Genomic DNA, 72089 nt, shown 5'->3' on the forward strand with positions numbered 1-72089 from the left:
ATTCTTGGGCACGCATTAAGAATATGGCTAGAGTCGCCACAATTGTAACAAGCTCTAACGATGGGTTGAGTTTGAACCATGGGTTGCACAAAACGATACAAAGTTGGGGAAAAGACTAGGCTACATGGGGAGGTTGGAAGTAATTGAGTTAGGCACGCATGAGTTTGTGACATGCGTTGAGGAGATGGCCAAAGTAGTCACAATGGGTGCATTGGAAACATTGGACACTGACCGGGTGATGGCGTTGGCACGTGTTCCTAGGGATGTGCATGGGTCGGTTTGGGGCGGTATTGGGCTAAACCTATAACCATACATGATATGTCGGTTAATGAATAACCATAACCATAGTTGTTCCGTTATGATGGTTTCGGGTAATTGGTTTTGAAGATTACAACGATTCAGTTACGGGACTATTAACCGTAACCAAAAAATGTAATTGAGCCTCGAAGTTTGGTACCAGATATTTTAAAAACCGACACAACATAATCCAATAAAAAAATAAACCATAATACTTTTACCAAATATTAAAAAAACAACATTATATAATCCATAAATGAAATTCAAGTTGATACTATAATAAACGTTGAACCAAAATTGTCAAAAATGGTATGATCCGGCATAAGTTTGGTGGAAGGTAATCCCAAATATATATTTGATTAAATAAATGGGTCGGTACGGATTTAGCGGGTTTGGAATTATCTTTAACCAAAACCAACCTATATTTGGCGGTTTTTGAAGATATATTAAACTGACACGCCGGTTATGTTGGTTATAGGTTAAAATCGTTTCAGTTATGTTAGTTATAATTTGGTTAACGGTTATAGCGGTTAAGTTGCTCACTTGATTTTTAAATATAAAGGATGTTTTTTTTTTTTTTGCATTTATAACGTTAAAGGACAAGCATTGAAAATCGAAGCAAACGTAAATGACGAATTTTGTTATTTTGTCATTATAATACTTATTAATGTATGAATTTTGAATTGCGTGGACTCATAAAGGATATACTTAAGTTCCATGTATGTTAGACCACCCGTAGTCCCCCACCCCCACCAAACGGGCACCTTGGAGGAGTGGGGGGGGGGGGGGGAGCTTCCTTCACAATGTTAGTGGTGAAGGTTGTTGATTGGTGGTGGTTCTTTTATGTTTTAATAAAAAATATAATAATAAAATAATAATAATAATATGGGATTGGCATGGCGTCATACGGCGCACAACGCTCCTATAGGAGCATTATCCACCACACACGGGTTTAGCATAAGAGTATGTTTGGGATTGAGTTTGAAAATGCTTATCGGGTTTTTTAATGTTTTTAAAAAGCTAATAAGCTAAAATGTGTTTGGCAATCACAATAATCCTTTGTATTTTAGCTTTTTGAAGAGCTTAAAAAATAGTTTTGTAAAAGTGTCAAATCCAGACTTTTCAAAATGGTTTTTTGAAAAAGCTAATAAGCATTTTTCAAACTGAATCTCAAACATGTCATAAGTCAAAAGACTTCATTTGATTCACAGGTAAGATATTATTGTTGCTAAACTCTATGGTCGCAGATCGATTCTTACTCTTAACAATTTTAAATCAAAATCGTGCCATTCACATAGGTATATTTAAGTACCATGTATGTTAATGTTAATAACCTAATATATTCAAAACTCTTCATTTGGTTTACTGGTAAGATAACCTTGTTGCTAAACTCTATTTCACAGGTTTAATTCTTACTCCCTCTTAACAAAATTAAACCAAAATCATGATGTTTTGCAATAGACACTCCATTCGTTTTCTTTCTTTCTTTTTGTTCTATTCGCTTCTCTACATTTATTTTCTTCTTCTTTTATGTTTTTATTTATTTTCCATTTTATAATGTTTTATATTACGAACTGCATAAACTACGATCTAATTTTTTCGTAATTATATTTCGATATGTAAAATCGAGTCGCCGTTGGTAAGAAACGAACACGTGTGGATATCTTTTTGTCAAATTACGACTTTTTCTTTGAGTTTTCTTTTTTGTTTGTTGTAGCATACAGATACCAACTGAGTTTCCATCACATCCTCGTCATAACACGCGGAAGACTAGCAACTAGTTAAACCAATTTAACTATTTTGTTTTTTTCGTTTTTTTTTTCTGTTTTAGTTTAAACTATGACTATTTTAAGTTAAAACTGAATTCATATATTTTTACCTATTGGGAAAAAATTTCTTTTTTTTACGGTTTACGTTTTTTTCCTTGTTTTTTTTTTGTTTTTATTTAACTTAAATTTAAATGGTTTTCTCTATTTATTGTAGAAAACTGACGAACCAAACACATTTTTCACGTACTACTATATTTTTATAGGTTTTCTCTTTCATATAATATGGAAAGTGCATCAAAACCGATCAATTCTCACCGACGCAAGTCTGAAACACAAGCTTTTAACCATACTATTTTTTATTTGAAATAACATGATTGTCAAATGTGTTTTGTATATCGTCATATAATGAAAAAGAAAAAGAAAAAAAAAAGAAAAAGAAAAAAAAAAGAAAAATCTCCCACTTAAAAAGAAAAAGAAAAAAAAAAGAAAAAGAAAAAAAAAAAAGAAAAGTGGAAATGATATATTCTTGACTTCTTATTTTCCGAAAGACATTATATCCTTCCCTTCTCTTTTCCGATAGGCATATTATATTATACAACATGATATATTTATAAGTTTTTCTTAATATTAAATCTATATATTTTAATAAAGTACAATATTTGTATATATGTATCGGTTTGTGGTTAATTTTCATGTTTTCCCCCCACAACTAGTATATGTCATAAATAAATAATTATTTATTTTTCTTTTACACTTCATTTATATTATATTTAAATATAATTAAATTATTTATTTTTCTTTAAACTCTATTTAAATTATATTTATACTTTTATAAAAATAAATATTTACATATTATACTACTATACATTGTTATAATATATTTCACAACATACTTGGTGAAATCCAAAAATTAACAACAAACCGTGTTTGTTAAATATTGAAAACAATATAATTTTAAATGTTATCATTAACATATTATACTATGTATATTGTTGAAAAATGTAAATAGAAAAACAAAAAAAAAATCTCTAATATGCTTTCAATTTACGAAGTAATTTTTTTAATCATTAAATTATAAATATATGCTTAAAAGTAGATCTATTTTTAAAAATAAATTCATTTATCTATTATTGTTTTGTACATTGTCATATAAGTTAAAAATTATAAATATATCATTTAAATCTATATATTTATTATTTCGATTAATTTAGTAAACTATACATATATGTGTTAAATTGTAAGGATAGTATATAACAATCACTTTCAAATATAATTAAGTTTATTATATTTAGCTTCTTGGGTTTTTTTATTAAAAATTGATTCGGGTTTTTTGTGGAACTTAAATTTGATTTTTAAGGGTTAAAAGTTGGTAAATAGATTGTTTAGTACAAATTAACTACATTTGGCTTAAATTTGTTGCGGGTAAGAGAGAGGTAATCTGAATGTTTTTTAAAATTTGAGAATGCAAATAAATTTATCGTTAAACTTGTTACGGGTTCAAAGTTTTGACATGAAATGTAAAACAAATAAAAGTTATAATTTTAAATGTGACTGGGGTTCGAATTTATTTTTAATGACATTTTTGAAAATAGTCAAAATATTAAGGATTTTGCACATTGAGTAGTTTTCCCATGACTATTAAAATCTAAGAAAAAATGACAAACACTTTCGACATGTCACCTCTAGGCCTATTAATGTTTCTAACTTCTATCAAATTAGAAGCATTTGTGTCAGCATTGATTTTTTCTTAAATAATGATCAGAATGTTGTATGTAAAGCATGTCGTACAAAATTATGCTCAAGTGAAGCAAAACATTCACAAAATTGAACAAGTTAACATCTTTTTTGTATAATACATATTTATATTTAAATTATGTATTGCTTTATTTATAAATTAATTATTTATATTATCTCGTGTATTACACGGGCTCTAAAACTATTCTTTTAATATATTAGATTTATTATTAAAATAGATAATTAAACTTAAACAATAAAGAAATTTTTTGTCAAATAAAATAACTTATTCATATTGGTTTATGTATTTATAATAGATTATTTTCAATGGCCTTGACCCGCACTATACCAATGCCAACTTTTTTTAACAACTAAATGTATCGTACACTATAAGGATTGAACCATTGACTATCAAATTTTCACTCAAACTATCTTACAATCCCATCAAAGTATGAATTAACATTATATTCCTGAGTTCTATTTAAGGAAAGAAAGGAAATAAAATGAAATGGAGGAAAAAAAGTCGTGTTCCGGAGTTTAATTTAAGAAAGAGATTGGTAGACATCTCTTAGCATATTGGTTGCTTGCCTATGATTTGACTTCCTCATACTCTTACACTACATTCTTGAGTTTTTTATTTAAGAGTTTGGAAAAGAAAAGATAAGAAAACTTTATTTTTTCATTCTTGAGTTTTTTTTTTAATAAAGGAAAGAGAATGAAAAGAAAAGCTAGGCACTTTTTCCTTTAAACTCTCCAGCCAAATATGACATGATTGTGAAGGAAAGGTTTATAGCCGATTACAATATTACTAATTTAACTTATCTCAATTATGTTTTCCATGTTGCTATGAATACATAATTGTAAAGTTACAATTTTTTCCATATCTTATTCTTCCGATCTAACTAAAAAATGTAATTAACACTTTCTTTTCTTTTCTTTTATTTTAATTTGAGAATTCCTTTTAAGTATATAATTTCTTTTCCTTTCTTCCCCTATCCAATCTAACATTTTTTTCCTTTTATTTTAAACCCGAGAATGCAGTGTTATGAAGAAAAACAAAGAGAGGGAGGGAAAATAAGAAGGAAATGAAAGACTTTCCTTTCTTTTATTTCATTAAGTGAATTCGGGAACACAACCTAGAATGGGAGAACGTTATAGGGGTGGATAGGTTAGTTTTGTAGTTCTATAAATAGTCTCTCGATGCATCATTTAAACTAAATGGGCAATTTCGTAGAATAGCAAACAATGTTTTATAAGTATTTCAATTAGGTCACTCAAGTTTAAAAGTTGTACCAATTAAATCACTCAACTTCTTGTTTTATTTGAATTATGGGTTTTAACATGTTTTTTTAGTTTTTTGTTTCACACAGAATATCTTTTTACCTTTTTTTTGAAGTTGACGTAGAGTGTGATGTAAATTTTATTTTTTATTTTTAACTTTTAATATAATTAACGTTTTTTAGCTTAATTACATATATTGCAAATCCTTAATGCACATAGGGGTGACAAATGTGACCCAATGGGTTGAATGAGTTGTAATAAAATGTATATAATAGGTCAGAATGAGTCAAACTAAAAAAAGAAAATGAATGAAACATGTCAAAACGGGTTGACATTTCTCGAGATATTTTTTTATGGAACGAGAAAAATGAATGAAACCTTTTAGTACTTTTACTTTTTTAGGTTTTTATTTATATTTCGAGTTTTGATTTTTAAATTATTTTGTTTGAATTTTGTAATGAGGGGTTTTTGAAATGGGACAAAATGAGTTGAGATTTCAAAAACCCCTCACTAAAAAATAAAAATAAAAAATAAAAAAAATCATAACTTGAAATATAAATCAAAACTAAAAAAAATAAAAGTACTAAAAAGTTTCCACCGTTTTTCTCGTTCCATAAAACATTTATCGAGAATGTCAACCCGTTTTGACCCGTTTCAATCATTTTCTTTGTTTATTTTGACTCATTCTAACCCATTATATACATTTTATTACAACCCATATGTCACATTTGTCACTCCTACGCACACATGTTATTCTCCATTACTTTTTTCACGCATAAAAAGTCTGGTGAGGCTCGATCTGAAGATTTAGTGATCCAATTTAGAAAAAAATTGTATGAGTAACCTAATTAAAACACTTATAAAACTTGGTTACTATTTTATGACTTTAAACAAAAAAAAAAACTTCAAACTTGTTATTAAACCTTTGTATCCAAATATATTAATTGAGACAAACCGTAGGGACCATCTATGTAATTAACTATGTGCTAAAAAAAAGACTTGACTTGAACTTGACGTTGACTTAAACAGTAATATCACTGAATCCAAGTTCAGATGATCAAATCTAAGGCTTTCCACAGTTGTTGTGTGTTAATCTAAGGCTTTGTCTTACTCTTACTCTTACACTCTTACTCAGTTTTTAATCATAGACGAAGTGACTGCAAATTTAAAGGTTTTTGTTGGTTCATATAAATAATGGCTGAGGTATCTTCAGACCCATCAAACCTCTCTCTGTGTTACTTTAATTTAGATATCTATTTAATCACTAAAGGTGGTGTGGGTGTGCAGAGTAAACAAGTAGCAGCTGTTCAGTTAGCCTCAATCGACGAGAACAAGGACCAGATCACCGTTCCGGTTGCTTCATATATCCCCCATAAACCTCTACCAGATCTTCTTAACGGTATTAATTCTTTTTTTTTTTTTGCCAATTTTATATTTGATCACTTTTACAAGGGGAGTTTTTTTTTATGTTGCTGGCCTTTGTGGTGTAGATTAATGGTGAGTTGTTTGATGGTTGGGATGCCCGAATGTGGTTAGCGCGTTTAATTTCTTATAGTTAAAGTTGATAAAATTAATAATTTGTGTCAAGAAAGTTGATAAATTGAAGGGGATCCGGCCAAAAACTTAATTAAAACAATTGAAATACATTTTATGATTAAGAAATACACGCAACTATGTAGATCCGCCTTGCTCCTATTGGTACCCGTATTTTCTGGATTTGTTAAATGGTATGTCTTGTTTGTGGCTCATAGGATATCTAAGTAACAAAATCTGTATCGGAAATGAGGGGTATTTGTAAATAGCTTCCTTTTGGTGTTTTTCTACTACACTTTATTTGCTTCATTGTTAGGAAGGTGTTCCATTTCTTTTCAAAGAGAACACAACCAAATTACTCTGAGCAAATATATATGTATGTATGTATGTATGCATGAATGAAATTTAAATTGTACTAACTTTTTGCTTGGAGCTACATCAATGGCGACAGAGAAGAGTACATCAATGTTGGTATCCCTCTTTATGAAGCATCTATTAAAGGCGGCTGGAAAACCGCTAAAGCCATTATCGATAAAAAACCAGAGTTGGTACGGTATAGCATCACTGAAAATTACGAAACAGCACTTCACATTGCAGCATCGGCTGATAAGTCAAAACGGATGCAAGACTTTGTGAAAAATCTGGTGGATATGATGGAGACGCAAGACTTGGAACTTCAAAATAATAGTTCCAACACCGCCCTTTGTTTAGCAGCTGCAGCTGGAAATGTTGAAATGGTTAAAATTTTGGTGAATAGGAACCGTGCCTTGCTCATAATTCCTGGTAGTCAACGAATGATGCCTCTCTATATGGCTGCCTTATTTGGAGACCATGACACAGTGGAATATCTTTACCGTGAATCTAAAAAATTGAGTGATGATGGCTGGAATCCTCAGAATCGTGGTTGGCTGCTTCAAAAGTGTGTTGAAGCCAATCTGTTTGGTAAGCATTCTAGCATGTTCTAGTGAACAAAATTCCTTGTTCTTTTCCATTTTTCACTTTTGGTATTTCCACCCAAAACAATATTTTTCTTTTTCTTTTCAGGTATTGCACTACAGATGGTGAAAGACCGTTCAGAACTTGCTGATACTGCAAGTGTACTTGCAATTTTGGCTAAAAAGCCGGAGGCATTTACTGAAACAACATCAAATATATTCAAGAAATTATACAATTTGGGTAAGAATCTTTACTCCTTAATGTATTATACATATCTCTGTTGTATTTTGCCGAAAAAAATGTATTATACATATATGTCAGAATAAAAGATGAATTAAAACTTTTATTAACTATAGAGACTCTAACTTACAAATATCCAACTTCATTTATCACTTATTACCCGTAAGCAATATCTTTCTGTTGTTTCTTGCAGTTTTTGCACGCCCTACGAAACCAGTTCCACCTAAAAAGGATGGTGAAGCATTGCAATTATTAAGAATCATTTGGGCAAATATTGCAAAAAAGCCTAAGAAGGAGATTGATAACATAATAAGAGGGGATCCTGATGTACCTAAACAAGATGACAGACTACCTTATAATAAGGAAGATCAAAAGTTACACCTACTAAAACTCATTTATGAAAAAGTTGGCAAAATGCCTACCGAAATGCAGAAACTAACTGCAGGAACTTCTGCGACCTTTACAAGAGCGCCATCGATGGAAAATGCGAAAAAAACATACTCTTCCCATGTATTATTTGTTGCTGCAGAAATGGGCAATACTGAATTTATAATTGAGCTCATACGCAAGTATCCTGATTTGATATGGAAGGTCAATGACCATAACCAAAGTATATTTCACATTGCTGTCAAACATCGTAATGAGGGTATATATAACCTAAGAGATGAAAATGACAATAATATGTTGCATTTAGTAGGGAAAAGTGCCAAACAAAAACGGCTTCAGGATGTATCTGGAGTTGCTTTACAAATGCAACGAGAACTATTATGGTTCAAGGTACATTTTTGGGACTTTATTTTTCTTCTCTTTATTAATTGTTTTTACCAAGTAGGTTATTATAATCAGAAAGTTGGAAATAACTTAAATTCTTCTATTTTGGTGTAGGAGGTAGAGGGTATGATTCCACCTACTTACAGAGAAAGGAAGAACAAAGACGGCCTAACACCACATGAGTTGTTCACTAAAGAACACAAAGATCTAGTTGCACAAGGTGAGAAATGGATGAAAGAAACGGCTAGTCAATGTATGGTGGTTGCCGCCCTTATTGCCACCATAGTATTTGCTGCAGCATTTACTGTTCCCGGTGGATACAATCAAACCAGTGGCATCCCTATTTTTCATTCTACACCAACCTTTATGGTCTTTGTGGTCGCTGATGCCATTTCTCTATTTGCGTCCGCAGCTTCGATTCTTATGTTTTTATCCATCCTAACGTCTCGCTATGCTGAACGTGATTTCTTGCAGTCATTACCTAAAAAGTTAATGTTGGGTCTAGCAACTCTTTTCCTCTCTATAACAGCCATGACCATCGCATTTAGTGTCAGCTTTTCGTACTTTACAAGAATGGTTTGATATGGATGCCAATAGTTATTAGCTTGTTTGCGGTGATGCCTGTCGTCTTATTTGCTTGGCTGCAATATCCTCTCCTAGGAGATGTTTTTCGCTCATCATATCGTTCTAGGTACCTTTTTAGACCTAAGAAAAAGGTGCTTTACTATGAAGACCCAAAGCCAAAGATAAAGCGTTTCTTTTCAAGATGGTCATTTGCAAATTTCAGAGTTTTCAAAGCAGAGTAATATATTAGGATTTGTATCCAAAATCCTAACAAACTGGTAGTTGTATATGGACAAATTTGAATATACTTGCTAGTATCAACACTCAAAATATCATTATTAGTTATACGGTGATGTTAATGCAGGTTGTAAAATCAATGTCGGATCCTGCTGAACAGAGCCATTGGGCTGCTGTGGAATACATAGCGGAACCTATAGTATTTAGAGTTTGAGTACGACCAAGTTAACACTAGAGACCATCTTGAAATCAAACAGTGCAATCCGTAAAAATTGGAATTATAGATCAAATCCGTAATTAACCACAAACCACGGTGTAATCTACTCTAACATGACGTAAGACATTAAACTTTCAACATCACCTTCTATGTATCCACTATTATATATTCATAGTTGATAGTTGATATACATAATAGTAATAGTAATAGTAATAGTAATAGAATACAAATTTGTCAAATTTGTCAACTTCCTCGTTATTTCTTTCAAAAGAAAAATGTGGTTGATGACATAATGTAAGTCTTAATATATAGGAATTCAGTTAAGGTTTTATTGAATTTAGTAATCTATATTGACTTCTCTATTTATTTTATCGTTATGGGCTTAAAAATGTTGGCCCTCAATGCTCCACCGTTAAAAACGACTTAATGACGTTATACTGTTTTTTTTCAAATTTCAAACTAATGTTTTAGGGCTTTTGATCGGAATGAGGATACAAGTCGATTGATGTAAAACTTAGTTCAAAATTGTGCTCCAAAACGACGAAACAATGCTTCAATTCGGGTGTTTGAACTTCCAATTAACAAAAATCAAGCCGTTTGAATCACCGTTTCGAGCTAAGTTTTACATCAATCGACTCGTATTCTCTTTCCGATCAAAATGCCTAAAACATTAGCATGAAATTCAGTAAAAAAGTATAACGCCGTTAACTCTTTATAAATGGGGAACCATTAGGGGCCAAGTATTTTAAATTTGTGACCGTTAGTGGCGATAAAATAAACGGAGATTATTATCGCTCAATACTAGTTAATAAGGTTTTAGAATCCAATAAACCTAGTTCTAATACACAAACATATGTTATAATTGATTACTTATAGATTGTCAAATCCCGATAGAAACCCGACGTGTATTTTTAATAAACTAATGGATACACCCGAAAACCGCATTTATACCCAATACCTTACGGGTAATTACTTGATAAAAACATGACGGGTTTGAGATGGGCTTAGAAACATTTAATAAACGAGTATGGGTTTAAAAATAGCTCGATGCGACTCATTTCCCTCCCTACTTCCGTACTTCCCTTTTAATATATTTAATCCCTCTTACATGGTTATTTTATTTTTTCTTTTCATTTAAAAAAAAAAGAAACTAAATAATTGTTCATACAATGTAAATTTCATGTGGGTCATAATTTAATTTATAAATTCTCGGACACAGGTACATAAGACTAATGTAAGTTTCCAGGCAATTTCACAACAGTATAAAGAGTTGACAATGATATTTAATTGCCGGCGTTGAGCTTCTACGAAATTGCAAACTTATACTCTCTCTTTTTCTCTGCCGTAGATATGAAGCAACAGTTATCCTCCATCGATGAGAAGAAACCCGTAAGCAAGCCGCAGCAAGACGAAATCATCGTTCCGGTTGCTAACCAAAGACCGGTTCTACCTAACCCAGATCTACTTAACGGTAATTTCTTTCACACTCAAACCCTTCGAATCAATATTCACTACCTTTTGTTACATCCTGAATCAAGATTTTAGAAAATTGTTACAAAATAAAGTTACACAATTCTGGGATGAATTGTATATAAATAAATAGTATTTAAATGTTAATACATGAGTCAATTAAGGTGGAGAAGTCATCAACTGCCCTTAACTTCTTGTTGGGAAAATTTTAAAGGTAGCAGAGAGGATTACATCAAGTTTGGTATCCCTCTTTATGAAGCATCAATTAAAGGCGACTGGAACGCTGCTAAAGCCATTCTTGATGTTAAACCGGATTTGGTACGGTATAGCATCACTGAAAACCACGAAACAGCACTTCATATTGCAGCTTCGGCTAAGAAAACTAAACAAATGCAAAACTTTGTGAAAAATTTGGTGGGTTTGATGACAAAACAAGACTTGGAACTTCAAAACAGCACTTCTAATACCGCCCTCTGTTTAGCAGCTGCGGCTGGAAACATTGAAATGGTTAGAATTTTGGTGGAAAAGAACCGCGCCTTGTTGGTAATTTCTGGTAGTCAACAAATGATGCCACTTTATATGGCTGCCTTATTTGGAGACCATGCCATGGTGGAATATCTTTACAATGAATCCATGGGATTGCGTGATGATGGTTGGAACCCTCAGAATCGTGGTTGGCTTCTTCAGAAATGTGTTGAAGCCGAACTGTTTGGTAACCTTATCCTTATATATTGTATTCTGTTGAATTTTGCAAGACCATTTAAGTATGATTTTTGTTTTTTTTTTCTAGATATCGCTCTAAGGATAGTGAAAGACCGCCCGGAACTTGCTAGTAATGGGACTGTGCTTGGAATTTTGGCAAAAAAACCAGACGCATTTAATGGAACTACATCAAATATATTTAAAAAAATCATCAACTGGGGTATGCAACAAATATATTTATTTATATTTCACTGTTTTAAGCATATCGTTTTTCATTATTTTCTATTGTCGTTTGCAGCTTTTGGACGGGGTTCAAATACATGGATGCTGAAAAAGGACACTGAAGCATTGCAATTACTAAGAATAGTTTGGGAAAATATTGCAAAAAAGCCTAAGAAAGAAATTGATGACATAATTCGAGGGCCGCTTGATCCCATTAAGAAAGATGACAGGCTACCATACAACAAGGAAGATCAAACGTTGCACCTTCTAAAACTCATTTCTGAAAACATTGCCAAAATGCCTGTGGAGATTCAGAAACTAACCGCTGGGACTTCTGAGAAAATGACAAGAGCGCCGACGATGGGAAATGCACGAAAAACGTACTCTTCGCGTATACTATTTATTGCTGCAGATATGGGTAATACAATGTTTATTGTTGAGCTTATCCGACTATATCCTGATTTAATATGGAAGGTTAATGATAATAACCTAAGTATATTTCACATTGCTGTCAAACATCGTCACGAGGGGATCTATAACTTGTTGTATGAGATAGGATCAATGAAGGACTTGATTACACCTTTAAGAGATGAAAATGACAACAATATGTTACATTTAGTTGGCAAAAGCGCGAATAATGACAGGCTTGAGGATATATCTGGAGTTGCTTTTCAGATGCAACGAGAACTATTATGGTTTAAGGTAAGCATTCGAGTGGTTTTTCTTTTTTCTTTTGTTCTTTTGTATTATATATTGTTTTTGTTTCTTAGGAGGTGGAGGCTATGATCCCGCCCTCTTATAGAGAACGAAGGAACAAAGATGGTCTGACACCACATGAGTTATTCACCAAAGAACACAAAGATCTAGTCTCACATGGTGAGAAGTGGATGAAAGGAACAGCTAGCCATTGTATGGTGGTTGCGGCCCTTATTGCCACCATAGTATTTGCTGCTGCTTTTACGGTACCAGGCGGATACAGCCAAGGCCGCGTGAATCAATCTGATGGTATCCCTATCTTCCATTCTCAAGCAACTTTTATGGTCTTTGTGGTGGCAGACTCCATTTCTCTATTCACGTCTACCGCCTCGATTCTTATGTTCTTATCCATCCTCACGTCTCGTTATGCGCAACGTGATTTCTTGCGATCATTACCTATAAAGCTAATGTTGGGTCTGGTAATGCTTTTTCTCTCTATAATAACCATGACCATGGCTTTTAGTGTGAGCTTTTACCTGCTTTACAAGAACGGTTTGATATGGTTTCCGATCATCATTAGCATGTTTGCCGTGATGCCAATCTTCCTATTTATTTGGCTGCAATATCATCGTATAGCCGATGTCGGTCGATCAATGTACTATTCTAGGTACCTCTTTAAGCCGAAGAACCTTGTCCTTTACCGCGAAAACCCAAAGCCCAACACAAGTCGAAGGTTTACATCCTTGTGGTCTTGTAAATAGTGTTTGATTTGTTTATATACAGATGTTCTAAATTTGCGTTAGTGTGTTATATATCATCTACTAATTGCGGAAATTTTCATTAAAAGATGATGCATGACGATTGCTATTGAGATAAAGATTTAGACACTATGGGTGGTACGTGTTTGTATTTGTTAAGTATATCATAGAGGATGTGAAATGTGTATTTTGGCAAGTAGATATCACACAAAACACCCTTGTTATATAACTACAAGAAAAAGAGCTACAACTGATTTGTAGGAAATATGTTGTAAAACCCACTTTCTAACAATTTTCCAACAAAGAAGTTGGTTTGGAAAAACCACACTTGAAAATCTTTTTCGGCCATTTTTCTAAAACCTTTCTTACAAAATTGCTACATAAGTATAGCGTTCACAAACTTCCTGCAATTTTCTTAAAAAAACTATTTTCTGATATGCAACAACGTTACAAGAAAGTTTCTCCAACAATAGATGAATATGTTGAAACCTAAATGAATTGACATTACTCACAAGCAAAAACTAGTAAAAGTTTCGTCAAAGTTGAAACAAAACCCTAACAGAACCATGAGTAGATTATAACACAATATGCAATGCAACAATGAGAATTTGTGATTTTAATTCTTATATTATTAACGAGATCGAAAACGAAGCGATATGAGCATAACTTATTTTACGCTTAGAGTTTGAATGATGGTGCAAGTCCGGTGATAGATGTTGTTGATCCATTTGAAGTAGAACCTGGACAAGCAGTTTGGAGTGGAAACTACACACTGAAAAGGAGCATTGTATATTCACCTTTTAAAGATGATGAAACCTAGGGTTTTACGGAAGATGGGAGCGTTAATTCTGTTTTGTCATACGATAGCTAGTGTGTTTGACGGAGATTAGCAATGAGCACTGAACTCGGCGAAATATGATGGAAGAGCTTCATTTGACGAAGATAAGCAATGATGTATCAGGGTCAGCCCTTATTGGGGGGGGGGGGGGGCTGGGTGCCCCCAACCCGACACCTTGCTAGGCCCGAATTGTTTAAAAAAATTGTATGTATTGTTATGAAATATTTAATGTTTAAACTCAATTATATAACAACTAGCTTGGCTTACTGACAAAATGGTGTGACTCCCAACCAAAAGTTTGTGGGTACTAGTCTCATTTGAGACATGTTTAAGACTAATTTTTATTGTGGGTTCTAATCTCATTTGAAACATGTTTAATCCTATTTTTATACGAAAATCTTACACGGCCCAAATCATAACTGTTAGGACTGATATTTTCTCTGCTAAGGATATATTATCCTTGAATATATGTCTGGATCACTAGATCAGTTATCCTCCTGAAGAGCTCCAGAACCATGTCAAAGATCAAGGATCCTCAGAGGTTAGTATTATTAACAATGGTTTCACGTGTGTAGGTTATTGTTCAACTGAAGTAACGGCTTTGTGACTTGGTCTACCTTAAATTTCGCTACTGGAAGCTCCCAGCACGTGGTCAATGAACGTTGGAAGAGTTGTGGAATAGTGGCGGATAAGTAGGACTAGTTGTTATATGTATTTTCTTTATAAACATCGAGATATGATCGATTAAGAAAACACTTGTACTCTCACACACACTAGAGCAGAATTAATAACTCTCTCTACACACTAGCTTACTTTGTAACATCGATCACGATCTCCAAACACTTGTAACCTTTTTGTTATTAATAAATCGGTGTTCGACGGGTTACCGGGGTTTTTTTCCTTTGATCTAAACAAGATCAAGGGGTTTTTCCTTCGCAACAAATCGCTGTGTTCATCTCAATTTCGTTCTTATATTCATTGTTATCAATTAGCACTAAACCTCACATAACAGATTTGGATACATTATCCTTAGCTGATTTTTATCCAAAACAATTTGGCGCCCACCGTGGGGCAATTGGTGCTATAATCCATATCATTCCTATCAACTTTCGATTTTTTCATACCCATATCACTATCAATGGCCTCTCAATCAACCTCTGGTTCATCAACCATGCCGTCTTCGGTTCCTCTCTCTGTAGGTTCCCGGACGGATCTTACACGGGATATCGCTATCTACGTAGGTGCGGAATCCCTGCGTAGGTAGTTACGAGCGTAGAATAAGTAAAACAATCACACGCGATACAAACGAACACGTTATATATTATAACCTGAAACACGTCTATTACAGACTCTATCTCTCGTCTATCGACTTGCTGAATTACACGTGATTAACCAAAAAACTAACTCTTAAACCGTAAACCCGTAGGTTATATAAATACACGACAACTTCGCCTCAGGCGAAGTTGTCAGTAACTTCGCTCGTTGAACAAGTTCGCCTAGGCGAACTTGTCGACAACTTCGCTTGTTCAACAAGTTCGCCTAAGCGAACTTGTTGACAACTTCGCTTACATACATAAACATAAACTTAAACATAATTACATTACAGATTCGATTACAAACGCTAGACTATGAACTACTGACATTTATGTACCAACAGACTCCCCCTTGGCAGTAGCTTCATATCTTGATCTTCAAAGCTTGTGTCTTGTAATCTCTCGTCTTCTCTCTTTATCTCGTCAAGCATGCACTCCCTGTCTAACACATAACTTCTGGTACTTCTTAGCTTCCTCTTTCCAAGTAGGAATGTAGAAAATCTTCTTAGCATGTAGTACCTGCAAGTCAGCTTGAGACAGATTGACTAAGTGCATAGGATCATACACTCTCATGATCTCTTGCTCATCTTCATCCTCCATGACCGCTTCAACAGTTTCACAATCCACGTACCACCACTTCAAGTCTTTCAAGACGTTCTTGGGCATCACCTTCATCGGCACTTCTTTTAAATGACGGACTGGTTTATACTTCATAACCATCCATGGTTTGCCGTCTGCCCTCATCCCTCTATCTTTGTCTTCTACTAACTTCCCTTTCTGAGGCTTCAGAAGTTCAAACTTTTTATCTTCAATGGCCTCATTCCAAACAATTTTCCCAATTACTCTCGCCATGTTATCATCGCTTCTGTTTATCAGCCCCAGTCTTGCTAAGTCTTTCACCTCACACTCCGGTAAGGTATTCAGGGATCTTAACATCTTCTTGAAGTACTGAATGCCGTCGTAACGTTTGATCACAAATAGTTTCAACTCTTCATCGTACAACCAACATATGATTCCCTTCTTTGATTCTGCATATCCCTTTATATTATACGACTTTTTGAACATCGTTGGTACTGCTGGCTTCTTCGTCTTTACAAACCACTGAGCGCAGCCTACCTTCCAGTTTGGCTGATCTTCCCACTCAGTGTTGTCAACTGCAGCTTCTTCACATATAGTCGACTGTTCAACCACAGGGATCTCATGCTCTACATTTTCTTCAACAATCTCTCCTTCTTCTATCACATTCTCAACCACAATTTCTGCATCAATCTTTTCAATCTCATCGATTGGCAGAACATCATCTTCATTTATCAACTCATCATCCTCTAACATATCGTCAATCTCTTTCAGCGCATCAATCATATCATCAACAATTTCAACATCTTCAACAGCAACCACATCATCACCAGATGCAGACTCCCCCTCAGCTGTGGAAGCCCCAAGAGCTATAGTAGTTCTTGGCAACTCACCACCTGCATCTTTCGATGCATTGGGATCATCGTCTCGGTCTTCTCTTCTTTTGGTCCTCAGCTCATCTCCTCTACAGCTCATCTCCCCCTGAGATGCCAAGAACACCTTCAAGGCATCTATAACTTTCCCGTGCTCAGCCAGGAGGGATGACTGCAGTTGATTTGCTTCCACTAGGCTTTGAATAGTCTTGGATTGCTCAGCTACGATCCGCTCTAGTGAAGCTATACGTTCCGAGTCTGAAGTGGGCGTGACCGCAGGTGGTACCGTACCCGATAACCCTGCAGTAGTGGTGACCGTAGACTCGACAAATCGTGCTACTACCACCGATGGAGTAAGCGTTTGAGGTGGTAGAGACACAATTGCTGGAGTTGACGTCTGGACAGCCGTGATCGATGGAATGTCAGCCGACGATGTAGCCACTACGGGAACAACCGTAGCGCTTGTACTCGATACCTGCACAGAGGTAGGAACAAAGGACAAACCAGACAGGGCAGGTGGAGCAAAACGTACCAATCGTGAAGTCTCTCCAGCTCCTACACCCATACCTGTCCTTTCCCTTCGTGAACGCTTTCTCACCAGCTGCACAGCTTCTTCTTCATCATCTTCCTCATCGTCGTCGTCAACAGTTCTCTTTTGTTTCCCAACTGTTCTCTCATGCGTTACCATCATCCGTCTAGCTTCTTCCATCACATCATCAAAATCAGCTTGTGGACCCGAGACTTGAATATTCTCTTGAGGATCAACTTGGTCCATATCAAACATTCCTTGGCCTCCCAACATTGCATCAAGGTCAATCTCTGCAGCTGACACAGCAGCAGATACAGCAGGCGCAGCTGATACAGCCTGGGGTGCTGCCGCCTGTTGTGGTCTTGGGTCTCTGAACTCGTCCCCTGCCGCAGGCACATACTCCGGGTTTATAAGGTACCCAAAGAGCGGAGTATGCCTGGGACGCAGCTCAGGCTTGCTTCGTGCGCTGGAAGTGCGACACTGTGCAAAGATACGTTTTGTCACACTTTCCACGTATCGAATAGGGCGTCGTTGAGGCAGCGTCGGAGCCACATGATTGAAAATCATCTGTAGGAATCGAGGATACATTGTAAACCGCTCACGCGCCACAGCCCTTCGTTGCCTATCGATCTCGTAAAAGATCATCTGGCTGAAAGAATATCTTTTATTATAAGTCAACGCAGTCATAGCAGACTGCATTGTCGCACCCATACCATCAGTGCCTGCCTTCCGTCCTGACATACATACGATCATGACGTGCATAAGGAAGCGCCACTGATCTAAAAGGAATCCCTTCTTCCGTTGAGTGTCCCCTAAGAGACCAGAATACCCCATCCTGAGGAACGCCCCATCACGGAATGGCGCAACAAACTCCGTTGGGTCATCCCTCGTCTCTTCACCAAACTGCAACGCCACCCGTATTTGTTCAGAGGAAAACTGAACAACTTGACCGTTTACGGTGGCTCACATAACCGAGGGCTCAATCCGGCAATCGTACTCTACCGTCTGCCAAAAGTCTTCAATATACGGTAGGGAAATAGGCAGGGTAGTTGTTATTGCATGATATATCCTTGAGCGCAGGAGAAAAGTAATTATCTCCCTGTAGTCCTCCACGCCCTTTGCATCTGGGTCAAGTGTTATGAACTGGTTATGAGCAGGGAAGAATTGTCTGTGATCATCACCGTCATCACCTGCACCTCCAACAGCAGCCATATCTGCACTAAACAAACCAAGTTAGATAAACGTTTAAGTTGTACACAAGTTCGCTTGATTACCAGGAGCGAAGTTGTGAACAAACCTGTATAGGCGAAGTTAATGGTGAGGCGAAGTTGGGAACAACTTCGCTTCATCTTTAAGTTCGTCTAATTAATTTTAAGTAAAATGGTCTGGGCGAAGTTAATGATAACTTCGCCTCTTCACAACATCGCCTCAGGCGAAGAGAAGGGTTAGGCTAAATTAAGCCTCAGGCGAAGTTGCGGATAACTTCGCCTCAGGCGAAATTAATCGTCATGCGAAGTTGCGGATAACTTCGCCGAAACCCTAACTTCGCCTGAACTGAATCGGCGACTGTTAGGATTCTAACGGCCGGAATCCGATGATTCGGCAAAGTTTGACGATCCAGGAGACTCTAACACATGATATTACGGATGGTTAGATGAAAAGATCGTCCATGAACACGTAATACAAGTTTGTAAATCTCGGTTTTGAAAGGTCACCGGACCGAGGTCACGAAACCGTTCAAAACGACCTATGAAAAGCGTCACTGTCTTTGGATATACGGTTAATCGATAACACACACCTTGAATCTATGAACGAAACTGAGAAAAAGGATCGAAATCGGAAACGAATCAAGTTCGCCGTAAAAGATATATGTTCGCCGGATATTTCGGATAAGTTCGCTGGAATTTCTGATGAACAGTTTTAACCCTTAAAATCCTTTATATAGAGGCTCTGTTATACAGGTGAAGTTACGGATAACTTCGCCTAGGCGAAGTTATTCACAACTTCGCCTGTTCAACAACATCGCCTAAAATTTCAAAATTTAACCCTTAAGATTTTAAACGTTGTCAATTAAGTTAAAAATTGTCCTTTAAGAAATAAATAACATGATCAATTCTAAGTAACCAGTTAAAAAATCATAAAGCTATCTTAGTACAAAAACGTAATAAATTTAAAGTATAAGGGATCAAATTTCAGTCTCGATAGGGACTGCTACGTTTTAGAAAAGATCCGAACAGGAATCATACTAACTACGTGACTGTCACATAGATCCGTGTTTAGCTGTATTATGACATATAGAGACAGGTTGTAAGCAGGTAATATACTTAAGATGGTTTTCATCGTTTCTGTGATACGAGTTAGGTTCAATTAATCCTTAAAATTTAAGTGGGCAACAACTCAGAAATATTGATGCCTCCTATCTATCCTCAAAGCATATTTGGCTTTCCCCAAGTCACCCCGAATTGACTTCGACCCATAGTGTCTGATTAAACATGTATGTACTCTTGATCTGTTTCCCGTTCTTCTTTCTTACTCAATGATTGTGAAGTCTCGATATCTTGAACTCTCGAATGTTACAATAGCTCATAAGAACTAATTTTTTTTTTTTTTTCATAACGAACAACATAGACTGCAAAGTAGAAATTAACTGCAAGTCCCGAATCTGGATCACTGCAGTATCTTGAAACGCTATCTTCACGGGAATCAGAACACACATGGGCTCGTGTATGACTGGGTAATCGCTTTTCTGCCTATCATTTGAAAAGATATATATGAAGACACGCAAAACTCTTAAGGAGTTTCCACGTAAAATCAAGTAAAATTAGTTTGTATCACGTCTACTTTTACGTACCATAAAAAGTTACCATGACAGACAATGATTGTCCTAAAGCCTTTTAAGCCTAATAACTTCACTAGTTAAGCACACAAAGTTAGTATATCTATCATTTTCCAAGGTTGGATCAACTTTCCGTTTAACGTAGCTAACGAACTTCTTACGAAGTAACAGACTTGAAAAGTAATTTCATTTCCCAAAAAAATTTTGACTTCAATCGCCCCGATCACGTCGAAGTCTTCAGGTAAACGGCAATCCTGGAGATCCAATGGATCAACTGGACCGACCACATACAAGTATGTGTCCTTCTAACTAAGTATGAACGACTAATTTTCAGCGACAGAAAGAAAACACATCATAACCGCCCCGGTCACTTGCAGTCATCTGGTTAATGGCGACCCTCATTCTCTACAAGTAGAAACGAGGACCAAAACATATCTGAGGATATGTCCATCAAACTGAGGTAACCGACTAATTTTAAGTAATAGTGACGTTTTTTTTTTTAAATAAACACAAAAAAAAATGGTTACTCGGGATTGATCATCCCGTTCAGTTCAATTAGGTTTTGAAATCTGGATTTATCAAACGCTTTTGTAAATAAATCAGCGAAATTTTCTAGCGTATCGACCTTTTCGACCTTAATCAGTTTCTTCTCAGCACAATCCCGTATGAAATGATGACGAATGTCAATATGTTTAGTTTTACTATGTTTCACGGGATTGTTAATTACTGAGATGGCAGCAGTGTTATCAATAAAAATAGGAGTGAGTAAGAAATTCAGACCGTAGTCGCGCAATTGTTGCTGAATCCACAAAACCTGAGAGCAGCAGTTGGATGCTGCCATATATTCAGCTTCGCACGTAGAGATTGCGACTGATGTATGTTTCTTGCACTGCCAGGAAACTAATCTTCCACCGAGAAACTGACATCCTCCTGTTGTCGACTTCCGACTCTGATTGCACCCTCCATAATCAGAATCTGTATAAGCAACCAGTTCCACGTCTCCTCCCTTCGGGTACCACAACCCTAGCTTCGGCTTACCTTTGAGATACCGCAGAATCCTCTTCACACCCTTCATGTGAGATTCCTTTGGGTTTGCCTGAAAACGAGCACAAAGACAAACAGCAAACATTATATCAGGCCTAGAAGCAGTCAAATACATCAAAGAACCTATTATAGCCTGATACTAAGTTGGGTCCACATCTGCGTCACCGTCTATTTCAGCTCCCAACTTGTGGTTGACGCAAATTGGAGTGTCAAATGGAGAAGAGTCCTCAATCTTGAAGCGCTTGAGGACATCATGAACATATTTTGTTTGATGAATGAACATCCCATCCTTCTTTTGATCAACCTGCAATCCTAAAAAGAACGTTAGTTCACCCATAGCACTCATCTCAAATCTTTTCTTCATGACGGCCTCAAATTCCTGACACATGGAGACTCTTGATGCAGCAAATATGATGTCATCCACGTAGACTTGAACTAGCAGGAAGTCACTTCCATCTCTCTTCACAAACAGTGTGCTGTCAATCAAACCCCTTTCAAAACCATTCTCTAGCAAGTAGTCCGATAATGTTGAATACCAGGCACGAGGTGCCTGATGTAATCCATACAGCGCCTTGCTCAACTTGTACACGTGATCAGGAAAGTCTGGGTCAGGAAAACCCGGAGGTTGCTCAACATACACAACCTCATCAACTTTCCCATTGAGGAACGCACTCTTCACGTCCAACTGAAACACTTTCATCTTCTTAAAAGCAGCAAACGCCAAAAACAATCTTATTGCTTCCAACCTGGCCACCGGAGCGAACACTTCATTATAATCTATCCCCTCTTGCTGATTAAAACCTTTAACGACCAGCCTCGCCTTGTTTCTTATAATAATCCTTTTTTCATCTCTCTTGCACTTAAACACCCATTTTGTGCCTATCGCATGCACATTCCTTGGTTTTTCAACCAAAGTCCAAACTTCCATCTTCTTAAATTGAGCCAACTCTTCTTGCATGGCCTCGACCCACGAGCTGTCCTTAAGAGCCATTTGATAATTTTCGGTTCAATCTGGCTAATAAAGCATGAGTACAAACATTCGTTCATTATACCCGTTTCCTTAATGCTTGTATAAACACAGGTGTGCTGATTCAAGCTACTTCTGGTTTGTACACCGGAGGACACATCACCTATAACATTCTCCAAAGGGTGATCTATGTGAATTCTCGTGGTCGGAACAGCACCGACATGCAAATTATCTTCTAAATTAGAAGAGAGCTCATCAATGGTTGTTTCTGGCTGAGAGTGAAATGGATTGATAAACTCTTCTTCAGGAGAGACAGCAGGGGAACCGATAGAATTTGATGAGGAAGGTTGACAATCATCAAATAGCTGTCTATGTGCCAAATTTTCCTCCTCATATAGAATCATCTTCGTAGCAACACGTTCTTCTTCTTCTGTACAAAACAAATCAGGTATGTTAATAGACTTGAAGAGCCTACCATAGTCGAAAATCCCAGGAGGTCCGATGCTCACTCTTGGCGATCTGTAACTCGTAATGTCGGTGTTACATACCACCTCAACCTTGCCGTTCGTTGTATTAAAGACACGCCTGTTGGGAGTCCCAACTTCATAGCCGACTAAGATTCCTTCATCGGCTGCTTCACCAAACTTTGAATGTGCCTTTAAAATTGAACACGGGGACCCGAAAGCTTCAAGTCCACACAAATTGGGCTTTCTCCCATGCATAAGCTCGTAGCATGTTTTAAGTCTTTTTACCGTTAAAACTCTATTCAGTACATAGCAGGCTGTAGAAACAGCTTCAGCCCAGAACACCACCGGAAGCTTCGAATCAGCCAGCATAGTTCTGGCTCCTTCAATTAAAGTTCTATTCTTCCTTTCAGCCACTCCATTCTGTTGCGGAGTATACGGAGCGCTGAATTGGTGTTCAATCCCTCTTGACAGACAGAAGATCTCCATTTCAAAATTTTTAAACTCGGAACCATTGTCACTTCTGATGAACTTCACTCGTTTATCCATAATGTTCTCAACTTTGGTAATTAGATTCTTCACCATTTGAGCCGTTTCGTCCTTTGATTTCAGGAAGTATACCCACGAGTATCGTGAGTAATCATCAGTGATCACCAAGCAATAAGTTGTACCACCTAGACTTCTTACATTCACAGGACCGAAGAGATCCATGTGAAGCAGCTCTAGTGTACTGGCAATTGAGTTTACTTTCTTGGTGAGATGGGACTTCTTGTGCTGCTTTCCCTTTTTGCACGCAAGACATTTGTCTTCAAAATTGAAACTTTTTAAGGGAACACCCAACACAAGCCCATGTCTGACAATATGGTTCATCTTCCGAAGATGAATGTGCCCCATTCTCCTGTGCCACAGTTCAGATTCCAATTCGCTTGCTTTCGTCAAAAGGCACGATTCTTCCGTTGACATTTCAGTTGAACTTAAATCCATCATATACGTATTTCGATCACGTGGAGCCTTCATTACTATCCACTCCTCTGGTATTTGAAAACCAGGCTTCAACACGATCGCATCAGTCTTCGTGAAGTGTACGGTATAATCTTTATCACAAATCTGCGACACACTCAGCAGATTGTGCTTCAGTTCTTCAACAAAGTTCACATTTTCTAACGTCATCTTCCCGTTAGTTACCGTACCCCTTCCTGTTATTTTGCCTCCACTCTCACCGGCAAAACTGACTCTTGCTCCTTGAACAGGTTTTAAATCTTGTAACAAATCCTTGTTACCAGTCATGTGCCGGGAACAGCCGCTGTCCACAACCCAAAGATTATTGGAAGCCCTGTTCAACTGTTCCTGCACAAACAAAAGAGATTATTAAAATTTGGGGACCCAAGACCTCTTGGTCTTGGGTCGATTAACCTTCTTAACAGAACTCACACACCTTGGCTGACTAGAATTAGCATTAGATAAATTTCCACGAGTCCTAACAGGATACCTCCTTGGAGACTGATAGTGAGGCCAACCAAACCGACGAACATTAAGAGAATCAAAAGAATTATAGCATTTGGTTTGGTTATTAGTAGTGTAAAAACGAGATGTGTTTCTTTGAAAACCTGTATTATCTTTCAAATTTGAATGGTTTTCATTTTTAACATTTAAACGATTACCAAAAACCTTAGTCTCAGTTTTCGAGGGCCTCACCTCTCTGAAACGCTGCTTCAGAGGGCAATCAGCAACAAGGTGCCCTGTTTGATTACATCTAAAACAACACCTATGTTCAGCTTTCTTTTCAGCAGATGTTTTCGATGTGGAGGCAGTATTACCAACCGTACGTCTCACATAAGGTGGGACATATGGGTTGAGCGGAGTACTCCTTTTAGTTGAATTAACTTTTTCTCCACTAGTGGGTAATACTTCCTTCTCTTTTGTCTTACCCTACTCGGATGACTTATCCGAATCAGATGAGACTGGACTTGAAATAGAAATTTTAACTTTGGAGACAGGCGAACTTGTTTCGCCTTTACTAATTTCCGGTACTTTACCAGTTTCCTTAGCAGGACCTGTCTGATCAGCTACAAAATTAACAGATTCATGAACACTAGGATTGAAAGTATAATTATGGTTATAAGGTGGTGGAACCTCATGGTAACCAATTCCTCCCCTCTTAGGTGAGGAACCTTGATCACTAACGAGGTGATCAAGAATAGCAGAGGAATTCCGGAATTGCTCCAGTTTCCTATTTAGTTCCACCACTTTTACCTGGTGATCGGCAATCTGTTTTTCTTTCTCAGCGATTAACTTGGTTTTCTCTTCTAAAACCTCGTAGCTTAGATCGATCACATCAATTTTTTCAGCTAATTTTGTTTTTAAACTTTTAACGTCTTTTTCACAAGCTTTAATTTTTATTTTATAATTATTTTCTCTTATCTTTGTGAAGTGATGATCTTCTTTCAAGGTTTTAAATTCGGCATCCAACTTAACATACTGATCAGTAATTGTAGCAAGCTGTTCAGACAAGTTCTCACATTTAGTACAGATAGGTTTAGTACATACCTCGGAGTTCTGGTCATTAGCCATGAAAGCTTTTTCATTTTCAGCAGCTTTCATACATTCTTCAGCTGCAACCTTCGCCATGTGTGCCTGCTCAAAGAGTTCACCAGAGAACATATTCCAGTTGTATTCACCAGCATCAGACATCATGGCATTATTCCCATTGTTATTTCCACTTTGCTGTGTAGTCCTCCCCTGACTACGTTCTACACGTGCATTAGTGCACTCCTTTGCAAAGTGTCCATTTTGTTGACAATTGTAACACCTCACCCTTGACTTATCAAATCCTGGCTTTCCACCTACGAACTTTCTGCCAGTCTTCTTCATGAAACGCTTCACTCTTCTGACTATCATTGCCATCTGCCACTGCAGATCCATCTCCTCCAGATCATCAGGATCGATCTGGTCATAGTCTTCTTCCAAAGCAGCAGGGTCCACAATCTTCCCTTGTATGTAGTTCTCGTAAGAAGCAATAAAAGATGCATAGAGTGCAAACTGCTCTTCAGCAGATTTGACACTCATTGGCATCTTAGTGTAGTTATTGCTTGAAGCACTGGGAGAGAAACTACTCTTGGATGCTTGAGGTTTCGAAGCACTTGATCCTCCAGCAACAAAGCAAACATCACCGTTCATGTTTACTGACACATTTCCTTCATGAGAAGAGTTAGAACCTGACTCTCCTTTGGAGTAGTAAGCAGCAGATTTAGACTTCAAACTTGAGCCTGAGTTAACTTTGGCACCATATATACCAGGGTCTTGAACCTGATCCGTTGGTGTCTCTTTACGAACCATATTAAGCTCAAAGGTTCTGAGCTTGTTTACTGCTGTCTCCAAGTCATAATTAGGAAAGTCTTTGTCTTCCCTCATTAGAACAGTGTACATTTCCCACTTCGGTGGGAGAGCATCGAGAAGCTTCTCAACTATTTCCTCCTCTCTATAAGCAATAGAATAGTTGTTCAGCTCGGTCATTAGATGATAATATCGGGTGATAATATCATCGAGCGATTCGTTCTTCAAATACTTGAAGACAGAGAACTGGGTCTTTAACAGCTTAATCTTCGAGGCACGAATACCCACGTTCCCTTCGAATCTATTCTCAAGAGCATCCCAAAGCTCTCGTGCAGAAGTGTACTTCCGGAATGTATGGAGAATCTCTTGAGGAAGAGCCATAGTAATTGCAGCATGGGCCTTGCTCTCGGCCTCATACATCTTCTTCTCTTCTTCCTCCATCTTGCTGTACTTCTTTATCACATCCCGACCTTCGTATTCCATTGTCGGTGGAATATATCCATCCTGGATGCACACCGACATCTTTGCATCCTGGTATTTAATATACTGAATGAACCTATCCTTCCACGCCACAAAGTCGGTTCCTTTCATCAACCTTGGGGCCTTAGTAGCCGACCCCGCTTCAACTTCCATTTTGACTAACTCTGAGATGTTAATCGGCGACATCTTCTCGAAAACAAGAAAAACCCGAAAAAAACAAAAATTCTTCCAAACAGTACTATAGGCGAAGTTAAGGATAACTTCGCTTAAGTGTTAACTTCGCTAGAAAATCCTTAAATTCGCGTGACTTGGCGAAGTTGAGAATAACTTCGCTTAAGATAAGCGAACTTAGGAGGTAAGCGAAGTTGAGGATAACTTCGCTTAGGCGAACTTATGAGGTAGGCGAAGTTGTGGATAACTTCGCTCAACTTTATATCTTCGCCGAAACCCTACTTCCAGTGTCGGCAACTTCGCCTGAAGAACAACAACTTCGCCCGAAGAACACTGAAAATATTCAGATCTGTTTTCGACGATTTAGCAGTTTCCGGTCGGTGTGACGGCTTGAATATGACAGTATAAGGTGAGTATAACACAATATCAACGAAAACGCGTCCCGCGAATAGGTCAAACGAGACGTTTTCTACACCCGCGTGAAATCCCGAACCACACAATCGAGCCAAAGCTCTGATACCAATTGTAGGTTCCCGGACGGATCTTACACGGGATATCGCTATCTACGTAGGTGCGGAATCCCTGCGTAGGTAGTTACGAGCGTAGAATAAGTAAAACAATCACACGCGATACAAACGAACACGTTATATATTATAACCTGAAACACGTCTATTACAGACTCTATCTCTCGTCTATCGACTTGCTGAATTACACGTGATTAACCAAAAAACTAACTCTTAAACCGTAAACCCGTAGGTTATATAAATACACGACAACTTCGCCTCAGGCGAAGTTGTCAGTAACTTCGCTCGTTGAACAAGTTCGCCTAGGCGAACTTGTCGACAACTTCGCTTGTTCAACAAGTTCGCCTAAGCGAACTTGTTGACAACTTCGCTTACATACATAAACATAAACTTAAACATAATTACATTACAGACTCGATTACAAACGCTAGACTATGAACTACTGACATTTATGTACCAACACTCTCGTCAAGAACCTTGCCGCCGATGCCTTCGCCAATCACGGGAGCACCACGAGCTACTGCTGCTGGGAACAAGACTCAACTACCAGTCTTCCGGAGCTCAAAAACCACTTCTGCCGCGCCGGTGGTTAGCACTAACAATGACGTTTCTAATATGTTTTCGCAGGTTAAAGCATATATGGAGCAGCAAACCAAGACCAACCAGAGGATCCTTCGAGAGATAGAAGATCTCAAGAAGACTAAGAGGCCAACGGAGGATCACACTTCCTTGATGCCCAGGATGCTGGATTTCACCACTCCAGGTGTTGGGAGCATATTTTTTATCCTCAGGATTGAATGTGATTTAAGGATTCTGACCTGTCCTGCCAATGCAAATATTCTAAGGATTATGTTTGACTAATTCAATTGTCCTTTATTATTTTCCTTTGCTTTGCAGATAAGATCATGTGTTTAATGTGATTATAAGAACGTGGGTTTGCAACGGCTACTATTGAAACTTCGTCAACTCAAACGTGGGCAGCAACGGATCATGGGAGACCTAGTATAGGGTTTATTCCGGATTTCTCGGAATTTCAGTTGTACTCTTTGCTTATTTAAACGAGCTGATAAGATCGATTAGAACAAACACTTCACTGCTTTAGCTACTAGCACTCATTGTAACACTTAGCATACGATCATTTATCAGCTCCACCAGTTGTAATCACCTTTTTGTTATTAATAAAAGAGACGGTGATAGTTTTCACCGTTCGGGGGGTTTTTTGTGCTGGAGATCCACACAATCAAGGGCTTTTTCCCTCGAAATCAAATCATTGTGTTCACTTTGTTCTCGTTCAAGTACTCTACCTCACGTACTAATTTGATCAAAGATTATTTTGTTAATTTTTGACCGAAACAATTTGGCGCCCACCGTGGGGAGAACGGTGCTTTGATCATTATTAACTCTCAAACTAAACCCTACTTTCAATATCCACAACATGTCTTCCCAACCGAAAAATGTTTCCTCTTCTACCGCAGCTTCAGACTCCTCTGTGAGGCCGCCTATGCCTCCTCCTCCTGCTGGTGGTATCCCGAAGAAGCCTGACAACATTCAAAAGAAACCTGCTACTCCCGTGTTTTCAGGATCGAGGCCATCTCCCCAGGATCCCGTCATGGTGTCCAACAATGACCTTCTGTCTATGTATAGACAGATACAGGAACAGATGGTACGCCAGAACAAGACCAACCAGATGCTCGTGAGGGAACTGGAAGATCTCAAGAAAGCCAAGAAGCCGGCGGAAGAATTCACACCAATAGTCCCGAGATCTCTGGATTTCACTCCTCCGGGATCTTCAGGATTGGTGCGTCCAGAGTCTACCATGACATACAACTCTGGATCCTCATCTTTCCAGCACTCAGGGTCTGCGGGATTGCACTCATCTGGATCCTAAGGATACTTGTATGCATCCTTTGCTGGACCGTTTCAACATGCAGGATCCTCAGGATTATCCCAGCAGGGAGGATCCTCAGGATTGTTTCAACAGTCCGGATCCTCATGATTGTTCCACCAGACGGGATCGTCAGGTCCTTATCAGTAGGTGGTATCCTCAGGATCTCAGCAATAGCCAGGATCCTTAGGAGTACCTTCACCAGGGTTCACTAATCCTCAGCAACCGTTTGATCAAACTCAACAGTTGTCAGGATCCTTTGAGGTGCACCAGGGAGAGTTTATCCCGATGCAGGCTAACCCTTCTGCCACTCCATTTGCTACTCCGGGAAATACTATGTTTGGGAATGCAAGCTACAACACCCAGACTGTCCCTCAGAATATTAATCAGGGTAACACTTTCAATACAATTCCAATTAATGCTAATCAAGGATTTTTGCAGGATGCAGGCATAAATTCGAGTTTAGCCCGGGAATTACAGAAGCTTAAGGACATGATATCAAATGTTCCTAGTGTAATCCGTCCCATAGCTGATGTTCCCACAGATAGTCACAGAATATCCCGATATGTGTCATCAATTGGTGACGTACTGATCCCAAAACGGTTTCAAACCCCAAATATGAAACTATATGATGGTTCCACGGATCCTGAAGAACACGTTGCACAATATAGAGAGCGTATGGAGATCAACTCAATCCCTATGGAAATCAAGGAAGTATGTCTTTGCAAGGGATTTGGGTCTACCTTGACTGGAGCAGCCATGAAGTGGCTACTGAGTATTCCTCCTAATACTATCACTTCCTTTTCTCATTTAATTAACTTGTTCAATAACCAGTTTTCTTGCAGTAGAACATTTGAGAAGATGATAGGTGATCTTTAAAGGGTTACCCAGAATCCTGGGGAATCCTTGAGAGATTTTATTACCAGGTTTAGTAAGGAGTCGCTGGAGATTCCAAATCTAAACCTGGCTTCGGCAGTGGAAGCTCTTAAATTGTGGTTAGAGAAAAACTTCTCTTTTTATGATGATCTTGTTAAGACTCAATGCAGGTCGTTAGACGAAGCAGGAAGCAGAGCTCTGAGGTTTATTAGACTAGAAGACGATAAGAAAAACTTTAAAAAGATCGATATCCCGAAGTATGATCAGACGAACAGGAAAGCCTAATCCCCGGGAAAATCATATCGATCAAAACCTTACTATAAGCCTGATAACCCCAGGATTAATGCAGTAGATGATAAAGATGATGATGAATATCCTAAAATCTCTGAATATTGTTTTTCTGTTGATATTAGTGGATTAATGTGTGCCATGCAGGATTTAGGTGAGAAAGCTAGGTGGCCAAAGAAGATGGAGAAACAAGGAGCCTGGAAAGACAAATCAAAATGGTGTACCTTCCATGAAGATTTTGGGCACTTGACTGAGGATTTCATTGCACTCAGAAGGGAGATTAGCTATCTTCTCAGTAAGGGCCACTTGAAAGAGCGACTTGGCTGAAAGAAGGGAAAAGAGCAAAATCCTGAGAAAGTTCCTGAAAGGGCAACTCCTCACCAACGGATGCAAAAAAATTCTGTTCATATCTGGAGGATCTGATATCTGTGGAACCTCTTATTCTGCTGCAAAAAGAAATGCTGATCAAAGAAAGTTAGAAGTGGCTAACAGACCAAAAAAGACATCTATTCTCACTCAAGCAAAGACCATATCCTTTGATGAAAGCGATAGAGTCAATATTCAGGATCCTCATCATGATAATTTGGTAATAACATTATATGTGGCTAACCATTATGTGCGCAGGATTCTCATAGATGGTGGAAGCTCTGTCAAAATTATTCAACTAGATGTGCTGAAAAAGATGAATATTCCTGAGGATGAGATTATCCCCAGTTCCTCAGTATTGGTTGGATTTAGTGGAGAAACTAAGAACACTATTGAGGATATCAAGCTCCCAGTATATGTTGAAGGGGTAAATAAAATGCAAAAATTTTGTGTTATTGACTGTTTATCTTGTTGCAATATTATATTAGGCAGGCCTTGGATACACGACATGGGAGCAGTCCCCTCCACTTATCACCAATGTGTGAAACTCCCAAGTCCGTGGGGAGTTATCAAAATCATCAGCGATCAACAAGATGCAAAGAATTGCTACACCTCTTCTATGAAGTGTACTACCAAATTCCAGCAGGCGTAGCAAATATAGAAGCCAGCACGAGACGTAATGGAGGCCAGGGAACAAGAACTTAAAGAAGTACTTTCTTATCCCGAGGATCCTGAAGTCAAAGTGTTGATAGGAACGAGCATTCCTGAGGATATTGAGTCAAAGTTGCTCGATTTCCTCAAGTCGAGACTGTCAACATTTGCATGGAAACATGAAGATATGACATGTATTTCCAAAGATATTATAACACATAAACTTGGAATTGATAATTCTTTCAGGACAATCCATCAAAGTTTGCACCTGAGAGAAACATAATCATCCAAGAAGAAGTTGAAAGACTCTTGAAGGCAAATATGATTAGGGAAGTCCAATATCCCCGATGGTTAGCAAATGTGGTGGTTGTGTAGAAAAAGAATGGCAAATGGAGAGTTTGTGTAGATTTCACAGACTTGAATAAGGCCTGCCCTAAGGATCCATTCCCTCTACCACACATAGATTCAATGGTAGACGCTACAGTTGGCCACGAAATGCCGACATTTATGGATGCATCCTCAGGATTTCAACAAATCCAAATGGAGCCCTCAGATCAAGAAGACACAGCCTTCATGACTCCCACAGGTATTTATTGTTATATTGCTATGCACTTTAGACTTAGAAATGCAGGTGCAACCTATCAGAGGTTAGTCAATATGATGTTCAAATAGCAACTGGGGGACACGATGGAAGTTTATATCGATGATATGGTGGTGAAGTCCAAGAAAGCTGAGGATCACCTCCAGGATCTCAAGACTGCATTTGATATCCTCAACAAATATAACATGAAGCTGAATCCTGCAAAGTGCCATTTCAGAGTGAAGGCTGGCAAATTCTTGGGATACATGGTCACCAAAAGGGGGATAAAGGTGAGTCCAGAGCAGATACAAGCTATCCTGAATCTGAAATCCCCAACATCAGTCAAGGATGTTCAAAGGCTAACTGGCAAGATAGCAGCACTCAACATATTCATATCCAAATCATCAGAAAAGTGCAAAGAATTTTATGATATCCTGAGGAAAAACAAGAAGTTTGAATGGACCAGTAAGCATGAGGAAGATTTAATATCCTTAAAAGCTTATCTTTCTTCTGCTCCTCTACTGGTAAAACCCGAAGAAGGTGAACCTCTATCTCTATATCTAGCTGTATCAAATAATGCTGTAAGTGCAGTTTTAGCCAAGGATCTCGAAGGTCAACAACATCCCATCTATTATGTAAGTAAAAGTCTATTGGATGCTGAAACCAGGTATTTTTATCTTGAGAAATTAATTTTAGCACTTATTATGGCATCTACTAAACTCAGACACTATTTTGAAACTCACCCTATTCATGTTAAAACTAATTACCCTATTAAGTCTATTTTGAGAAAACCAGAAATGTCAGGTAGGATGGCAAAATGGGTTGTGAAGCTGAGTGCATATGATATAGCATATGAACCTAGGACTGCCATCAAATCCCAGGCATTAGCAGACTTGTGGCTGATTTCACCAGGGAACATAAAGAAGAGGCAAACTTGGAAGTCCAACAACTTGAAGAAACCAAAGATAAGTGGACTCTATACACTGATGGTGCTTCAAATGTTAGAGGAACAGGTCTCGGGATCCTGCTGAAATCGCCACAGGGGGACATTATACCTTAATCCATATCATGTGGATTTTAAGCCACAAATAATGAGGCAGAATATGATGCTTTGATAGTAGGGTTACAACTAGCAATCGACATGAAAATCAGGTTTATTCAAGTACATGTTGATTCATTATTATTAACTAATCATTTTAATGGTTCATATACTGTTAGAGGAGAAAAACTAATGAAATATTTAGAGCTAGTAAAAAACTAGCAAAGTGTTTCGAAATGTTGATATTTCACAGGTACCTAGAGAAGTGAATGTTGAAGCAGATTCCCTAGCGTAGCTTCATCCTTCAGGATACCAGAAGGTGTCAAGATTCCTATCATACAAATCCTGAGTCCAGCAATAGGAGAGCAAGATGTCAATGAAATATCAGAAGATGATGAAGATATGGAAGTCAAGAATCCTGAGGATAATGAAAATTCTTGGATTATCCCAATCAGGAGATACATTCAAGATGGAGTTATCCTAAAGGATGAAAACCCAAGGGCTTTTCGGACAAAGGTAATCCCATATACTATAATGAATGATATATTATACATAATATCTCTTGCAGGACCATATCTAAGGTGCTTAGAGAAGACAGAAGCTCAAGAAGTTCTCCAGGATATCCATGAAGGAGACAACGTTTCATCAAGCCATTTTTAGCCTTCACTCCCTAAATAGGAATAGAGCTACTTTACAAATAGGGCTAATTACTTCGCACCTGACTGTGATAGCCCTCTCGATACCTTATTGGAGCTTTGTAACCAGTGGCCGGTTTCCCGTCGCTAGAGTCTTTTCCCAGTGCACGGTGGGAATCACACTGGGGGCAGAGCACTATTCTCCAAAATCCTGAGGACCGGATACTTTTGGCCAACGATGAAGAGGGATGCTATGAATTATTCCCAGAAATGTGATGCATGCCAGAGACATAGCAAAATTTTGAACCAGCCAGCAGAACCCTTGTATCCTATTATATCCCCTTGGCCTTTCATGAAGTGGGTTGTGGGGGAAACTACCAAGAGCTCCAGGAGGAAAAGTCTTTACGTTGGCTATGACGGATTATTTCTCGAAGTGGATTGAAGCGGAAGCTTTTGTTCAAGTCAGAGAGAAAGAAGTTATCTCATTCATCAAGCGCTATATCCTGACAAGATTTGGAATCCCGGCAGAGATAGTGTGTGACAATGGCTCGCAGTTCATTGGCAAGAGAACCACCAACTTCTGTGCCAGTTGGGGAATCAAGATGATCACCTCAACACCTGTCCATCCTCAGGCTAATGGTCAGGCCGAGTCAAGCAACAAAATCATTATCAATAACCTGAAGAAAAAGTTGGGGTCTAAGAAGGGAAAGTGGGCCGAGGAACTACCTTTTGTTCTTTGGGCAGATAGGACCACTTCAAAGAATGCTACTGGTTAGACTCGTTTCTCATTGGTATTTGGAGCTGAAGCAGTTATCCCGACAGAGATGGTTATCCCTACAGCTAGAATCAGTCATCAGAATCCCGAAGATAATACTCAAAGTCTACTTGAAGATCTAGTTGTAATAGAAGAGCTTAGGGATTTAGCGAAGATCAGAATGGCCTCTTATCAGCAGAAGATAGAAAAGTCCTACAACAAGAATATCAGGGTTTGTAGATTTCAAGAATGGGATTTAGTTCTCCGAAAAGCTTTTCAGAATACTACAAATCCAGCAGATGGAAAGCTCGCACCAAAATGGGAATATCCTTACTTGATTGAGTCGGAAGCAGGAAAAGGGGCATACAGATTGTCTACTTTGGATGATGACTTATTACCAAGGGCTTGGAATGCTATCCACCTCAAAATATATTTTATGTAAGACTTCTATCCCGAAGATAATTGTTATCCTGAGAAATTTAACAGTGATGTTAAACAACTAAGGTATGTATTCGAATTTACATTTTTATTCATTTTCAATATTATTATTCTTTTATCATGATACTGACTTAAGCATCGGAGGGGTGTTAGCCTTGCTAACACCCACCTCTCACTTAGATTTGACTGTTTTGTAGCCTGAAGATATGTGGTATACCCACATGGGATAAAATTAATAAGGGACTTGTCGCCAGTCTATTTATAAGGTTTAAGAGGTTTTCATCTCTTCTATGGGCCTTGTCGCCAGTTTTCTCTCGGGCCTTGCCGTCGTTTGAGGTATTATTCTATGTCTTCTAAGTTTTAAGGTGTTTTCACCTTTTCTTAAGATCTCCTGTAGCGCACGTTTATTCAGCCGTAGTTCGAGAGACAGGGCCAGGACATGAAATATAGTGACTTGTTACCTCGTTATCCTCAGCTATTGGTTTGAATCTCGATTTTATGGTAGATGTACCATTTCCTAAGGTTTAAGGGGTTTTCAATCTCTCTTAAGGGCCTTGTCGCCAGTTTACTTCTAAGGTTTAAGGGGTATTCGCCTCTTCTAAGGGCCTTGTCGCTAGTTTGTTTGGGCCTTGTTGCCAGTTTGTTTGGGCCTTGTCGCCAGTTTATTTAGGCCTTGTCGCCGGAATTTCTGAAGTTATTTTCAGGATAATATTGCAGATCTTATTACAAGGATGAAATGGTCTATACATTATCAGAGTTAGTTGCTATATGATTCTGGTATGACTTCTTGTTTATATTCTGTATTACTTGTCTTATTTATAAGATGAATTTTATGACTTGGTATTGGTTTATTGAATCAAACTTAAACTGTTATTAAAGAATTTCATTTCTATTAAACTCAGTTTTTTCTCTAAAGATTTAATAAATAAGCGAGGATATAATACCAACATAAGTCACAAAGAGTTGTTATACTAATATCATAGTGCAGGAAAAGATGATTCAGGTTTCACTCAAAACGGAGCCCATCCACCTAAACCATCAGATTGTTCAAAAACATGAAATAAAAGTTAGTTTGGGCTTCATCCTGAACCAGGATCCCTCCACCCAAAACATTATCCTAGGCATGTTATATTTTCCATACATAACCAAAACACAAATTGTTCAAACAAACCGGAAACACATCAAATTAACCTGGAAACAAGGTTCAAACCTTCTCACCATCACCTTCCTTCTTCTCCACTTCCATCACCTAACTAGCCTTTGTCTCCTTCATCACCTCACTAGCACCTGTCTCCTTCGTCGCTTCTGAAGTGCTTGGAACCTCAGCTTCTTCCACCTTTTCACCCCTCAGCATCTTCAGCTTCTTTGCCCAAGCTGCAGATTTCCAAGAATCCATCACATAGCCCTTTGCCTTCACCTCCTCTGACATCTTGAGCATTGGCTCTAGGATACTTGTAGCCGTATACTTCTTGGCTTCTTCAATAAACTCGGCTTTCTCCAACTCGAATAAAGCTTTAAGATCCATAATCTCTTTTTCCTTCTTCTTGTGAAGCTTGATCCTTGTGTCTACTGCTTGTTGGAGTTCTGCAATCTTGCCTTCAGCTTCTTCCAGAGCCAATTTAGCATCGTCTTGGAGCCTTTGTTGGTAATTCTCAATCCCCTGTTATCCTCAAGTTAACATACATTTTTGCAGGATATTATTTTCAGGATAAATCAAGAAACTTACCGTTCCAAGAAGATTGGCAAGAGCTTGCAGTTTCTCCCCAATTTCAGCAGTGGTCATGCTAACGATGGGCTCAGTCTCGGCTGAAGTGGTGGCCTTCCTTCTCTTGTGGGCAGCGCTCTTTTGGCGAGTAGTTGGAATCCTCAGCTTTGGGGAAAGAATCTTGGAGTGCTCTTGCTTCACCACGGTTCTTCAATAAAATCGTCCAAGTCTATCAAGCTGAAGGAAGATTTTGGTTTTGGCATCTCTGCACAATGATTTACCAAGTTATTCTCAAGAAAATGAAATCCTAAGAATTCTACGAAATACCCAAGATACTTACCAGAAGACATACATTCAAAAGACTTCGCAGCAGTCGTGCTTGTTTCCCCTGTTTCTTCTTCAAACCGAAATTCCCTTTCTTGTGCCGGAATTTTAAACAACGCCTTGAGCCTTCGATTCGTATCTTTCCTGTACCTTATCAAATCCTCAAACACAACTGCAAAAAAGAAACCGTATTAATATAAACTGTTTGCAAAAAGAAATTCTATCCTAAGGATTTCCTACCCTTGTGAACCCATTTAACAAGCAAGTTTACTCCGTCGGGAATAGAGTCACGGCGAAGAAAAGAGAATCTCTTCTTCCAATCGTGATCATTACCGGACACCTTGGGGACCATGTAAAGGCGGAGAGATTTGGATTGAAGGCAATAGCAGTGGGATCCGTGTGTATGGAGGTTATAGGTTGCGGCAATCTCAGGGATTCCTATGGATAGTTCGTAGGTTCTATTCAAGCGATCTATTGTAGTCAAGACTCTCCACACCATTGGCATAACTTGGGAGTAAGAGAACCCGGTAATATCAAAGAACTCCTTAATAAGCGGAGAAAATGGATACGAAAGGCCGATCGAAAAGGGGTAATAGAAAAAGCAAATCCAGGTTTTGGACGAAAAGTCAGCTTTGGCTTTGGGGTTGTACGGTCTTATGACGGCCTCAATGGGTAACAAGCTAGAATCTTTTAGAAATCTAATGTCAAGGTCTTTGAAAAGGCACTGATCCTCATCAGTAGCAGGGATGTGACCCTGATCGATGAAATCCTCAGAGGTTTTGAATGAGCAAGGGTTGAGCGATCGGGCGGTTCTTTTTCTCATTATTGTTCGAATTAGATGAAAAGCTTCAGAAAATTAAGAGGATGAGAGATAGAGAAACTGACCTGGATATCGAGCGGGGGAGAGAGTATTATGAATTAGAATTTGGGGTTAATTATAACCTAGAAGGACGGTTATAAATTTTCCTCAATTCGCGTGCCGCCCTTTCAAATCACAGAAGATGCTTTCATTTTTTTGAAATTCGAAATTTTTACAGCCTATCACGCGCTAACTGTAAAAATTGGGGGCAATTGTTGGGAGTAGATTTTTATCCTCAAGATTGAATGTGATTTAAGGATTCTAACCTGTCCTGCCGATGCAAATATTCTAAGGATTATGTTTGACTAATTCAATTGTCCTTTATTATTTTTCTTTGCTTTGCAGATAAGATCACGTGTTTAATGTGATTATAAGAACGTGGGTTTGCAATGACTACTATTGAAACTTCGTCAACTCAAACGTGGGCAGCAACGGATCATGGGAGACCTAGTCTAGGGTTTATTCCGGATTTCTTGGAATTTCAGTTGTACTCTTTGCTTATTTAAAGGAGCTGATAAGATCAATTAGAACACACACTTCACCGCTTTAGCTACTAGCACTCATTGTAACACTTAGCATACGATCATTTATCAGCTCCACCAGTTGTAATCACCTTTTTGTTATTAATAAAATAGACGGTGATAGTTTTCACCGTCCGGGGGGTTTTTTGAGCCGGAGATCCATACGATCAAGGGCTTTTTCCCTCGAAATCAAATCATTGTGTTCACTTTGTTCTCGTTCAAGCACTCTACCTCACGTACTAATATGATCAAAGATTATTTTGTTAATTTTTGACCGAAACACCATGATCCTTGGCTCAGTTTACTGAAGGATCATCTATCCTTCAACAGGGGTCCATGGGTCAACGAACTCAAGGATCCTCACTGTTTCAGCCAGGATCTTCTATCCTTCAACAGGGGTCCATGGGTCAGCAAACTCAAGGATCCTCATACTTTTAGCAAGGATCATCTATCCTTCAACCGGGGTCCATGGGTCAACTAGCTCAAGGATCCCCAACTTTCCCGCAAGGATCATCCATCCTTCAACCAGGATCCTCAGGAGTGTATCTTCGACCAGGATCCTTCAACTCTCAACCATTAGGATCCTTCAACCCCAGTCAAAGATCCTTCTTCCAGAATCAAGGATCCTCAGGGGTTCAACATCAAAGGTAATCCGAGGTCCATGAAGGAGATATAATCCCTATGCAGACTATAGCTTCGGGTGGACCAACTCAAGTAGCAGACACCTCTTACTTCAACCACTCCTCTAGAATGCCAACCTTCACCCAACAAAGAGGTAACTTTTATGACCCTATATCCTTAGATGCTAACCGTGGTTCCATGAAGGATGCAGGTATCAACCAAGCTATGGCTAAGGAACTACAAAAGCTGAAGGAAATGATATCCAGTGTACCGGGGGTGGTCCGTCCAATTCCCGAGATATCAGAAGGAAGCCACAAGTTATCCAGATTTGCTCCACCTATCTATGAGGCTGAAATCCCGAAGCGATTCCAAACCCCCAACATGAAGACTTATGATGGAACCACAGATCCTGAGGAGCACGTTGCACAATATAGGGAAAGGATGGAGATCAATCCTATTTCTGAGAGACTTAAAGAAGCTTGTTTGTGCAAGGACTTCGGATCAACACTGACAAGATCCGCATTAAAGTGGCTGCTAAGTCTTCCTCCCTTTTCAATTACTTCTTTCTCGCACTTAGTAAACTTATTCAACAGTCAATTTTCCTGTAGTAGGAAATTTGAGAAGTTAACTAGTGATTTATACCGAGTTATCCAGCCTAGTGATGAATCCCTTAGGGATTTTGTTACAGGGTTTGGCAGGGAAGCTCTGGAAATCCCTAATCTTGACATGGCTACTGCTGTTGAAGCATTCAAGATGGGACTTTAGAGGGGCTCCCCCTTTTATGATGATCTTGTGATGACTCTTTGCAGGACCTTAGATGAAGTCAGAAACAGGACACTCAGATTCATACGGTTGGAAGATGACAAGAGGATCCAGGATCGTCTGGGGAGTCAAAAAAAGCAAGAATCCTCTGACAAGAATAAAGGATCCTCATACAAAAACAACAACTCGAAGCCGTACTCCAAATTCAACAATCAAAACGTTCGAGCTGTTGAAGAAGGAGATGATGATGACGATTACCCCAGCATCTCAGATATTGCTTCTTCGTAGATACTCATGGCTTCATTTGTGCCATGAAGGATCTAGGGGAGAAGGCAAGATGGCCCCGAAAGAAAAAAAAGTCAACCACCTTCAGAGACAAGTCCAAATGGTGTGCCTTCCACGAAGATTTTGGCCACATGACGGACGATTGCATCGGTTTGAGGAGGGAAATTAGATACCTCCTAAGAAAGGGCCACTTCAAAGAGATGTTAGGAAGAAAGAAGTCAAGGATACAGGATCCTGAAGAGGCTCCTCAAAAAGCAACTCCGCCCCCATCAGATGTTCAAGTGATCAACTTCATTTCCAGTGGCTCAGACATAGGTGGAACTTCTTTCTCAGCAGCTAAGAGGCTAGCCAAAGAGACCAAGTTGGATAACTGGGAATGACCGGTTATCTCCACCACCTTGACAACAGACAGAAGGATCGCCTTTGATGAAGAAGATAAATCAAGCATCTAGGATCCTCATCATGACGGTTTGATTGTTACTCTATTTATTGCTAACCATTATGTACCCAGGATCCTGATAGATGGTGGAAGCTCGGTCAATATTATCCAAAATGATGTTCTTTAGAAGATGAACATACCAGACTCTGAGATCATCCCAAGGACATCAGTGCTAGTTGGTTTCAGTGGAGAAATCAAAAAGACATTGGGGGACATCAAACTTCCAATATACATCGAAGGGTTAAACTCTTACCAAAAATTTTGTGTTATAGATAACCTTTCTTGTTGCAATGTTATTTTAGGAAGGCCTTGGCTACATGGGATGAAGGCAGTGTTCTCTACTTACCATCAATGCATCAAACTACCAACTCCTTGGGGAGTAGTAAGGATAGATGGTGACCAAGTCGAAGTGAAGAACTACTACTCTTCATCAATGAAGCCAACAGCTAAACAAACGATAGCATAGCAACCACAACAACATCCTAGGGACGTGCTGGAAGCTCGTGAGAAGGACTTAAAGGAAGTATTCTTGGACCCCGAGGATCCAGATGTGAAAGTGTTCCTAGGATACGGTATCCCCAGTTAAATTGAGGAGGATATGATATCCTTCCTAAAACAAAGAAAATCCACTTTTGCCTTTAAACATTCAGACATGACAGGTATTTCTAAAGAGGTAATTACTCACAAACTTGGCCTTAATTTATCTATTAAACCCGTCCATCAGAAGCGAAGGAAATTCTCTCCTGAGAGGAACGCGATCATATAAAAAGAAGTTGAAAAACTTCTTAAGGCCGGTATAATCAGAGAGGTTAAGTATCCTCGATAGTTAGCTAATGTGGTTGTTGTTTCTAAAAAAAATGGAAAGTGGAGGGTGTGCGTCAATTTTACTGATTTAAACAAGGCATGCCCCAAGGATCCTTTCCCGTTACCACATATAGATTCCATGATGGATGCAACGGCAGGACATGAGATGCTCACCTTTATGGACGCTTCCTCTGGATTCCAACAAATTCAGATGGAACCATCTGATCAAGAGGATACAACATTCATGACTCCTACCGGCATATACTGTTATATTGTTATGCCATTTGGACTAAGAAATGCAGGGGTAACATATCAAAGACTGGTCAACATGATGTTCAAGAATCAGTTAGGCAAAACCATGGAAGTCTATATAGACGACATGGTGGTGAAGTCAAAGAAGGCTGAGGATCACCTCAGGGCTCTTGAAGAAGCATTCAATATCCTTGACCAGTATAACATGAAACTGAATCCGTCAAAATGCCACTTTGGTGTTATGGCTGGAAAGTTTCTGGGATACATGGTAACTAAACGAGGAATCGAAGCAAGCCCAGAGCAGATTGAAGCCATCATCAACCTAAAGTCGTCTGCAAATGCCAAGGATGTCCAAAGGCTCACGGGATGAATAGCCTCTCTCAACAGGTTCATCTCAAGATCCTCCGAGAAGTGCAAAGATTTCTACGGCATTCTTAGAAAAAATAAGAAGTTCGAATGGACCGAGAAACATGAGGCTGCACTCAAAGCCTTGAAGGATTACTTATCCTCGGCTCCAGCTCTGATGAAGCCTGTGGATGGAGAATCCTTATACCTGTACCTAGCTATTTCAGGAAATGCTGTAAGTGTTGTTCTTGTGAAGGATCATGAAGGTGAACAACATCCCGTTTATTGTGTAAGTAAAAGTCTTTTAAATGTAGAAGCCAGGTATTCTCATTTAGAAAAATTAATTCTTGCACTTATTATGGCTTCCACTAAATTGAGACATTACTTTGAAACACATACTATTATTTTGAGAACTAATTATCCTGTTTAGAATATGCTTAGAAAACCAGAGTTGTCAGGAAGGATGGCCAAATGGGATGTGAAGCTGAGTGCATATGATATTTAGTATAGCCTAGAACAGCCATTAAATCGCAAGCACTAGCAGACTTTGTGGTTGATTTCAGCAGTGACATGCAAAAGGAAGCTAATTTAGAAGTTCAGCAACTAGAAGAAACCAAGGATCCTTGGATCCTCTTTACAGATGGAGCATCCAACGTAAGGGGAACGAGATTGGGCATACTACTGAAATCGCCACAGGGGGACATAATACCCCAGTCCATTACTTGTGCATTTTAAGCCACCAACAATGAGGCAGAATATGAAGCACACATCGCAGGTTTACTTTTAGCCAAATAAATGAGGATCAGATATCTTCAAGTTTATATGGATTCTTTACTTATAACTAACCACTTTAATGGCTCTTATACCGTAAAATGTGAGAATATGATCAAATATTTAGAAATTGTGAAGAAATTAGCAAAATCCTTTGAATTGTTTAGTATAGTACAGGTACCAAGGGAAGAAAATGCTGGGGCAGATGCCTTAGCAAATTTAGCCTCATCCTTGAAAATTCCAGAAGATACGAAGATCCTAATCATCCATATACTCTCGCCAGCAACAGGAGAACAGGAAGTTGGGGAGATAACCACTGAGAAACAGGTCGTACTTTGGGATCCATTATTCTCAGCTAGCCAAGGATCCTGGATCCTCCCAATTAAGTACATTCAAACAGGAGAGATTCCAGCTACGGAGAATCCCAAATCCTTAAAACTCAAGGTATCACAATACATTTTGTTAGATGATATGCTATACAAAAAGTCTCTTGCAGGTCCATACTTGAGGTGCATCGAGGATTCTGAAATCCAAGAGGTGCTCAAAGACTTTCATGAAGGTGATTGTGGTAATCACACCGGAGGTAGAGCTTTGTTTACTAGAATTCTGAGAACAGGATATTTCTGGCCAACAATGAAGAGAGACGCCATGGAGTATTCAAAGAAGTGTGATGCTTGTCAAAGGCATGCAAACATCCTTCATCAACCAGCAGAACCTATGTATCATATATCCTCATCATAGCCTTTCATGAAGTGGGGCATGGATATCGTGGGTAAACTGCCTAAGGCACCAGGAGGAAAAGTATTCATGCTTGCAATGACTGATTACTTTTCAAAGCGGATAGAGGCAGAAACTTTTGTTCTAGTTCGCGAAAAAGAGTTGATATATTTCATTAAAAGAAATATTATTACTAGATTTGGTATCCCTTCAGAAATTATTTGTGACAACGTTTGGGCTAAATCCCGGGTTGGTCGAGTCCCCAGTTAACATCCGTATCTTGGGCTAGTCCCTAGTTTGGGCTTGTCCCCAGTTTTTGGGCTTGTCCCCAGTTTAACATCAGGATATTTGGGCTTGTACCCAGTTTATTTGGGCTTGTCCCCAGTTCACGGGCATGTCCCCAGTTGCACGTGCTTGTCCCCAGTTTATTTAATGGACCTGTCCCCAGTTTGACGGGTCTAACCCCGATTAATTTTATAAGTTTTTTGCAACAGATATTCTAAGTTCAATTGTGAGAATCAAGACTATTGGATTCAAAATCCTTAACGTATTTCTACAAGGATCACGGAAGGATCATTACTTATGGTAACCAAGGTCTAATTAGACCTTCTGGTATGATTTTTACTTGTCAATTTATAATTGTTTAGCTGAGATCCTTATAAACCTTTTTCTTAAAGATTTAAAATCTTTGAATTATTTCTATAAGGATATTCTATCCTAAAATTTTTATAATTATTCTTCATAAGGATATTTTATCCTAAAATTTTTACTCAAGATTATTTCTTAAAACTTTCAATGAGACTAAAACTATATCAAACAAACTTTCAAAATAACAAGTAACAAGAGAATAGTCAAAAGTTTTTAAACATAAGTCACCTGGACTTATCCAAAATCCTTAACCCGGATTTCACCATACGAAAAATGGACTGTCCACCCGGGTTAAACAGGTTTTACTAGTTGTTCATGATTTGCAGGACGAAGGATATACAACCGGAAGGGAAGTTCCCAAGGAAACTCCATTGAAATATGACAATTATATCCAACTTGTCAAATCTCATATGTTTTTGCAAGAAGTTTGAATTCAAAGGCAAAACGACAGCTGTGATCTTATCACAACCGCCATTTTGGGGGCAATTGTTAGTGCACGAAAATTTGACACTGTGGATACGTTATCCTGACATATGTCTGGATCAGTTATCCTTAGCATGTATTCCAGATCGTATTAGGATCAAGGATCCTCAGTACATATTACTAATTAACGGTTGTTCTCATGTGTAGTCTTATATTTAGCAGGTATAACGGTTAGAAGACTCAGTCTATCCACTAACTTGTAGTCAAGAAGATATTGACGTGTCTAGATCAATTATCCTTCTGAAGAGTTCCAAAGTTATGTCAAGATCATGGATCCTCGGTATTTGGTTCTATTAACGGTTGTTTCTTATATGAAGGCTAATATTTATCAAGTGAAACGGCTCCAAGACCTGGTCTACCCCCTATTTCGCAGCCTGAGTAATGGAGCACGTGGTCAAAGTGGCAGTTACGATTATATTGAAGGCAATGGCGGATTTTTAGGGATTATTAGTTAATACCCTTTATTATTCATAACTCCATTGAGTTATTATCTTTGATGTATAAATATAGGCTATGATCAGTTAGGAAAATACACAACAACACACTCTGCTCACTACGAATTCAGCAGCATACACACACACACACAGCTTTCGTTGTAATACTGATCATAATCTCCAACCTTGTATCCTCATTTTTTATATTAATAAAGTGGTGATCGACGAGTTGTCATCACCCGGGGTTTTTGTGCCGGTGATCCGACCAAGATCAAGGGCTTTTCCTCGTAACAAATCCTTGTGTTCATCATTATTTCGTTTACATATTCATTATTATCATCATAGCACTAGACCTCACAATTATGAATTTGGATACATTATCCTTAGCAGATTTTTATCAAAAACAAGGGGTGAGCATGCTGTCGATGTCTTCCAAGGAGAATTTGCTGGCAGACTTCTGAGACTTCTTGGCACCTATGAAAATTCAATTGACAGATAAGTATTCTATCTAATAGTATTTACTTTGAAATTATTATAATAAACTTACTTGACATATTCGAATCCAAGGAAATCTCGCAAAAAGCTTCGATAAATCGGGCTTGAAAAGTTCTAACTTCGGTATCCAGTGCAAGGAACCGCTTTGTTTTCTCTTCTGTACCAGGTAACTTAGCCAATGAAGCAAAATTCTCAACTGCAATTAAAAAGAAGACACAAGTTTAGTTTAATCATACAGGATCCTATCATGGATCCTACCCTTTCTGACCCACTTTGAAGGAAGATCAGCCCCTCCGGGTATGGAGTCACGTTTTACGAAGAAAAACTGATTCCTCCAGAAGGAATCGTTTAAAGTGACTTTAAAAATCGGATGGGGTTGTCGAGGCTTGGATTTCAAAATGAATCGGGCAGGACCGTGGGTGTTATGGGTGTAAAGATGGGACAGCTCTTGAAGGCCGAAGTCAATTTTCTCATCTTCAATAATCCTTTCTATGGTGCTGAGAACTCTCCAAACCAAAGGCATAGCCTGTATGTAGGATATGCCGGTGGAATCGAAGAAAATTTGAGTGAAAGGGGGAAACATATAACTGTAGCCAATAAGGAATGGGCAGGCCGGAAAACACACCCAGGTTTTTGAGTACATGTTGCAGAGGATACTGGATTCGTACGGTCGGAATGGGGTTTTCGGTGGAAACAACGAACGAAACTCATCAACTTCTGGACCCGTGAGTTTGCAAATCTCAATAGAGGGGTTGGCTATGAGGCATTGTGGCTCCATATCCAACAACTCAGAGTCATCGGAAGATTTCTCGGAAGGTTTAGAAGGAGGTAAAGAAGATTCAAATTTCAAAACGCCAGCTGTTAAGCATAAACACCCGCCATTTTGGGGGCAATTGTTAGGACTGATATTTTCTCTGCTGAGGATATATTATCCTTGAAGATATGTCTGGATCAGTTATCCTCCTGAAGAGCTCCAGAACCATGTCAAAGATCAAGGATCCTCAGAGGTTAGTATTATCAACAACTGTTTCACGTGTGTAGGTTATTGTTCAACAGAAGTAACGGCTTTGTGACTTGGTCTACCTTAAATTTCGCTACTGGAATCTTCCAGCACGTGGTCAATGAACGTTGGAAGAGTTGTGGAATAGTGGCGGATAAGTAGGACTAGTTGTTATATGTATTTTCTTTATAAACATCGAGATATGATCGATTAAGAAAACACTTGTACTCTCACACACACTAGAGCAGAATTAATAACTCTCTCTACACACTAGCTTACTTTGTAACATCGATCACGATCTCCAAACACTTGTAACCTTTTTGTTATTAATAAATCGGTGATCGACGAGTTGTCATCACCCGGGGTTTTCCTTTGATCTAAACAAGATCAAGGGGTTTTTCCTCGCAACAAATCGATGTGTTCATCTCAATTTCGTTCTTATATTCATTGTTATCAATTTAGCACTAAACCTCACATAACAGATTTGGATAAATTATCCTTAGCTGATTTTTATCCAAAACAATAACTAAGTATGCCCATTTAAAAATCAAATTGTTTAAACCAAAAAACTACTTGTTTTACTTGAGGCCTAAAATATTTTTTTGTCTTTTCTGAGCCGGCCACGTGGTGTATGATGGCGGAGCTTCGTTGACAGTGATCGAGATGATGACGGAGATCTGCAACGAATTTGTGGAATTTTGAATCGATTCGGGAATTTCTTTGGTTTTGTTCTGTTTCTAAACAAAGGATCAATTTAGGGATATATTATTATTTTCCATTTATACAAACGAAAAAAGAAATAATTTATTTGTTTTGTTGGAAATTTAGCAACTTACCTACAAAATAATAAATATAATAATTTTTAACTTTTGGATAACCATAATATTATAAATAATGAAAATTATTTTATATTTATAACGTTTTCCAAACAATTTTCAATCGAAAATAATAATATATATATGATGAGTATCATTACAGAACCCTTAAATTATTTATGAACTTGAAAGAACCCTTGAAAACTAACGTTTATTATAAAAATTTTGTATGTTAATGTTAGTTGAGTTTAGCTTTATTATTTTTTTAAATCTATATTTACGATTACAATTTTAAAAATTTGTTTTTATACATATCTATGTTTTGTTTTACACCTATGTAAATTTGTTAGTACATAAATTTTACACATATGTAAACTTGTTATTTATATATGTAATAAAATTTTTTTATATAAAATATGATAAAACTAATCTTAAATAATGTTAGTATATAAAAAAATTTAAAAAAAATGTTTGGTTGTTTAGAGTTCCTAACAGTTCTTAACTTTTTTGGAGTTCTTAAATGATACCAACCATATATATATATATATATATATATATATATATATATATATATATATATATAGTGGGGTTAAAATAAGAAGTGGAGTTTGTCTAAAAAGTGTAAGAAGTAATCTGGTGCATTAGATATGTTGATCTGATGGTGGATATGGAAAGTGTGTTTATTGTGCATGGTGTTTTATTTTAGTTGCGGTGTGTTTATTGTGCGGTGTGTTTTATTATATTTAATGGTGAAAACACACTTTATATACTTCTTAAGAAAAATATACTTCTTATTATAACATTGCTCTCTCTCTCTCTCTATATATATATATATATATATATATATATATATATAGGGGAAGGTTAACGTACAGAAGAAAATAACGTGCTACACGTGAGAATCAAGTAGAGTAATTACATATACAAGTAGAGTAATTATGTAATTACATCATAGAGTAATTACATAATTACTCTACTTGTATATATAATTACTCTACTTGATTCTCACATTTAGCACGTTAATTTCATTTGTATTTGATCCAAACTCTCTCTCTCTCTCTCTCTATATATATATATATATGATTGATTTCTTTTGAGAACCACTTTGAGTTTTAAGAACTCGAAAGAACTCAATGTAACAATAATTTTTTTTTGAATTTTTTTACACATATGTAATACGTAAGTGTAAGTAACATAAAATAAATTACAGTATTTTTTTACACACTGAATCTACTTATTACACATGTTTAACTAACATTTAAACTTGTGTAATCATAAAAATCTTTATTTTCTATCCTGATTAATTTTTAAATCAGATTTATTCTCAGCACATATTCAATACCCATTTAATTGATTCTGTGGTCTGTATTGAATTTTTAAAGTTCTTACAACTGATCAAGTTCTTAAAAGATCATTCCCATATATATATATATATATATATATATATATATATATATAATTTCATCATTTAAAACATATTTAATAACATAATGTCATAAAACATATTTAATAACATTATTGTTTTAACAAAAAAATTTTCTAAATGGAAATCAGTCATAACTTGGATAGGCCACCAATGCACTTTAAGCCAAAATCCTTAATCTGAATCAACCTTACGTGCATATTAAAAATCAGTGACACATGATGAATTCTAGTTGAAGTAGTCAAAACAAAACATACATTTCAAATCATAGCTACATATCATAAAGTACCATAACAGTTCGATAACGTTACATCATTCTTATACATACAATATATCATCCATATCATGCATAATTAAACATTCCACATGTCGCAAAGGACCATTCAGCCCCTTCGGGCGATGATTGCTTTCATCGTCTTTCCACATGTCTAGTGAGACCCATTTCATATGCCTCGTGATACCCGTTCAATAATTTAAATTTGTATCAGGTTCACACTCCCTTCTTATGTTTATATTACCCTCATACATCACTAGTGTTAGGACACATAAATTTGACACTGTGGATACGTTATCCTGGCATATGTCTGGATCAGTTATCCTTAGCATGTGTTTCAGATCCTGTCAGGATCAAGGATCCTCAGTAATTAGTATTACTAACGATTGTTTCTCATGTGTAGGTTAATATTTGATAGGTATAACGGCTGGTGGACCAAGTCTACCTTATATCTCGCTTCTGGACTCTTCTAGCACGTGGTCAAAAAGTGTTGAAGGAGTTAGTGGGATAGTGGCGGATTTTTAGGACAATTTGTTAGTTGTTATTTTGGTTTTATATTGAGTTATGATCAAATTAGGTCGCATACACATTCTCACTTGCTGCTCACGTTCATAAACACTCTCTCAAGAAATATCTAAGCAGTTCATACAAACACTTAACTATTTGTAATCTTTGATCATAAACTCCAACCATTGTAACCCGATTCTTTGATTAATAAAGTGGTGATAGACAATTGTCATCACCCGGGGTTTTTATGCCGGCGATCCTCTAAAGATCAAGGGCTTTTCCTCGTAACAAATCCGTGTGTTTGTGTTTGAAGCCATTTCATAATCTTTATTATCATCATAGCACTAGACCTCACCTTACAAATTTGGTTACTTGATCCTTAAACGTTTTTTGACTAAAACAATTTGGCGTCCACCATGGGGAAACTGGTGCTATAATCCATAATATTTCCCATCAATTCTCAACCCTATTGCCTATACTGCTTTCAATGGCCTCTCAGCAAACTTCTGCTTCAACCACCATGCCTTCTTCGGTTTCTCTCTCATCAAGTAATTTGCCACCGATGCCTCCTCTGCTAACAGGAGCACCAAGGGCTACTGCTGCTGGAAACAAGACGTAACTACCAGTCTTCCAGAGCTCGAAAACCAATGCTGCCACTTCGGTGGTTAATTCTAACAATGATGTTTCTGCTATGTTTTTACAGGTTAAAGCATACATGGAGCAGCAAAATAAGACTAACCAGAGGATCCTTCGGGAAATAGAAGACCTCAAGAGGACTAAGAGGCCAGCGGAGGATCAAACTCCACTAATGCCTAGGATTCTGGATTTTACCACTCCGGGATCCTTGGCTCAACTTACTCAAGGATCATCTATCCTTCAATTGGGATCCATGAGTCAGCAAACTCAGAGATCCTTAGTCTTCCAACAAGGATCATCCATCCTTAATCCGGGGTCCATGGGTCAACAGGTTCAAGGATCCTAGACTTTTCAACAAGGATCATCTGTCATCCAGTCAGGGTCAGTGGGTCAGCAGACTCAAGGATCCTCGATCTTTTATTACGGATCATCGTTCCTTCAGCCAGTCTGGGTTGTCTCACCAAGGATCTTATAACTTCCAGCCTCAAGGATCCTTCTTCCAGAATCAAGGATCCTCAGGAATTCAACATCAGAGGTCTTCGGAGGTCTATGAAGGAGACATTATCCCCATGTAGACTGTTGCCTCTGGCGGACCAACTACCATGGCAGACGCTTCTTACCTCAGCTATTCCTCTGGGATGCCAACATTCACGCAACAGAGAGATAACTCATATAATCTTATATCCTTATATACTAATCTTGGTTCCATACAGGATGCAGGTATCAACCAGGCTATGGCTAAGGAGCTGCAGAAGTTTAAGGATATGATATCCAGCGTACCAGGGGTGGTCCGACCGATCCCTGAAATACCAGAAGGGAGCCACAAGTTATTCAGATTTGCTCCACCTATTTGTGATGCTGAGATCTGATGTACATAAAATTATACATCTTTTTAGCATCAAATAATCTCTAAAAACTGCAAATTCTATAAAATAACACAGCACATAAGACTACTTATCATAATAAAATGTAATTTCAGGTGAAACCGAGCCCCAAACGAAGAAACAAGCGAAAAGATGAAGAAAATAGAAGAAAACACAAGAAAAAAAGAAACACAAGCCCCCATGCTTCTGAACACCAGAAAAGACAAAAATCTACAAGAAAAGACAAAACCTGGGAACAAAAGCACGGGGCCGTGCCCCTTGCCCACGGGGCCATGGTCGTCTACAAGAAAAGACAAAATAAAACTGGCATATGTTATAATAAAACACGGGGGCGTGCCCACATAAGCACGGGATCGTGCCCCTCACTCCAGATTGCCTATAAATAGTAGCTCATATTGCACTCATTTGGTGTGCCTTGAAGAGAGTTCTATCCGGTTTTCACTTATAAAAACACCCATTAAAACTCATATTGAAGATCTAGTGAAAAGTTTGAAGGCTTGGAGATCATCATCATCAACCATCATCATCATCATTAAGAAGGAAGATTCATCCACATTTGGTTAGATTGTTCTAATTTAATCATGTGTTTGTTACTATCATCCATTCTAATGTTCATAACTATGCTCATTATGAGCTAAACTCCATTTACCATCTAATATCTATGAAGAAGCTTTGTTTTACTTGATAATTATATAAAACATGTGGGTTAGTCTAGTAAAGTACATGGTTATCTTACAATTATCTTTTGATGAGAAATGTTTCACCATCTTAAATCAACAATTCAAAGTTGGTGATTGTCAATTATATTGGCGATCATTCATGATCGATTCATGTTCTTGAAAGATAGAAATACTTTGATAACTTATCGAAACATGGATCCTTATATTGTATTTAGAAATGATGAGATATAAGTTATGATCTATTTCTCTAAGTCTTGGTAATCCGAAAATGGCTTTGCTTAGGATATCATGCTAGTTAAAGAAATCATATGTTAATGGAATGTGTAAGTATAACTTACTTAAATCAACCAAGGGGAGGTTGTGTGACTAAACTACAACCACCCGAAGTTGTTAGAATTGGTATTTGAGAAATCGGAGTCAATCCTAATCTTTCTACTTTACGAAACTACTTGCCAACTTAAATTGACATTCTCGAGGTAGCATGACATTAGGAAAGGGTCGACTTTAAAATGTGCATGCTAATTCCTTTTTGTCATAGATGCTCGCTTAGAAATGAGGAGCTATCTATCATATATTATTACGGCAAGTTTTACCACATGTTTACGTATTAATTATCAATGATTAAATGGAGTGGACTCTTGATCTTAGATGGTAACCTTCATATAATTGAATTACTTGTTTAGAATCTCTCGTCTTGGTCACCTATATATTATATTTAAGTATTTATATTTTATAAAAGTTAAAAGAATTAACCTCAAAATGATTAAAACCTCCGATTAAAGTAAAACTACGATTCATTATTAGAAACATTTGTGTCCACGTATCGATACTTGGTTCTTAGCATTACTATTCTACATATACGATATGTAAACTTGCCTATTTTGTGTGTGTTTAGTCGTTGTAGAAATCATTTTTATAAATTTAAAACACGATCTTGTGCAAAAGCTAAATATCCAATCCCTTTATATTTTACCATCACTAGCGCACACGCATCAAAGTTTTTGGCGCCGTTGCCGGGGATACGGTACGTTTCTAAGAACGATTCAAGTTTTAATTTTATCATTGTTTATAATTGTAAAAATTTTTAACTTACATCTTATTTTTGTTTTTATTTATTTCTATTAAACTATAAAATTTTACGGCTAGCCTAATTTTAACCTTTATTTACTTAATATTTACCTTAGCTTAATTAACTTAGACCTTAGTTTAGTTTAAAATAGCTTAGCCTAGCTCATAGTTTAGCTTAGCCTAACTTTAGCGTAAATTTAACTAACTGTTACTCTAGTTTTAATTTTGATTTAGTCTCATGTATGTCCTCTACTTTTGAGCCTGAGCTTGTTTCTCTAATTTCTGAACCGGAACGACTCTTTCGTCGACGAACGCGTAAACAGACTACAGAAACCGCCGAAACAATCAAAGACGAGTCGGTAGATGCCCAGTATAAACAATCAAACAGAATAAATGATGGCGGCCCAAAACAATGAGCCGAATATGAGCCAGTATGCCAAGCCAACTCTCGAAGGCTATGGCAGTGGAGTGGCTCCACCCGATATCACCGAACACTTCGAAATCAAATCAAGCACCATTCATATGGTGGAAAATTCAGTTCAATTTCATGGTCATCTCGACGAAGACCCTATTTCTCATATATCTCGATTCTTACGAATCTGCGAAACCTTTAAAATTCAAAACTGTTTAGAAGATCAAATCAAACTCAAACTCTTTCCTTTCTCTCTAAGGGGTCAAGCCTTAGAATGGATAGAATCTCTTACCTCTGGCACCATCACCACTTGGGGCCAAATGGTTGAACAGTTTCTTCTCAAATATTTTCCGCCTGATAAAACTGCCAAATACCGAGCCAGCATTACCGGATTCTGGACCGATGATGATGAATCGTTACACGCAGCATGGGAGAGATACAAAAGTCTTCTAAGAAGATGCCCACACCATGGACTGAGCGTATGGTTACAAGTACAAACTTTCTTTGACGCACAATCCAGTCAAAACAAACAGGCCATCGACCAAATCGCTGGTGGAGACCTGGGATCCAAATCACCTAACAAAGCATTTGAAGTCCTGGAGAAAGCCACAAAGAAGAGTTTCGCTTACAAACCACCAAGATCTACACCTACCCATAAAGGAATACATCACGTCGATTCCGATACTCTTGTCACAACACAGCTTGAAGCCCTTTCTAAAAAATCCGAACAACTTCAAGCTAAATTATTAAAAACCAAGATCACCTGTGACACTTGTGGAGGAAGTCATAAAGCAAGTGACTGTAAACAAGTCATTATGGCCATGGAAGAAGTCGATTTTATCGCTCGACAGAACAACGCTTTCAACAACAACTACAATCCAGGATGGAGAAACCACCCGAATTTCAGCTGGAAAGATGGAGGGAACACTCAACCTCTATCCGGAATCAAAAAAAGACCGATAAATCAACCCTTTCAATCAAAACCCCAATTTCAAGATCAAAGTTCCAGTAGCCATCAAAACCCGAGCTACTCAAAGATCGAAGAGATGTTAATCCAACTCATGACCAAAACAAATGAAGCTGAAAAGAAGGCCGACTCAAGAGCTGTTGATATAAGCGAAGTATTATTAAAACATGAAGCCGACCTCAAAAGTCAACAAGCATCATTACATAATCTAGAAACTCAAATCGGACACCACCCGGCGCTCTTCCAAGCAACACAATCACCAACCCGAATGCGACAGCTAACGCTGTTACACTCAGAAGCGGTACAACCACTGTTGCATCACCAACTTCAGAACTAGTTACGGAAAAGGAATCTACTGATAAAACGCAGGAAATACTGATTCCAACGGGTACCGTACAACTAAGGAGCCAGTCCGAACTTATATTCCACCTATTCCATACCCAGGAAGGCTGAAGCAGGAACGATTGGAAGCTCAGTACCGAAAATTTATAGAACTCTTCAAACAACTCCATATCAACATCCCTTTTATCGAAGCCATCGCTCAAATGTCGACATATGCAAAGTTTCTCAAAGAAGTGCTGACAAACAAAAGGAAGCTGGAGGAACTCTCGCATGTCACTCTGAGTGAAGAATGTTCAGCAGTCCTTCAAAACAAGCTGCCACCAAAAATGACCGATCCAGGGAGCTTTACTATCCCTTGTCTTATAGGAAATTTGTCTGTTAGCAATGCCCTGGCAGACCTAGGAGCCAGTATTAATTTAATGCCTTATGTAGTTTTTGCAAAACTAGGGATATGAGAACCAAAGCCCACCCGCATGAGCAGTCAGTTAGCTGACTGATCTGTTAAATATCCTCGGGGCATTATTGAAAACATGCTTGTCAAAATTGACAAGTTTGTTTTCTCAGTAGATTTTGGTAATTCTATACATGGAGGAAGACAAAAGTGTACCTCTGATTTTAGGAAGACCCTTCTTAGCCACTGCAAAGGCTATTATTGACGTTTGCACCAGCAAACTCACTCTCAGGGTCAATGATGAGGCAATCACTTTTGACATAGGAAAATCTATGCAATATTCGCAACATCACGATGACACGCTATATTGCGTCGACATCATAGATTCTATCGTGAGTTGCTATATGCGAGATTCCTCCATCAATAACCCACTAGAAACGCAAGTCTTAGACAAAGCCATCGGCATACCCATTTCAAAAAACGACAACCTCGAAGATGACTATCAAGAAGCATCAGAAATATTATCTGAGATCACCGAATGTAATGAAAAATCAAAACCATCAATCGCATAACCACCAGCCTTAGAGTTAAAAGGACTTCCAAACCATCTTGAATACGCCTTTCTAGAAAAAGACTCTCAACTCCCAGTAATCATTTCATCTCACCTTTCTAAGGAAGAGAAAGATGACTTCTTAATGTTCTTAAAAGCCATAAGAAGGCCATCGCATGGAAAATCATGGATATCATGGGCATCAGTCCTTCATTTTGTACTCACAAAATTCTCATGAAAGAAGAATACAAACCCGTGGTCCAACATCAAAGACGTCTCAATCCCAACATGCAAGACGTGGTGAAGAAGGAAGTAATTAAACTCCTTGATACCGGATTAATCTACCCGATTTCAGATTCACCTTGGGTTAGTCCAGTCCAAGTAATACCTAAGAAGGGAGGAATTAAGGTTGTAATGAACGAGAAGGACGAGCTAATACCAATGAGGACCATCACAGGCTGGTGAGTTTGCATTGACTACCGGAAGCTTAATGACGCCACAAGAAAAGATCATTTTCCACTTCCTTTTATCGACCAAATGCTTGAACGATTATCTGGAAAAATGTTCTACTGTTTTCTTGATGGATTCTCCGGATACTTTCAGATTTTCATTGCTCCTGAAGATCAGGAGAAAAACACCTTTACATGTCCGTATGGAACCTTCGCCTACCGAAGAATGTCATTTTGACTATGTAATGCTCCAACCACCTTCCAGCGATGCATGGTGGCCATCTTTCACGAAATGATCGAACACTCTATGGAAGTATTGGGAATAGATTTTATGGGCCCATTTCCTAACTCCTTTGGGACCATGTACATCCTCATAGCAGTCGATTACGTATCTAAATGGGTAGAAGCACAAGCTCTTCCCACCAACGATGCTCGAGTAGTTGTACGATTTCTGAAAAAGTTATTTTTAAGATTCGGTACTCCAAAATCTCTAATTAGTGACAGAGGTACTCACTTTTGTAACGCCTTAATGGAAAAGGTCTTAGCACGATACGGATTTCACTACCGATTGGCGACACCATATCACCCTCAGACCAGTGGGCAGGTAGAGGTCTCAAATCGAGGAATTAAAAGGATCTTAGAAAGAACTATAGGGATGAATCGCAAAAATTGGGCAGAAAAGTTAGATGACGCTTTGTGGGCCCTCAGGACGGCCTACAAAACCCCCATAGGAACAACACCCTTCAAAATTGTTTATGGGAAAACGTGTCATCTAGCAGCAGAATTAAAACACAAAGCCTACTGGGCTCTCAGAGCAGTGAACTTCGATCTAATGTCCGCCGACAAAAACCGGGAAGATCAAATTCACAAACTCGAAGAACTAAGAACACTGGCCTATGAAAATTCCTGGTCTTACAAAGAAAAGACTAAACGTCTACACGACGCCCATTTAAAAGGAAACAAGAAATTCCAAATTGGCGATCGTGTACTGTTGTACAACACACGTTTACGTCATTTCTCAGGAAAATTGAAATCACGATGGACAGGCCCATACATAGTTGAGCCAGTCTTTGACTATGGGACAGTCGATATTACAAATTCAAACAGCTAAAATTTAAAGTCAATGTACATCGATTAAAACCATATATCAATGGACCATTTGAAGAAGTTTCGGAGGAAGTGACCCTCCAACTACCTAAATAGAAAATTAAGGAGACAAGGTCCGGCCAAGACCGGCATAAACTAGGCCTTGTAAATATTTGTTTTACTTGATAAAAAAAGAAGAAGAAAACAAAAACACGGGGGCGTGCTTAAGGAAGCACGGTCCCGTGCCTAAAATTGCGGACCGGAATCTTCGCTGCAAAAATCTTAATCAGACTGGTTTGTAACAGAATTGTCAGAGTAAAAACACGGGTCGTGCTCCCAAAAGCATGGGTTCGTGCTTGGGTATCTGGTTGGCTATAAAAGGTACCTCTTGTCAATGCATTCTTTGCACCAACCAAAACCAACACACTCCTCTCTGAAACATTCAACATGTCTACTGAAATGAGTGAAGCAATTCTCGTTCCTCGACAACCAAGAAACGATGCCCGCCATGTTTCCAAAACCGAGTTTCTTTTGAAACTTCAAGAACTCATCAAAGAACTCACTGAAATGAATCTCCTTGCTGAGATGCGCCTTGTTCAACTCACCGAATCGGTGGAAAACATGAAAATGGAACTTCGAGACATTATTTTATCTCACTGAAATGAATCTCCTTGCTGAGATGCGCCTTGTTCAACTCACCGAATCGGTGGAAAACATGAAAATGGAACTTCGAGACATTAACGAACAACTCCAGTTTCAAGTTCTCGGTTTCACGTACTTTCCACCACCAGGGCCATTCGGAGGAGGAGAACTTTCGGGGAAATCTAGGAAACTTAATTTTCTGTTTTCATGTGTAAGCAAGTGCATTACGCACATTGTTTTAGGAATTTTGGGCTTATCTCGAATATTTTCTTATTTTTAGGAAAACCGAGCGTATCCCGTATTTGTGTTAGGATCTTTAATTTTAATGAAAAATAATTTTTAGGATGACTAAGCTCTTAAAATAACATATTAAACGTCATTCTAAAAATTCTGACTCTCACGTTTTGCTGGAAAATAAAAGAACACCTCAATAAGAAAAAGCACAGGCCGTGTTTCTAAAAGCACGAGGCCGTGGTCACCATAGAATCTTCAGCATGATACGCGCTAACTCAAAAACATTTATTCCGCTAGCAGCACATGTCTTTGTTTCCAAAAGCACGGGGCAGTGTTCGACTTCACAGTCTCCATATAATACATGCAAAAACTCACTATTCCATTCACACCAAACACAACATTACTGAAATGGAAAGCAAGAATGTTGAATGGAGGCCAGTGAAGAAAGGCAAGCAACATGAATCTTCTTCAAACCTTGAGGAAGAGATTACGAGGCTACAATGCATTATGAAAGACCAAGTCGAACAAACTAAAGCTCACGTAATCGAGCTAAGTCGAACTACTTCAGTTCGAAAACTTCCATGTTGTGGATAGCCACCACAAGGATGTAGCTTCCAAACTCAACTTTCTCAACCGAGAAATCGTAAAACTCGACAAAAAGGTTCCGAGCTCTTGGAAGTGAAACGAGCGCCACCACACATTCAAGAGCTGTTCAGGAATGGTGGTCGTTGAAGTCCCGACTTTGTTCTATGATGAAGTTGCTCCCGCTAGTGTTATGTGTTAAGATCTAGGATTGTTGTTTCACTTTTCATTTCTACTATGTTTAATTATGTCTTTATGTTTTATGTTTTTAATGAAATTTAGGACTTTTTAATTATTGTCTTAAACTACCTCACACAGAAAATCAGTTAAAAAAAACGAACCAGCTCGACAAATAAAAGAAGTTGTTTGCATTATGCAGCACGGTACCGTGCTTCTGAAAGCACGGCGCCGTGCTTTTATGTCCAGTACAGTTATGGATTTTTAATTAATAAAATAACCTCTTCAATCGATTAACCCTAAAAACAACTTCGTTTCTGAACAACAAATCACCGACCTACCCCTATTTCGCTAATTTCTTCATCAAATCTTCAACTTCAAACCAAAGATGGCCGAGTATGAGGATGATGTTCATGCATTTCTGGTTTTTCCCGGACGCAATGCAAGGAACAGATAGGCTAACGCCAGACTAACCTACCTGAACCGACGATTCCCAGAACCAAACTTCTACGCCTGCAGAAACACATTGCGCCAAGTCAATCAGTGGGACCGGTATAAGACATTTGTGAAAGGGCCACGGCGACGGATTTGTGGTCAAACAGGAGAGGCACTAACAGAACTGACAAAGGAGTTCTTAGCTTCTTTCAACATAAAGAAGAAGAAATTGGACATGTGGGATGAAGAAGTAATCGAATTTAGATGTGGGGGTGAATGACACACAACTTCTGTCACCCAACTAGGAATTGATCTGGGAACATACACGGAAGAGGAAACAAACCAAGAAATCTGGTTCAGGGCAGGAACGACATTTGCAAACAAAGACGGTGACGAAAATGCAGAAGCTGGAAATACACAGGTACATGCATGGGAACTATTGGGCTTTTGGGATGAAGCAAGTAGCGCAAACAGTTCAAGAAGCACATCCCTACGGGACCCACTCATGAGATATCTACACCAACTACTAAGCCAAACAGTGGCGGCACGCAGCAAAAATAAAGGAGTGGTAAATCTAAGGGATTTGTGGGCACTTTATTGCATAAAGAATAGAACCGCTTGCAATATTACTTATCTTTTCTGCTAGCTTTTCAGAACAAATGCAGACGCACAATGCCCGAATACCCCAATCTTTGGCGGTGCATGGATCTATAAGCTTTATGAGGACTATGGTGTACACAGGGAAGGAACACAAAGCCCTGAACCCATTGCTATTGACCTCAGCTTCTGTAGCAGAATGCAAATAGCCCGACTTTTAACACAAGACCAGAGATCTGGAGGTTCATCGACAACCGGGACCAAATTTGGGACCCGGAAAACCAATTAGAGATGGCAATGAATGATGAATGGAAGGACAGAATAGAAGCACAGATATAAGCTGAATATGCACGAACAAGGCTTCGTAAGCCATTTGACCCGGACACGGGTAACTGATGAGTGGCGGCACTGGTAGGTCAGGCACGGGCAGGGGTTGGCAGTATCTTTATGGCATTATTATTATATGTGTTTTAAACAATTTACTTTCTGTCGTACTTGTTTGTTTGTGTGCTTGGTTGGACACTTTTATGGCCGTGGGTGCCAAGACATTATTAGTAGGTACTTAATTAGCTCGTTAGGGCAAGGGATGGATGATTCCATACCCAATTTTCAGTAAACTATGTTTGGTTGTTTGTGGTTGTTTGTAGTTTTATATTCAACAGGTACAAAACAGGAAAACGGACAATAAACAGGGGACGCTCTGTCGAAATTTCATTAACCTGTAAGGAAGTACCTCTCCATTTTAACCCACCATACTTAATTAGAAGTTTTATCTTTTCATGAATCTTTTCACATTGAGGAAAATGTGATATTCAAATGTGGGGAGGGAAATTACTTGACCAATTGCTTGTTCAAATAATTATAAAAATTCTCTAATCAACCACAAATACTTTGCAGCAAACAAAGACTATTTTTATAACAAAACCTAGAGAAAAATCCAAGAAAAGTTTTTGCAAAAAACCAATTATTTATCTACTATAACTAAAAAAGTGAAAAAGTAAAAAGAGGTTTTGTAATATTGAGAATAAATTATGCAAAATATGACGTTTATACCCAGTCCCTCCGTTACTGTGAGATAAACCTCATGCCATATAAATGTTTTTTTCGGAAGCTTTGAGTGAGTCACATGTTTCTTGTGATTTAGAACTTGTCGGCTGTCGCAATTATTCGTTTCAAGACCGCACGAAGCATTGTGTAAGGAAGAAGGTAATATTATCACAAACCCATCAAACCATTCTTCAAATCACAAAACCAAAAAAAACTTACAAAACCTTAACATACCACTTTATCCCTCTCACCGGTAAAATACAACACTGGTCTTTTACCTTCAGACCCTAAAGAACTGGAAATGTATTCTTTTGATTTCAATTTCCTTTGCTGCATACATTTCGCAAAACCTAGGTTGTCTCCAGAACTTAGGGGGAGAATCTTTCTCTTTAGCAATGAGGTGAGAAAAGAGTGGCGCCAAAACGAACAAATGCCACCATTTTGTGGAGTTTCCAAAAGCGCAATGAAAAGAAGAGCAAAAAGATATGAACGATGTTTAGGCTGCGGAAACTGGTCCCACGAAGGAAGATGTAGAAAAAGTCAAACTCAGTCTCAGTATGAATATACCGAACTAATGAGGGTGGGGGCTATTAGGCTCAAAGTCGAACGATCCACTAGAGTTGGAAGTTATGTTTAGAACATGATTGAGGAAGAACTAATCCACATCCTCGACAAAACTGGTCTTGACGATCTGACCTTAAAAGAGTCACTAGGTTTTTGATAAAATAATAATAATAATAATAATAATAATAATAATAATAATAATATTTAATTTTCAGCAATTGGGAGAAAGATCTAACCATTGAAGACATCTTAAGACTCCCGACAATCAACAAAAAGTTGTATTTACCATCCTCACCATCATTAACCTTAACCCTCGCACCACCACAAAATATCAAAATCCCTTCTCACCCCAAACCAACCATTATTACCTTCTGATTTATGCAAACCTTCAAAAAGGTGGAGATTTGAACTTGTTACAAGCTTATTTATCACAGGTTATCTTTTGACTAAGAGTGTTCACATACATACATCACAGGTATGACCAAGATATAAAACCGAGTGTGAGTGAACATTGTGAGAACGTGACGTTCTACATAAATAGAAGCTCATAAAAACAAAATCGCCTTTTTATTTATCACTACATGTATTCCTATGAATTAAGGTTGGTTATTTTGTTTCCATTTTCTTGGAACTCTATTAGGGGATGTTTAGGCTATAATCCAAGCTTGCTGTTTTTAGAGAGTATTTATAGATAGATTGCTTGAGGACAAGCAATGTTCAAGTGTGGGGATGTTTGATGTACAAAAAATTATACATCTTTTTAGCATAAAATAATCTCTAAAAACTGCAAATTCTATTAAATAACACAGCACATAAGACTACTTATCATAATAAAATGTAATTTCAGGTGAAACCGAGCCCCAAACGAAGAAACAAGCGAAAAAATGAAGAAAATGGAAGAAAACACAAGAAAAAAAGAAACACACCCCCATGCCTCCAGAAACACGCCCCATGCTTCTGAACACCAGAAAAGACAAAAATCTACAAGAAAAGACAAAACCTGGGAACAAAAGCACGGGGCCGTGCCCGTAGCCCACGGGGCCGTGGTCGTCTACAAGAAAAGAAAAAATAAAACTGGCACATGTCATAATAAAACACGGGGGAGTGCCCCCGTAAGCACGGGGCCGTGCCCCTCACTCCAGATTTCCTATAAATAGAAGCTCATGTTGCACTCATTTGGTGTGCCTTGAAGAGAGTTCTATCCGGTTTTCACTTATAAAAACACCCACTAACATCATATTGAAGATCTAGTGAAAAGTTTGAAGGCTTGGAGATCATCATCATCAACTATCATCATCATCATTAAGAAGAAGATTCATCCACATTTGGTTAGATTGTTCTAATTTAATCATGTGTTTGTTACTATCATCCATTCTAATGTTCATAACTATGCTCATTATGAGCTAAACTCCATTTACTATCTAATATCTATGAAGAAGCTTTGTTTTACTTGATAATTATATAAAACATGTGGGTTAGTCTAGAAAAGTACATGGTTATCTTACAATTATCTTTTGATAAGAAATGTTTCACCATCTTAAATCAACAATTCAAAGTTGGTGATTGTCAATTATATTGGTGATCATTCATGATCGATTCATGTTCTTGAAAGATAGAAATACTTTGATAACTTATCGAAACATGGATCCTTATATTGTATTTAGAAATGATGAGATATAAGTTATGATCTATTTCTCTAAGTCTTGGTAATCCGAAAATGGCTTTGCTTAGGATATCATGCTAGTTAAAGAAATCATATGTTAATGGAATGTGTAAGTATAACATACTTAAATCAACCAAGGGGAGGTTGTGTGACTAAACTACAACCACCCGAAGTTGTTAGAATTGGTATTTGAGAAATCGGAGTCAATCCTAATCTTTCTACTTTACGAAACTACTTGCCAACTAATATTGACATTCTCGAGGTAGTATGACATTAGGAAAGGGTCGACTTTAAAATGCGCATGCTACTTCCTTTTTGTCATTGATGCTCACTTAGAAATGAGGAGCTATCTATCATATATTATTACGGCAAGTTTTACCACATGTTTACGTATTAATTATCAATGATAAAATTGAGTGGATTCTTGATCTTAGATGGTAACCTTCATATAATTGAATTACTTGTTTAGAATCTCTCGTCTTGGTCACCTATATATTATATTTAAGTATTTATATTTTATAAAAGTTAAAAAAATTATCCTCAAAATGATTAAAACCTCCTATTAAAGTAAAACGACGATTCATTATTAGAAACAATTGTGTCCACGGATCGATACTTGATTCTTACCAATATTATTCTACATATACGATAGGTACACTTGCTTATTTTGTGTGTGTTTAGTCATTGTAGAAATCATTTTTATAAATTTAAAACACGATCATGTGTAAAAGCTAAATATCCAATCCATTTATATTTTACCATAAACTAGCGCACACGCATTGATATACATGTATTTATACATCTCGAATCCCGTGTAAAGTTATGTTTATTTAATGTTTTGAGTTCATTTTAGTTCGAGTTTAGTTAATCTTTTATTAATTATGGTTTTTGAATCAAGTTTATATACAATTATCATGTTTTAACTCTTTTGGTGTCTTGCATTTTAAACTTAATTATTTCTATCATTTAATACAAAGCTTATGTTCGTTTTATTCGTCAACGGTTACATGATTACTTCACTTAAGAGTTTTGATTTCTTTTCATGTAGTTGGTGGCTTGGTGATCAAGGGATAGAAGGTCTAGAAGTTTCTATGCGTTACTTGGAGTTTAAGAAAGAGTTTTAACAAATTATATCAAGAAATAATAAAAAATTGCGGAATTCCTCCCTTGAGCACGCCGCGCCGCGCGGAGCCCAATGCCAAGGGGTTCGCGCAGCGCCTAGGGCCCCTGTTCATCCGTTTTTGCAAAGTCCAAGCCTAGCTCGCGTTACATATAAAGATAATTGCATTCTCAGCCGATTCTAAGCTTGATTACAGCCGATTCCAAGAGGTTTTCCAAGGTTTTAATGGTGATTTGAAGCTAGGAACCAAGGAGGATCGAGAGAGCTTTCATCCGGGTGTTCGAGGATCAATCGCAAAGGGTTTTATCGCTCTAACTTTTGTTCCTTGTTCATTATTTGTCATGTCTTTCCTATTTGTTTTTAAGACTTGTTTAGGATTGTTTTTAATAATGATTCTAGGCTAGACTTCATGTCTACCTAAGTTTGATGAACATGTTTGATGCATGATTCTTGCTTTGGATAATGTTTTGATTATGGTTTTGTTGATTTAATAGTAAAAGACTTGATTTTGTTTTCATGATGGGTATAAGTGTTTATTATCTTGGTTGATTATTAACTATTGCTTCACATGGATTTTGTTTTCTATTGATTGTGTTCTTTAGATCTTAGGGTTCATGTTTAATATTTACTTGGTGTTTTGATTATTATGGTTGAATAGACCTATTAGATCATAGAAGCTTGTTGATAGTTGGTTAGGGTTTTAAATGTTTTGCTAAATTCCAATAGCTGTAAGGTGAGGAGTTGTTCGTGTGTCTTGGTCAATTGCATGCTAGGATAGATTGTGACAATATTCTTGCTTAGTGCGGTGATCCTTGCTCATGATGTCATGATGAGTTTATCAAGTTATCTAGAGTTTAGTGTTTCGTAAGATTGCTTGCTTTAGATACTATTAATTAACCCTAGTTGATGACTTTGCGGAAATCAATATTACTGATTGCTTAAGAATCTAATAATTGTTCTTTGGGATTTCATTTGATTCAGTCAAGGGTCCTTAGGGTTTGTTAGATGAATATGTTTCGAAATCAGTTGCCATAATCATGTTATTTGTCCATTGCTTGATGATTGTTGATACATGGGATTCTTACCTAGGTAGATTCCTTCTCTGATTGGTTTCGATCTCGTGATTAATTGCTTATTTTCTCGTTCACTTGTTTATTTAATTTCTTAGTTTAATCTTAGTTTAAAAACCCCCTTTAAACATTAATAATAATTAGTCGTGTCGTAAGTCGAGTCTAATTAGTTAATTAACGTAATTTTTAGAGTCCTGTGGGTTCATATTCCGGACTTACTTAGCTTTAGTACAATTGACCGGTTCACTTGCCGGTGTTTTGTGTAGTTGAGTCTTAAGTCTAGTTTTTATTATTTGTTAATTTAGTTAATATTTAATTGACTGTTTTAAGCACATCACGCATCAAGATCCCAAAACGATTTCAGACCCCAACATGAAGGTGTATGATGGAACAACTTATCCGGAAGAGCATGCGGCTTAATATAGGGAGAGGATGGAGATCAATCCAATACCTGAGAGACTCAAGGAAGCTTGTCTATGCAAGGGTTTTGGATCCACACTAACGGGATATGCCCTTAAATGGCTGCTAAGTCTTCCTTCCTTTTCTGTTACTTCTTTTTCACATTTAGTTAACTTATTCAACAAACAGTTTTCTTGTAGTAGGAAATTTGAAAAGTTAACTAGTGACTTATATAGAGTGGTCCAACCTTATAATGAATCTCTAAGGGATTTTGTTACAAGGTTTGGCAGGGAGGCCCTAGAAATCCCTAATCTTGATATGGCTACGGATGTGGAAGCTTTCAAGATGGGGCGACATAGGGGCTCCCCATTTTATGACGATCTTGTGATGACTCCTTGCAGGACTTTAGATGAAGTCAGGAACATGGCACTCAGATTTATACGGCTAGAGGATGACAAAAGGATCCAAGAACGGTTAGGGACTCAAACGAAGCAAGAATCTCCTGACAAGAAACAAGGATCCTCGTTCAGAAACAGCAATCCGAAGCCTTACTCCAAATTCAACAATCAAAATGTTCGAGCAGTCGAAGAAGGAGATGATGATGAAGATTACCCAAGCATTTCTGAGTATTGCTTTTCCGTGGATACTCATGGTTTGATTTGTGCCATGAAGGATCTCGGAGAGAGAGCAAGGTGGCCCCGAAAAAACGAGAAGTCAACGACCTTCAAAGACAAATTCAATGGTGTGCATTCCATGAGGATTTTGGACAAATGACTGATGACTGCATTGGTTTAAGGAGGGAAATTGGATACCTCCTGAGCAAGGGCCATTTAATAGAGCTCTTGGGAAGAAAAAAGTCACGGATCCAGGATCCAGAAGATGTCCCACAAAACGCAACTCCTCCTCCACCTGGTGCACAAGTAATCAACTTCATCTCCGGCGGCTCAGATATATATGTGGTACTTCGTTCTCCTTGGCCAAGAGACATGCCAAAGAGACCAAGTTGGAAAATGGGGAACGACTGGTCCTATCCACTACTTTGGCGACAGACGAAAGAATCTTCTTTGATGAAGAAGATAAGTCAAGCATACAGGATCCTCACCACGACGGTTTGATTGTAACTTTATTTATTGCTAACCATTGTGTGCGCAGGATCCTAGTCAATGGTGAAAGCTCGGTCAACATCATCCAACATGATGTACTCCAGAAAATGAATATCCCAGACTCGGAAATCATCCCGAGAACGTCAGTGCTAGTTGGTTTCAGTGCATAAACCAAGAAGATAATGGGGGACATCAAATCCCCAATATACATCGAAGGGTAAAACTCTTACCAAAAGTTTTGTGTTATTGACAATTTGTCTTGTTGCAATGTCATCTTTGGCAGGCCTTGGCTACACGGAATGAAGGTTGTAGCCTCTACTTACCATCAGTGCATCAAGCTACCAACTCCTTGGGGAGTATTAAGGATAGATGGTGACCAAGTGGAAGCCAAGAATTATTATTCTTCATCCATGAAGCCAACAGCTAAACAGACGATAGCATAGAAACCACAGCAGCATCCTACGAACATGCTGGAGGCTCGGGAGCAAGATATAAAAGAAGTATCCTTGGACCCCGAGGATCCAGACGTGAAAGTTTTCCTTGGATCCAGTATCCCTATTGAGATCGAGGAGGATATAGTATCCTTCCTAAAGCGATGAAAATCCACATTTGCCTTCAAACATTAAGACATGACAGGTATTTCAAAGGAGGTAATTACTCATAACTTAGGCCTTGATTATTCTATTAAACTCGTCCATCAGAAGAGATCATAAAAGAAGAAGTTGAGAAACTTCTTAAGGCCGGTATGATCAAAGATGTTAAATATCCTCGATGGTTAGCTAATGTGGTTGTTGTTACAAAAAAGAATGGAAAGTGGAGGGTGTGTGTTGATTTCACCGATTTAAACAAGGCATGCCCCAAGGATCCTTTCCCCTTACCACATATAGAATCCACGGTTAATTCAACGACAGGACATGAGATGCTTACCTTTATGGATGCTTCCTCTGGATTTCAAAAAATTCAGATGGAACCATCTGATCAAGAGGATACAACATTCATGACTCCTATCGGCATATACTGTTATATTTCTATATCATTCGGACTAAGAAATGCAGGGGCAACATATCAAAGATTGGTCAACATGATGTTGAAGGATCAGTTAGGCAAGACCATGGAAGTCTACATAGATGACATGGTAGTGAAGTTCAAGAAGGCTGAAGACCACCGTAAAGACTTGGATGAAGCATTCAATATCCTTGACCAATATAACATGAAACTTAATCCATCTAAATGCCATTTTGGTGTTAAGGCGGGAAAGTTCCTTGGTTATATGGTCACTAAGAGGGGTATAGAAGCAAGTCCCGAGCAGATAGAGGCCATCATCAATTTGAAGTCTCCTGTGAATGCTAAGGATATCCAAAGACTGACAGGATGAATAGTTGCTCTTAACAGATTCATTTACAGATCCTCAAAGAAGTGCAAAGACTTCTATGATATCTTGAGGAAGAATAAAAGGTTTGAATGGACTTAAAGGCATAAGGATGCACTAAGGGCTCTTAAGGATTATCTATCCTCAGCGCCTGCTTTTATGAAGCCAGTTGATGGTGAGCCGCTGTCTCTATACTTAGCCGTATCAGGTGTTAGGGCATGAGTTTTATGCTGAGGATCCATTATCCTTGACTATCTTGTGGATAGATTATCCTTAAGATATGTTTTAGGTTATGAAAGATCAATGATCCACGGTATTATTTGTTTACTAATGATTGCATTTTGAATGGTGATGTGTTAGCCATGTATAGCAACTTTATGATCCAGTCTACCGTATATTTCACTACAAGTCATCTACAGCACATGCTCGAGACTGAAGACTAAGCTAATGGGAGAAGTGGCAGAATAACAGGACTTATTGCTGAGTCATCAATTGCTGAGTACTAAGGATAGGATATGTTATTCTTAAAGACGTGCTTAGATCAATTATCCTTATGAAGAATTCTCTGGCCAAGTCTGGATCCAAGATCCTTACTCAACATTGCTATTAATGCACGATTTTCGTATGAAGACTGATGTTTAAATAACAGCAACGGCTCCTAGACTTATTCTACCATTTATTTCGTCATCAAGCTTCTATAAGCACGTGGTCAAAGAACACGATGGAGAAGAGTGGAAGACTAGCGAGTTTATAGGACCTATTTGTTAGTTAGTTATTGTTTTCTTTTCTTTATATAATGAGTTGTGATCAACATTAGAGACACATTCGTACATACTCTAGCTGCTATGTTATTTGTAATCACACACACATAGCATTCATTGTATTCGTTGATCAACAACTCCGCCCATTGTAACCCATTTTTTTATTAATAAATTGGTGTTAGACAAGTTGTCATCACCCGGGGTTTTTTTCTTTTGATATGAACAAGATCAAAGGGTTTTTCCTCGCAACAAATCACTGTGTTCACTCCATTTTCGTTCATATAATTGTCATTGTTATCGTAGCACTAGACCTCACATTAACAGATTTGGATACATTATCCTTAGCTGATTTTTATCCAAAACATCAAGTAATGCAGTTAGTGTTGTTCTGGCCAAGGATCATGAAGGACAACAGCACCCGGTATATTATGATAGTAAAAGCCTTTTAGATGCATAGGTAAGGTATTCTCACCTTGAAAAATTAATCCTTTCTTTGATTATGGCCTCAACCAAGTTGAGACACTATTTTGAAACACATACTGTTATTTTAAGAACTTATTATCCTGTTAAGAAAGTGCTTAGAAAGCCAGAATTGTCAGGAAGGATGGCCAAGTGGGCTGTGAAGCTGAGTGCATATGCTATTCAGTATGAGCCCAGACAGCCATTAAGTCACAAGCGCTTGCAGACTTTGTGGCTGATTTCAGTAGTGACATGCAGAAGAAGCTGATTTAGAGGTCCAGCAACTAGAATAAACCAAGGATCCTTGGATCCTCTTCACAGATGGAGCATCCAAGGTAAGAGGAACAGGATTAGGTATCCTACTGAAATCACCACAGGGGGACATAATACCCCAGTCCATTGCATGTGCATTTCAAGCCACCAACAATGAGGCAGAATACGAAGCACTTATCGCAGGTTTACTCTTAGCCAAACAAATGAGGATCATGTATCATTAAGTTTATATAGATTCTTTACTTATAAATAACCACTTTAACGGCTCTTATACCGTGAAAGGTGAGAATATGATCAAGTATTTAGAAATCGTGAAGGAATTAGCAAAATCCTTCGAGTGCTTCGCACATACTCTAGCTGCTAAGTTATCTATAATCACACACACATAGCATTCATTTTATTCGTTGATCAACAACTCCACCCATTGTAACCCATTTTTTGATTAATAAATTGGTGATAGACAAGTTGTCATCACCCGGGGTTTTTTTCTTTTGATCTGAACAAGATCAAAGGGTTTTTCCTTGCAACAAATCACTGTGTTCACTCCATTTTCGTTCATATAATTGTCATTGTTGTCGTAGCACTAGACCTCACATTAACAGATTTGGATACATTATCCTTAGCTGATTTTTATCTAAAACAATTTGGCGCCCACTAAGGGGCAATTGGTGCTATAATCCATATTATTACTATCATTTTCAACCTTTTCATACCCATATTACTATCAATGGCCTTTCAATCAACCTCTGCTTCATCAACCACGCAGTCTGTGGTTCCTCTCTCATCAAGGACTTTGCCGCCGATGCCTCCGCCAATCACGAGAGCACCACAAACTACCGCTGCTGAAGGCAAAAACCAGCTGCCAGTCTTCCAGAGCTCAAGAACCATTGCTGCCACCCCGGTGATTAGTACTAACAATGATGTTTCTAATATGTTTTCGCAGATAAAAGCATATATGTTGCAACAGACCAAGACCAACCAGAGGATCCTTCGTGAGATAGAAGATCTCAAGAAGACTAAGAGGCCAGCAGAGGATCACACTCCCCTGATGCCCAGGATGCTGGATTTCACCAGTCCAGGATCCATGGCTCAGTTCACACAAGAATCATCTATCCTTCAACAGGGATCCATGGGTCAACAGACTCAAGGATCCTCACTGTTTCAGCCAGGATCATCTATCCTTCAACAAGGGTCCCTGGGTCAGCAAACTCAAGGATCCTCATACTTCCCACAAGGATCATCCATCCTTCAACCAGGATCCTCTGGGTTATATCACCAAGGATCCTACAATTCCCAACCTCAAGGATCCCTCTTTTCGAATCAAGGATCCTCAGGAATCCAACATCAACGATCCTCCGAAGTTCATGAAGGAGATATAATCCCCATGCAGACCATAGCTTTTGGAGAACCAACTCCTATCGCAGATTCTTCTTATCCCAACTACTCATCCGGGATGCTGACCTTCACCTAGCAAAGAGGTAACCTGTATGATCCTATATCCTTAGATACTAAACGTGGTTCTATGCAGGATACAGGTATCAAACAGGCTATGGCCAAGGAGCTACAGAAGCTCAAGGATATCATATCCAGTGTTCCCAGGGTGATACGTCCAATTCCTGAGATACCGGAGGGAAGCCACAAGTTATCCAGATTTGCTCCACCTATCTATGATGCTGAAATCCCGAAGCGATTCCAAACCCCCAACATGAAGACTTACGACAAAACCACTGATCTTGAAGAGCATGTGGCACAATACAGAGAAAGAATGGAGATCAATCCCATTCCTGAGAAACTCAAGGAAGCTTGTTTGTGCCAAGGCTTCGGATCCACACTGACAAGATAGTATTAAAATGGCTGCTAAGTCTCCCTCCCTTCTCAGTTACTTCTTTTTCACATTTAGTTAACTTGTTCAACAGTCAATTTTCCTGTAGTAGGAAATTTGAGAAGTTAACTAGTGATTTATACTGAGTTATCCAACCAAGTGATGAATCCCTTAGGGATTTTGTTACGAGGTTCGGCAGGGAAGCTCTAGAAATCCCTAATCTTGATATGGCTACTGCTGTTGAAGCCTTCAAGATGGGACTTCAGAGGGGCTCCCCCTTTTTATGATGATCTTGTGATAACTCCTTGCAGGTATCTAGATGAAGTAAGGAACATTGAACTAAGGTTTATACGGCTAGATGATGACAAAAGTATCCAAGAAAGATTGGGGGCTCAGACAAAAAAAAGAATCCCCTTTCAAGAATAAAGGACCCTCATATAGGAATAACAACTCAAAGCCGTACAACAAGTTCAACAATCAAAACGTGCGAGCAGTTGAAGAAGGGGGTGATGATGAAGACTATCCCTGCATCTCTGAGTATTGTTTCTCCGTAGATACCCATGGCTTGATATGCGCCATGAAGGATCTAGGGGAGAAAGCAAGGTGGCCCCAAACGAACGAGAAAACAACCACCTTCAAAGACAAGTCTAAGTGGTGTGCGAAGATTTTGGCCACATGACAGATGAATGCATTGGCTTAAGGAGGGAAATTGGATACCTCCTAAGCAAGGGCCACTTCAAAGAGCTCTTGGGAAGGAAGAAATCCAAGATCCAGGATCCTGAAGATCTTCCACAAAAAGCAACACCAACACCACCAGATGCTCAGGTGATCAACTTCGTCTCCAGAGACTACGATATATTTCAAACTTCTTGTTCTGCAGAAGAACAACCCGTAGAAGAGTTCAAGATGGACGATGAAAGAAGACCACTCATCCCCA

The 72089-nt window shown here is 38.2% G+C and overlaps 1 protein-coding gene and 1 pseudogene across 2 annotated transcripts; both read left to right on the top strand.

Annotated features, from left to right (window-relative positions):
* Window positions 1-6158: 6158 nt before the first annotated feature.
* LOC143539205 (uncharacterized) lies at window positions 6159-9412 on the top strand (annotated as a pseudogene). The gene is made up of 5 exons (XR_013136395.1): window positions 6159-6284; window positions 6369-6480; window positions 7659-7790; window positions 7984-8567; window positions 8676-9412. The product of XR_013136395.1 is annotated as an uncharacterized LOC143539205 (transcript).
* Window positions 9413-10910: 1498 nt separating this feature from the next.
* LOC143539204 (uncharacterized) lies at window positions 10911-13484 on the top strand. The gene is made up of 5 exons (XM_077032585.1): window positions 10911-11050; window positions 11264-11761; window positions 11840-11971; window positions 12050-12675; window positions 12744-13484. Exons 1-5 carry the CDS (start codon window positions 10930-10932, stop codon window positions 13428-13430), a joined length of 2064 nt encoding a protein of 687 aa, XP_076888700.1. The 5' UTR covers window positions 10911-10929; the 3' UTR covers window positions 13431-13484.
* The last annotated feature ends 58605 nt before the right edge of the window (window positions 13485-72089 follow it).

Source organism: Bidens hawaiensis, unplaced genomic scaffold (assembly GCF_021521415.1).
Source record: "Bidens hawaiensis isolate Kalapana, Puna unplaced genomic scaffold, B.hawaiensis_p1.1 tig00011824_1, whole genome shotgun sequence".
In the NCBI taxonomy this organism is placed as follows: Eukaryota; Viridiplantae; Streptophyta; class Magnoliopsida; order Asterales; family Asteraceae; genus Bidens; species Bidens hawaiensis.

Excerpts from the sequence above, each read along its gene's own strand:
- LOC143539204 (XM_077032585.1), top strand. The coding sequence starts at position 10,930 with ATGAAGCAACAGTTATCCTCCATCGATGAGAAGAAACCCGTAAGCAAG. Across the intron at positions 11,051-11,263 it reads TAACCCAGATCTACTTAACG|GTAGCAGAGAGGATTACATC; the intron begins GTAATTTCTTTC and ends AAAATTTTAAAG. Across the intron at positions 11,972-12,049 it reads TAAAAAAATCATCAACTGGG|CTTTTGGACGGGGTTCAAAT; the intron begins GTATGCAACAAA and ends TGTCGTTTGCAG.